The 72,089-nt window shown below is 44.9% G+C and overlaps 1 protein-coding gene and 1 non-coding gene across 4 annotated transcripts; both read right to left on the bottom strand.

Annotated features, from left to right (window-relative positions):
- Positions 1 to 43,652: 43,652 nt before the first annotated feature.
- LOC125533346 lies at positions 43,653 to 43,727 on the bottom strand. The gene has a single exon (XR_007294228.1). It is a non-coding gene; the product is annotated as a small nucleolar RNA snoR60 (small nucleolar RNA).
- Positions 43,728 to 60,826: 17,099 nt separating this feature from the next.
- On the bottom strand, positions 60,827 to 63,135 carry LOC125544441. Of its 3 annotated transcripts, none has more exons than XM_048708139.1 (2): positions 62,885 to 63,135; positions 60,827 to 61,993 (listed from the first exon to the last, which is right to left on the bottom strand). In XM_048708139.1, exons 1-2 carry the CDS (start codon positions 62,981 to 62,983, stop codon positions 61,253 to 61,255), a joined length of 840 nt encoding a protein of 279 aa, XP_048564096.1. In that variant the 5' UTR covers positions 62,984 to 63,135; the 3' UTR covers positions 60,827 to 61,252. The 3 variants fall into 3 exon arrangements, with proteins under 3 accessions (XP_048564096.1, XP_048564103.1, XP_048564109.1); XM_048708146.1 differs by lacking the exon at positions 62,885 to 63,135 and adding an exon at positions 62,091 to 62,876; XM_048708152.1 differs by lacking the exon at positions 62,885 to 63,135 and adding an exon at positions 62,170 to 62,876.
- Between the last annotated feature and the right edge of the window lie 8,954 nt (positions 63,136 to 72,089).

Here is a 72,089-nt window from a genome sequence, read left to right as displayed (position 1 = left end):
TTATAAGATTCTATGGTCTTTTCTGTGAGTAAAATTATACACAAATGGAAATAACAAAACCACTCACTTCATTGGTCACCTTTAGCATATATTAGTTTTCCTCGTCTTAAAGGATATGCGGAATCACCCAATTTCTTGCATCCTTTGGTAAATTCATCTGTATATGTTTCGACTATAATGCTTGTAATAATATAATTTTTGCATTGTTACCAATAGTAGTCGTCTAAGAAAATACTCAATTGTATTAACTATGAAATGCCCCAAAAATATGTTTTAGTAACCCATGCGAAAATCATCACCTCTTTAACTATCTTATATCATATAAAGAGCAATAAGGAGAAATATATACTTGATATGCTTGGCACTTCATATATATTCTTAAATCGACGGAGTACAAAAACAATTCGTAACTGAAGAGTTAAGAAACCCAATAACGTTTCAACAAATATGGTGGAACTAAATGGAGAACACAACTTTTATATTCAGAACTTAAAGAACACCAAATTTATAGAGAGCTTATGCTGAATATCAAGGCAAGACCTTGCAGAGTGAATTCACATTAGATGTACTTGGAACACATTTCTGAATTATTGAAATTTAGAATCTACCGATGATGGTCTTAGCTGACAAATGTTCTTTCATGTTTATGTACAGACTAAGTGACAATATGTTGCATCTTATTGAAAAACGTGATGAGCGCTGCATATTTTACATTTTGTAGTAATTGTTCTTTGGACATACATTTATATCCTCCCAACTTTTCAGCTGTTCAGAGTACATATGAAAATCGAAAGCCTGAATAAGTGTTGACCATTGGCTTTATACAACTTTTAATTTTGATTTTATCTGTATCTAATATCTTCCGTATCTAACATTATTTACAAACACAGAACGTCATCAAGCATCGATCATCCAGATTTTATGTATTCTTCCTTGCTTGCGACAAAGTGTAAGTAACAAATCTGGAAAGAAATTGAGGGGACCTGGATTAGTAGCCTGTATGTTTGTGACTTACAGTGGTATATTTTTTTTTGTGGGAGACTTACAATGGTATTTAATAGCCAAATAAGATACAACATATTTATGACTTAAACAACCTCATCCCGGCAGGCCCCTGGCCGGTGATGTCTAGTTCATCGCCATATAATGCCTCACATGCTTCCATCGTAAACTCTGAGTTTTCTATTTGAACGTACCTACTGTCAGATACATGTGACACGTCCTGAGTCTTCCCGTGTGTACGACATTGCTGCGGTGACTCCATCAAATTACTTAGAAGTTGGATTTCTGCTTGTCTTTGTTGCCCTATAATACTATTTATATTGGAAAGAGAAAAGGAGAAAATAATATCAAAGCACATCAGATTGTCTTATTGGAAAAACATAGATAGAGATTGGAAAACGAAGATACCAGCCCGTAAGGTGCTAGATAACTTGGTACCATATCAAGCATCAATCATCACTATGCTATGCATTCGTCCTTGGTCACCGCACAATGTAAGTAACAATCTGAAAAAATATTAAGAAGACATTGATTAGTAGTCTGTATGTATGTGTATTACAGTTTAACCAAATTAGACACAATATGTGTACCGCTTAAACATCCTCATCCCAGCAGACCCCTCAGCAGTAAATCCTAGATTCCTAGCTCATCGCCATCTATATAATGCTCATGCATGCGTCCGTCATAAACGACCAATTATGTGTCAGAACGTATCTACTGTCGAATGCATGGGTCACTTATTAAGTCTTCCCGTCTATACGCGACATCGTTGCGTGACTCCATCAATCAAATTACTTAAGTAGATAACTGATTGTCTTGTCATGTAATACTGTGTATATGGAAAGGAGAATATAGAGAAAATAATATCAGAAAAACATGTGAGATTTTCTTGCCAGAACAATAGAGATTTTAATTGAGAAACAAAGATAATAACCTAGGCCACCGGATTGATGTGTAAACATAGCACCATTGACGGTTGTACTACTTGCTGGACTTTATTTAGATTGAACTACTTTCTGGAGTTGCGGCCGCCATGGTCGAACCCTCCGCTCTTTGCCGGAATCCTCATGTATTGAGTGGGTTACTGGGTAGATTTTGTAGGTTGGCCTGCGTAAGGAGTGGAGAGGATTGTTGGCAGAGAATTAACACCACGAGTCTCCAAAGGAGAATGTGCTTGTACGACTCCTAGACAAATACGACTTAAGAAAGACTCATGTCTTTTTTTTACGTGAGATGCAAGACTTTTGAGTCCTGGTTATGTATGACTCTAAGCAAACATTTTTTCCTCTCTTTATGTAATAACGTGGAATTAATTAGGTGGAGCACCCACAATGATTTTAGATTAGATCTGAACATTTATAATTCAGAGACACAAAATCAACTGCTACGTGTAAATAGAACTTTTTTCTAGAAAAATACGTATACTCTCGAAAAAAATGCATAACCAGCTAGTATTTTGTTTTTTGGAACGTACGTGGGTAAATTGTTAGTGAACCGAACCGTTTTGATTCTCCACGTCTGTTATTGGGCTCCCATATGGGAGGGCCCCGTGAAAGGCTGAATCGAGACTTGTTTATAATTCTACAACCATAAAAAGATTGTGGACCCTATGATTAATCTTTTTCTTCATGATTATGTGGGTTAATCTACACCGCAATAATTCGGTCCCACAAAATCAACGGTTAATATTTTCTAATTAACATAGGAATTTGTAGGAAGTGTCTAATTAGTAGAGGTATAGATAGATAGATAGATAATAGATCCTTCAAGATTTAGAGCCCCTGCAATGATTCAAACTCTTATGCCTACAATGTTGAGAATTATTATTTAAAATATTGTACATTTTGTTGGGAGATCTAAAACACTATTAATTGAAAATGACTGTTATTTCAATAGACAACGGTCAATACACAAAGACTAAATCTAATGGAGACATGCAGCAAAGTCAAATTATGAAAGGCATGTTATTGTTATACAAAGCATCATCCATCACATAGAGCCCATACAAATGTCCCGGACGTAGCGAAGTAGCAAATTATAAGGAAGAAGACCTAGCATATATCTGGGGAATAACTTACATCTTATTTTCCCGCAAATTCCTCCTATATATTTTCATCTGATGTATTCTTTTTCATGGCGTGAACTCCTCCCAATTTGTAAAGCTTTTTTCCCATAGAGATGGAGGCAGCCAGTGGTCACCATGACCAACCATGGTCAAAGTACATCGGTTGAAACGAAATAATTGCTCTTGTACACTAAAGAGCGCAAAACATTATACATCTGATTGGGAATCTAATTGCTTACGTATATGGCCTGTCTATCATCAGAACCGAGTAAAGGGACCCTCCGTAATGCCGCCCTGGACGGATGTGATCTTGGAACTGGAGAAGCAAACTTAGGTCGCTGCCGTCGGTGAGATGCACAATCCCCATATAGTCTGACAGATTACGGAGAGGAATACGTGGCTCCTCTTCCTTACGATTCTAGGTATGTACGGCTGCTAGCGGCAGCATTGTAACTCGACGCTGTTTAGATCTATTTCTTTTTCCTTTCCTGTTTGAGGGAATCACGCCAAACAGATGGTGTTCTATTTTTTACCTGGCAAATTGGATAGGTAGGCTAAGGATGAATATAGCTCTTTTCAGATCGGATATGATATTTTCGCAGAAGCTTTAGGATTCATCAACAAAATCACGGGAGAGGAGAGCTGATGTACGGTTGAAGGGAACAAATACACATATGAGGCACCAGAACAGATTAACAATCAGGAAATAATTTTGTTGCTGGCAAAACGTTCTTACTTTTGTATCTTGCAAAGAGGAATATGCGGGAGACTTGCCCTAGCCTTCTAACGATGACCCACTGCGGCAGATGATGGATGGCGGCAGGGGCAGCAGCAGCGCCTTGCTCGGTGCTCGATCTTGTGCGCTTCGTTCCTTCCCAATGGCCGGCCAGTCAGGATCCTCGAAATCCACGGCGGGTGCGCCTGCCATATGTCTCCATCATCTCCGCCGACGTGTTTGACCTAGGAGAGTTGTGCGCCCTGGTAGGAGTATGGTAGGTTTTTCCTTTTGCAGCCTATAGAATCGCTAGGAGGTGGTTTTGACGTGGGAGGTGGGATAAAACGTTTTTTTTTCCTTTTGCAACCTATGGATAAGTCTTCACATAGGAAGTGGGATAAAGCGTGAGGACTTCTTAAGAAATTCATTTTTTCTTTTGCTTTTTACAATTGAAAAAACAACTTTTTCTGGCGGAGGACTTTATGATTGGATTAATCTAGACCGTAATAACTTGGTCCCACTAGATTAACGGCTCGTAAAATCTGATTAACGTGAGAATTTTAGGAAGTCTATGATTAGTATAGGTATAGATAGATAGATAGATAGATAGATATAGATATAGATAGATAGATAGATAGATAGATAGATAGATAGATATATAGATAAGATATAAGATATAAGATTGGATGATCCTAGGGGTGGAAAGTGGTACAAGATAATCCGAAATATCCGATATTCGTATTCGATCGGATATTCCAATTATCCAACTTAAAAGTTAAATAAGTGGTCAAATTTTACTCGTTTTATGATTAATCTTAGAAATTATTATGCATTACAATAGTGTTTATTCATAAATCTATTTATCATTGGCTTATTGTATGTCACAAGTTGAATATTTCATGTCACATAGCTATTGACTAATACACTTAAACAATATGTCGCTATTATTCGTATCCGTTCCGAATCAAGAAAACATCCGATTCGATTCCACCCCTAGATGAACCCTAACTAATTTGATGCAATTAAAATTTGAAGAACCCTAGGCAGAGGTAGGGGAGGGGGAGGAGCAGGCGTGCTCACCTCGGGTGCCTGCGGCGAGGGAGGGGCAGGCGGCGTCGAGGTCGGGGTCGGGGCTCGGGCGTGCGGCGGAGGGCGGCGTCGAGTTCGGGGTCGGGGGCGGCGTCGACGGCGGCGGCGACAACGAAGGAGTTTGGATTTGGACGAAGTGGCCGTAGGGAGGAACGAACCGCGCGGTTAAGTCAAAAGTGACAGTAGTGCATTCTGGGAAGTGCGCTACTGCTAAGTTAGCTATAGCGTGTTTCCGGATACGCGCTATTGCTATTTCTTTCTCTTTTTCCCCTTTTTCATTTATTTTTATTTACATTTTATTCTTTTCCTTTCTCTTTTTTCTATTTCTTTCATTTTCATTTACTTTTCTATTTGCTTTCCATTTAATTTTATTTCCTTTAGCAGTAGCGTATTTCTGCGTAAACACGCTGCTACAAACCAACTAGCAGTAGCGCTGTTCGTAGTAGATCGCTACTACTATGTGTAGCCTATTGGCTTAGCAGTGGGAATTTTAGCAGTAGCGCTTTTATCTTCAGGCGCGCTACTGCTACAATTATATATGTAGCACGGTTTACCACAACGCGCTACTGCTACAATTATATCTGTAGCACGGTTTACCACAACGCGCTACTGCTACTTAGTACTAGCGTGCTTTTTTAACATGCGCTACTGCTAAAGTTCTGTATATAAGGTTTTCCCTAGTAGTGTCATCAGGCGAGGGTGTTATTCCTTTTTTTACCTGGGGAGCATTTGCTTGGTGTAAACACCGAAATAATATAGACCATTTGATAGACACGCTTTTAACGAGTGAGATGTGTTGGATCTCCGCAGCTCGCTCTTTTTGTGTTAATATTGTAAGTAATAAAGTATAGATTTAATAATCAACCATTATCACTAACACATGAATATACAAAGCCTTTCAATAGACTCCAATTTGATACGCTAAGTTGCTTCGGAGTGGTTTTCTTTTTGCCTTCGAGTTGTCGTGGCTCGGCAATTGACACACAAATGTTGCCTTTGACAGCCATGTGCTTCACACAATTTCCCCCTTTCATTATGGTTATCTATATAAAATTCCCTAGTGTTCAATGTGCAGTGACTCATTGGTTGGTAGGATGAGGTGCTATGTGAAATGTTGGCGTGCTAAAAAGGCGTTGCAGATGCCGGGCTCCATGGAGCCCATTTTGCCAAAAAAAAATATCAAAATATACTTTAAAGTTTCGAAAAATATCAAATTTACAAATACATATGCATGTTCGTCAAGTATGTAAAAAGTTTCATCAGGTAATTTGATTATTCGCATGCTAAACGAAAAATATAAATATCTAGCCCAAAAGCAACAAAGACAAAGCCCACTTTAATCTGTGTATTTATCTTTTTTGTATACATTACATGTGAACATATAAGTTCATGAAATTTAATACGTGTATACTACAAATATACATCTATGTATATACTTTTTTCCAGATTTATTCAATATGAGGAAATGGTACTTTCGCTGGACAAATAATGAAGAGCTCCATGGAGCTCGGCCTCTGCAGTGCTTTTTCGATGGGAAACCAAACACAAAGCCATCAACAATAACACAGAAAGTAAATAAAAACAAGAAAATTGTCCCAAACCGTCCCCTAACCCATTTGTCCCAGAGCATAATGAGCGACTTCCACATAGAGATGCCTCGCAACAAATTTTCAATTATATCGGGAAAGGAAAGAAAAACTTTTGAACCAAGTACACAAATTGTGATAACAATTATACATGTTCGAGATCTGCAAAATCAAAACATATTGATTTGTTTAAATGAATTTATTTAATGTTTTTTCTAGTTGGTCTACATGATATATCGAAGGTGCCATGAACCGGCATGATCGGTAGCAGGCACTATGCCTAGTGTTGAATTCAGTGAATAAGTGTTGTGACATGTGTTCCCTCCCATTACATACTACCTAACCCAGTACATACTACCTAAATATCCGTGTGTTAGGCACTATGCCTAGTGTTGAATTCAGCGAATAAGTGTTGTGACATGTGTTCCCTCCCATTACATACTACCTAAATATCCGTGTGTCGCTACGAAATGGAAAAGGTATATCATAAGAAATTGAGTCGAGATAGTTCCTTATGAGCATCATGGACTAAGGGGTCCTCGGGCGTCCGGCCTGCTGGACATGGGCCGGACTAATGGGCTGTGAAGAAACAAGACCGAAGACTCTCTCCTGTGTCCGGATGGGACTCTCCTTGGCATAGAAGGCAAGCTTGGCCACCAATATGAATATTCCTTTCTCTGTAACCGACCTTGTACAACCCTAGTCCCCTCCGGTGTCTATATAAACTGGAGGGCTTAGTCTGGATAGGGAGACAATCATAATCATAGTCATACATGCTAGACTTCTAGGGTTTAGTCATTACAATCTCGGTGGTAGATCAACTCTTGCAATACTCATATTCGTCAAGATCAATCAAACAGGAAGTAGGGTATTACCTCCATGGAGAGGGTCCGAACCTGGGTAAACATTGTGTCCCATGTCTCCTGTTACCATCGACCTTAGACGCACAGGTCGGGACCTCCTACCCGAGATCCGTTGGTTTTGACACCGACGTTGGTGCTTTCGTTGAGAGTTCCACTGTGCCGTCCTGAAAAGGTTTGATGGCTCCTTCAATCATCTACAATGATGTTGTCCAAGGGGAAGTCTTCCTCCCTGGACAGATCTTCATGTTCGGCGGCTTCGCACTGCGGGCCAACTCGCTTGGCCATCTGGAGCAGATCGACAGCTACGCCCCTAGTCGTCAGGTCAGATTCGGGAGCTTGAACTACGTCGCGGATATCCGTAGAGACTTGATCTTCGACGGATTCGAGACCACGGCAGTCGCTCCCGTTCACCTCGATAAACATGACTTAGATCTGTCATCGGGCCATACCCAGGAAATTGCACCTGTAACCGCTCTGGCCTTAGATCCGGAGCAGGTCACGCCATCCAAGGACAGGAAGCTCAACCCTGCCACGGAAGCCGCAGACTCCACGACGTTAGAGCCGCACACAGACCTAACCTCCGGTAATGCCTGTGTCGCAGGAACCTCTGACTCTTTTCCAGTTATAAGTTCCGAACTATGTGCGTCCGCGCCTGCCGAGCATGATCGGTCATCGATCGCCGAATTCAGCGCCACGGACATCTTCTGGCACTCACCTTTGCGCGATGTGCTGAACTCATGAAAAAATCTATCCTTAGCGGGGGACTCACAACCGAACTATATCCGATTCGAACTAGAAGCCGAGGACGGGGAACTTTGCTTCCCACCCGCCACCCACTTCATAGCCACTGTCGAAGACTTAACCGACATGCTCGATTACGGCTCCGAAGACATCGATGGTATGGACGACGATGCAGATGAGGAGCATGGCCAAAACCCGCCGTTTACCGGACGCTGGACGGCCACCTCTTCGTACGACATATACATGGTGGATACGCCTAAATAGCCTAATGACAATGACAAAGAAGACCCAGTCGAGGATAAACCTCCTGGGACACAGCCTAAGCGCCAACATCAGTGGCGCCGCTCTAAAACATTCCGCAGCAAAGACAGCAACACCGGCACGGTAGACGATAACACTCCGGATGATGCCGAAGACAGAGAAGATCCTGACGAATGAACTGTTGAACAGGACAATCGGGAAGATGGACAAGTTAGCCCTAATGAACATGCCATAAATGAAGACTCGGAGGACAGCAGTTACCTTCCGCTCTCCGAGGAGGAGGTGAGCCTCAGCAACGAAGATTTTATTGTACCCGAGGAACCTCTCGAGCAGGAGCGCTTTAAGCGCCAGTTAATAGCCACTGCAAGGAGCCTGAAAAAGAAACAGCATCAGCTTCAAGCTGACCAAGATCTGCTCAATGATAGACGTGATCAAGGCATCAACTTGGCAAACCAAGTGTGCCGCTGGAAAGATGAGTTGATTTCGGTCGAAAACGATATAAAGATCACCGGAATCGGATGCACGGTTTGCAAATGGCAAGCAAAACAAGAATGGCATAATTCTGCGATTAACAGCACGATGCCATCTAGAATGCAACAAGAAACTAAGCTACTGCACTCCAACATAGCAACAAAGCATATGGCAGTGATCTACTCAAGATGCTTGACAAAAGATGAACACTGAGCTACGGCTAAATCACACAAGAGCAGGTTCAAACAAGCATGGCAAAAGTGCAAAAGATATCGGCATCACAAACTTAGTGAAAATACTAACATGTCAGGAATTAACATCAGGAAGCAATGTTTAGAGCAAGATATCAACATGCTACAAGAACAGAACATAGCACTACAAGGCATGGCATGGATCTACTCAAAGCATATAACAAAATTCCATTACTGACCATAAGCCAAAAGGGCACAGAAAAAATGATGGCACCCATGTAAACATAGCAAGTTTCGTTAACAGGTTCAAACTTGGCAGAAAACTGGACATGGCAAAAACAGAATTATAAAGGCATCTTTGCGAGCTCGATTCACTCACCACAAGGCATTGCATGACAAGATAAGCATAGCAATAGTAAGAAGACATGTTCATGAAGCTAACCATGACAAGAATAATCTCATAGCATGCATGGATCAACTACAACAACCTTGGCAAAATTGATTAACACATAAACAATCTGCCAGGAACATTTTATAGCAAAAGTAGAGCAAGATTAAGTCATGCTAGGGTACTCCATAAATGCAAACAGGGGCATGGATGGACAGAGCACAAACATATGTCCAAATCATCCTTACTAAACATACTCAAAAGAAGCATGGATCTCACTGTAGCAACATGAATACATGCATAAAAATAATAGCAGGGAAATGACTTAGTGAAATTATAAGTCTCTGAAATCAGCAATAACACGAGAGCTACTTTGCATGCTTGTTTCACTCATCAAAGTGCACAAAGAGACATGGCATAAATACTAGCATGTAGCAGGCAAGAAAATGAAACTAACCATGGGACAAACACCTACATAGCATGATTGAAATAAATCACACAAAAATGACAAAACAACCTCATGATGCAAAATGCCATGTTCATGAACTTGCACAAATGCAAAACCCAATGCTACCACTCGATTTGTGGGATTTTTCTGCCCCAAAAACATATATAATATGTTGGGGTCCCTGTAGAAAAATCCCCACAAATGCTCTAAGATGCCAACTGCCTAAAAGGGGAAATGACAGAAAAGGAAATAGCCTAAAACGGAAAAGTCCCGACCTGGACTTGCCAGATAAGGAAAAGGCCCGATCTGGAAAGACCCAAAATGGCAAACTGCCCGATTGGGTTTAAAACAGAGGTGTGAAGATGACATGTGGGCCCGTGGGTCCCACGTGTCATGTGAGAGAAGGCGTGTGCGAGTGTGCGGCTGGCCGGTGGGCCTAGCAGGACGTGATGCTGGCATGTGGGTTTGGCTTGGGGCCCACAAGGCAGTGACGCAAGCGCGGGGGAGCAGGGGAAAAACAGAGGAGGGGGGTCGGTGGCGACCAAGCGCGGCGGGGGCCTCGCCGGAGTTGCTCCGGTGGCCCTACGGCACGGCGGAGAGGCGCAAAAGGATCATGGGAAGATCCCGCGCCTGCGAGTGCTGCTAGGTGCACCGGGCGACGACGGAGTCGACGCCGGCGATGAGCTACAGAGGCGGCGACGAGCGCGGAGAAACATGGCGAGGCAATGGGCTAACGGGTCCGCAAGAGCTCGGCTCGGACACGCGCGACACTAGGTGTTGGGTTTCGTAGTAATTTCAAAAAAATTCCTACGCTCACGCAAGATCATGGTGATGCATAGCAACAAGAGGGGAGAGTATGATCTACGTACCCTTGTAGATCGACAACGGAAGCGTTTGGTTGATGTAGTCGTACGTCTCCACGGCCCGACCGATCAAGCACCGAAACTACGGCACCTCCGAGTTCTAGCACACGTTCAGCTCGATGACAATCCCCGGACTCTGATCCAGCAAAGTGTCGGGGAAGAGTTCCGTCAGCACGACGGCGTGGTGACGATCTTGATGTACTACCGTCGCAGGGCTTCGCCTAAGCACCGCTACAATATTATCGAGGACTATGGTGGAAGGGGGCACCGCACACGGCTAAGAGTATGATCACGTGGATCAACTTGTGTCTCTAGGGGTGCCCCTACCTCCGTATATAAAGGTTCAAGGGAGGGGGGCCGGCCGGCCATGGTGTGGCGCGCCAGGAGGAGACCTACTCCCTCTGGGAGTAGGACTCCCCCCCTTTCCTAGTTGGAATAGGATTCGTGGGGTGGGAAAAGAGAGAGAGAGAGAGAAGGAGGGGGCGCCGGCCCCCTCTCTCCTTGTCCTATTCGGACTAGGGGTGAGGGGCGCGCGGCCCAGCCCTGGCTGCCTCTTCTCTTCTTCCACTAAGGCCCACTAAGGCCCATATACCTCCCGGGGGGTTCCGGTAACCTCCCGGTACTCCGGTAAAATCCCGATTTCACCCGGAACACTTCCGATATCCAAACGTAGGCTTCCAATATATCAATCTTTATGTCTCGACCATTTCGAGACTCCTCGTCATGTCCGTGATCACATCCGGGACTCCGAACAACCTTCGGTACATCAAAATGCATAAACTCATAATATAACTGTCATCGTAACCTTAAGCGTGCGGACCCTACGGGTTCGAGAACAATGTAGACATGACCGAGACACGTCTCCGGTCAATAACCAATAGCGGAACCTGGATGCTCATATTGGCTCCTACATATTCTATGAAGAGCTTTTATCGGTCAGACCGCATAACAACATACGTTGTTCCCTTTGTCATCGGTATGTTACTTGCCCGAGATTCGATCGACGGTATCCTATACCTAGTTCAATCTCGTTACCGGCAAGTCTCTTTACTCGTTCTGTAATACATCATCCCACAACTAACTCATTAGTTGCAATGCTTGCAAGGCTTAAGTGATGTGCATTACCGAGAGGGCCCAGAGATACCTCTCCGACAATCGGAGTGAAAAATCCTAATCTTGAAATACGCCAACCCAACATGTACCTTTGGAGACACCTGTAGAGCTCCTTTATAATCACCCAGTTACGTTGTGACGTTTGGTAGCACTCAAAGTGTTCCTCTGGCAAACGGGAGTTGCATAATCTCATAGTCATAGGAACATGTATAAGTCATGAAGAAAGCAATAGCAACATACTAAACGATCAGGTGCTAAGCTAATGGAATGGGTCATGTCAATCAGATCATTCACCTAATGATGTGATCCCGTTAATCAAATAACAACTCCTTGTTTATGGTTAGGAAACATAACCATCTTTGATTAACGAGCTAGTCAAGTAGAGGCATACTAGTGACACTCTGTTTGTCTATGTATTCACACATGTATTATGTTTCCGGTTAATACAATTCTAGCATGAATAATAAACATTTATCATGATATAAGGAAATAAATAATAACTTTATTATTGCCTCTAGGGCATATTTCCTTCAGTTTCCCACTTGCACTAGAGTCAATAATCTAGATTACACCGTAATGATTCTAACACCCATGAAGCCTTGGTGCTGATCATGTTTTGCTCGTGGAAGAGGCTTAGTCAACGGGTCTGCAAAATTCAGATCCGTATGTATCTTGCAAATCTCTATGTCTCCCACCTGGACTAGATCCCAGATGGAATTGAAGCGTCTCTTGATGTGCTTGGTTCTCTTGTGAAATCTGGATTCCTTCGCCAAGGCAATTGCACCAGTATTGTCACAAAATATTTTCATTGGACCCGATGCACTAGGTATGACACCTAGATCGGATATGAACTCCTTCATCCAGACTCTTTCATTTGCTGCTTCCGAAGAAGCTATGTATTCCGCTTCACACGTAGATCCCGCCACGAAGCTTTGTTTAGAACTGCACCAACTGACAGCTCCACCGTTTAATGTAAACACGTATCCGGTTTGCGATTTAGAATCGTCCGGATCAGTGTCAAAGCTTGCATCAACGTAACCGTTTACGATGAGCTCTTTGTCACCTCCATATACGAGAAACATATCCTTAGTCCTTTTCAGGTACTTCGGGATGTTCTTGACCGCTGTCCAGTGATCCACTCCTGGATTACTTTGGTACCTCCCTGCTAGACTTATAGCAAGGCACACATCAGGTCTGGTACACAGCATTGCATACATGATAGAGCCTATGGCTGAAGCATAGGGAACATCTTTCATCTTCTCTCTATCTTCTGCAGTGGTCGGGCATTGAGTCCGACTCAACTTCACACCTTGTAACACAGGCAAGAACCCTTTCTTTGCTTGATCCATTTTGAACTTCTTCAAAATCTTGTCAAGGTATGTGCTTTGTGAAAGTCCAATTAAACATCTCGATCTATCTCTATAGATCTTTATGCCTAATATGTAAGCAGCTTCACCGAGGTCTTTCATTGAAAAACTCTTATTCAAGTATCCCTTTATGCTATCCAGAAATTCTATATCATTTCCAATCAGTAATATGTCATCCACATATAATATCAGAAATGCTACAGAGCTCCCACTCACTTTCTTGTAAATACAGGCTTCTGCAAAAGTCTGTATAAAACCAAATGCTTTGATCACACTATCAAAACGTTTATTCCAACTCCGAGAGGCTTGCACCAGTCCATAAATGGATCGCTGGAGCTTGCACAACTTTGTTAGCTCCCTTTGGATCGACAAAACCGTCTGGTTGCATCATATACAACTCTTCTTCCAGAAATCCATTCAGGAATGCAGTTTTTACATCCATCTGCCAAATTTCATAATCATAAAATGCGGCAATTGCTAACATGATTCGGACAGACTTAAGCATCGCTACGGGTGAGAAGGTCTCGTCGTAGTCAATCCCTTGAACTTGCCGAAAACCTTTTGCGACAAGTCGAGCTTTGTAGACAGTAATATTACCGTCAGCGTCAGTCTTCTTCTTGAAGATCCATTTATTCTCAATTGCTTGCCGATCATCGGGCAAGTCAACCAAAGTCCATACTTTGTTCTCATACATGGATCCCATCTCAGATTTCATGGCTTCAAGCCATTTTGCGGAATCTGGGCTCACCATCGCTTCTTCATAGTTCGTAGGCTCATCATGATCTAGTAGCATGACTTCCAGAACAGGATTTCCGTACCACTCTGGCGCGGATCTCACTCTGGTTGATCTACGAGGTTTAGTAGTATCTTGTTCTGAAGTTTCATGATCATTATCATTAGCTTCCTCACTAACTGGTGTAGGTGTCACTGAAACAGTTTTCTGTGATGCACTACTTTCCAATAAGGGAGCAGGTACAGTTACCTCGTCAAGTTCTACTTTCCTCCCACTCACTTCTTTTGAGAGAAACTCCTTCTCTAGAAAGTTTCCGAACTTAGCAACAAAAGTCTTGCCTTCCGATCTGTGATAGAAGGTGTATCCAATAGTCTCCTTTGGATATCCTATGAAGACACATTTCTCCGATTTGGGTTCGAGCTTATCAGGTTGAAGCTTTTTCACATAAGCATCGCAGCCCCAAACTTTCAGAAACGATAACTTTGGTTTGTTGCCAAACCATAGTTCATAAGGCGTCGTCTCAACGGATTTTGATGGTGCCCTATTTAACGTGAATGCAGCCGTCTCCAAAGCATAACCCCAAAACGATAGCGGTAAATCAGTAAGAGACATCATAGATCGCACCATATCTAGTAAAGTACGATTACGACGTTCGGACACACCATTACACTGTGGTGTTCCGGGTGGCGTGAGTTGCGAAACTATTCCGCATTGTTTCAAATGTACACCAAACTCGTAACTCAAATATTCTCCTCCGCGATCAGATCGTAGAAACTTTATTTTCTTGTTACGATGATTTTCAACTTCACTCTGAAATTCTTTGAACTTTTCAAATGTTTCAGACTTATGTTTCATTAAGTACATATAACCATATCTGCTTAAATCATCTGTGAAGGTGAGAAAATAACGATATCCGCCACGAGCCTCAATATTCATCGGACCACATACATCTGTATGTATGATTTCCAACAAATCTGTTGCTCTCTCCATAGTACCGGAGAACGGCGTTTTAGTCATCTTGCCCATGAGGCACGGTTCGCAAGTACCAATTGATTCATAATCAAGTGGTTCCAAAAGTCCATCAGTATGGAGTTTCTTCATGCGCTTTACACCGATATGACCTAAACGGCAGTGCCACAAATAAGTTGCACTATCATTATCAACTCTGCATCTTTTGGCTTCAGCATTATGAATATGTGTGTTACTACTATCGAGGTTCAATAAGAATAGACCACTCTTCAAGGGTGCATGACCATAAAAGATATTACTCATATAAATAGAACAACCATTATTCTCTGATTTAAATGAATAACCGTCTCGCATCAAACAAGATCCAGATATAATGTTCATGCTTAACGCTGACACCAAATAACAATTATTTAGGTCTAATATTAATCCCGAAGGTAGATGTAGAGGTAGCGTGCCGACCGCGATCACATCAACTTTGGAACCGTTTCCCACGCGCATCGTCACCTCGTCCTTAGCCAATCTTCGCTTAATCTGTAGTCCCTGTTTCGAGTTGCAAATATTAGCAACAGAACCAGTATAAAATACCCAGGTGCTACTGCAAGCATTAGTAAGGTACACATCAATAACATGTATATCACATATACCTTTGTTCACCTTGCCATCCTTCTTATCCGCCAAATACTTGGGACAGTTCCGCTTCCAGTGACCAGTCTGCTTGCAGTAGAAGCACTCAGTTTCAGGCTTAGGTCCAGACTTGGGTTTCTTCTCTTGAGCAGCAACTTGCTTGCTGTTCTTCTTGAAGTTCCCCTTTTTCTTCCCTTTGCCCTTTTTCTTGAAACTAGTGGTCTTGTTGACCATCAACACTTGATGCTCCTTTTTGATTTCTACCTCCGCAGCTTTCAGCATTGCGAAGAGCTCGGGAATAGTCTTATTCATCCCTTGCATATTATAGTTCATCACGAAGCTTTTGTAGCTTGGTGGCAGTGATTGGAGAATTCTGTCAATGACGCAATCATCCGGAAGATTAACTCCCATTTGAATCAAGTGATTATTATACCCAGACATTTTGAGTATATGCTCACTGACAGAACTGTTCTCCTCCATCTTGCAGCTATAGAACTTATTGGAGACTTCATATCTCTCAATCCGGGCATTTGCTTGAAATATTAACTTCAACTCCTGGAACATCTCATATGCTCCATGACGTTCAAAACGTCGTTGAAGTCCCGGTTCTAAGCCGTAAAGCATGGCACACTGAACTATCGAGTAGTCATCAGCTTTGCTTTGCCAGACGTTCACAACATCTGGTGTTGCTCCAGCAGCAGGCCTGGCACCCAGCGGTGCTTCCAGGACGTAATTCTTCTGTGTAGCAATGAGGATAATCCTCAAGTTACGGACCCAGTCCGTGTAATTGCTACCATCATCTTTCAACTTTGCTTTCTCAAGGAACGCATTAAAATTCAACGGAACAACAGCACGGGCCATTTATCTACAATCATACATAAACAAGCAAGATACTATCAGGTACTAAGTTCATGATAAATTTAGGTTCAATTAATCAAATTACTTAAGAACTCCCACTTAGATAGACATCCCTCTAATCTTCTAAGTGATTACGTGATCCAAATCAACTAAACCATAACCGATCATCACGTGAGATGGAGTAGTTTTCAATGGTGAACATCGTTATGTTGATCATATCTACTATATGATTCACGCTCGACCTTTCGGTCTCCGTGTTCCGAGGCCATATTTGCATATGCTAGGCTCGTCAAGTTTAACTTGAGTATTCTGCATGTGCAAAACTGGCTTGCACCCGTTGTAGATGGACGTAGAGCTTATCACACCCGATCATCACGTGGTGTCTGGGCACGACGAACTTTGGCAGCGGTGCATACTCAGGGAGAACATTTCTTGATAATTTAGTGAGAGATCATCTTATAATGCTACCGTCAATCAAAGCAAGATAAGATGCATGAAAGATAAACATCACATGCAATCAATATAAGTGATATGATATGGCCATCATCATCTTGTGCTTGTGATCTCCATCTTCGAAGCACCTGTTGGAGAACGTAGTAATTTCAAAAAAATTCCTACGCACACGCAAGATCATGGTGATGCAAAGCAACGAGAGGGGAGAGTGTTGTCTACGTACCCACGCAGACCGACTGCGGAAGCGTTGACGCAACGTAGAGGAAGTAGTCGTACGTCTTCACGATCCAACCGATCAAGCACCGAAACTACGGCACCTCCGAGTTCGAGCACACGTACAGCTCGATGACGATCCCCGGACTCCGATCCAGCAAAGTGTCGGGGAAGAGTTCCGTCAGCACGACGGCATGGTGACGATCTTGATGTACCACAGCAGCAGGGCTTCGCCTAAACTCCGCTACAGTATTATCGAGGACTATGGTGGCTGGGGGCACCGTACACGGCTAAGGAATAGATCACGTGGATCAACTTGTGTGTTTCTGGGGTGCCTCTGCCTCAGTACATAAAGGACTAGAGGGGGGAGGCTAGCCGGCCATAGGAGGCGCGCCAGGAGAGTCCTACTCCCTCTGGGAGTAGGATTCCCCCCCCCCAATCCTACTTGGAATAGGACTCCTTGAGGGGGGAAAGAGAGAGAGGGGGGCCGGCCACCTCTCCTAGTCCTAATAGGACTAGGGGAGGGGGGAGGCGCGCGGCCACCTTGGGCTGCTCCTTTCTCCTTTCCACTAAAGCCCACTAAGGCCCATATGGCTCCCCGGGGGGGTTCCGGTAACCTCCCGGTACTCCGGTAAAATCCCGATTTCACCCGGAACACTTCCGATATCCAAACATAGGCTTCCAATATATCAATCTTTATGTCTCGACCATTTCGAGACTCCTCGTCATGTCCGTGATCACATCCGGGACTCCGAACAACCTTCGGTACATCAAAATGCATAAACTCATAATATAACTGTCATCGTAACCTTAAGCGTGCGGACCCTACGGGTTCGAGAACAATGTAGACAAGACCGAGACACGTCTCCGGTCAATAACCAATAGCGGGACCTGGATGCCCATATTGGCTCCTACATATTCTACGAAGATCTTTATCGGTCAGACCGCATAACAACATACGTTGTTCCCTTTGTCATCGGTATGTTACTTGCCCGAGATTCGATCGTCGGTATTCCAATACCTAGTTCAATCTCGTTACCGGCAAGTCTCTTTACTCGTTCTGTAATACATCATCCCGCAACTAACTCATTTAGTTGCAATGCTTGCAAGGCTTAAGTGATGTGCATTACCGAGAGGGCCCAGAGATACCTCTCCGATAATCGGAGTGACAAATCCTAATCTCGAAATACGCCAACCCGACATCTACCTTTGGAGACACCTGTAATGCTCCTTTATAATCACCCAGTTACGTTGTGACGTTTGGTAGCACCCAAAGTGTTCCTCCGGCAAACGGGAGTTGCATAATCTCATAGTTATAGGAACATGTATAAGTCATGAAGAAAGCAATAGCAACATACTAAACGATCAGGTGCTAAGCTAATGGAATGGGTCATGTCAATCAGATCATTCTCTTAATGATGTGATACCGTTAATCAAATAACAACTCATTGTTCATGGTTAGAAAACATAACCATCTTTGATTAACGAGCTAGTCAAGTAGAGGCATACTAGTGACACTTTGTTTGTTTATGTATTCACACATGTATTATGTTTCTGGTTAATACAATTCTAGCATGAATAATAAACATTTATCATGATTATAAGGAAATAATAACTTTATTATTGCCTCTAGGGCATATTTCCTTCAGTCTCCCACTTGCACTAGAGTCAATAATCTAGATTATACCGTAATGATTCTAACACCCATGGAGCCTTGGTGCTGATCATGTTTTGCTCGTGGAAGAGGCTTAGTCAATGGGTCTGCAACATTCAGATCCGTATGTATCTTGCAAATCTCTATGTCTCCCACCTGGACTAGATCCCGGATGGAATTGAAGCGTCTCTTGATGTGCTTGGTTCTCTTGTGAAATCTGGATTCCTTTGCCAAGGCAATTGCACCAGTATTGTCACAAAAGATTTTCATTGGACCCGATGCACTAGGTATGACACCTAGATCGGATATGAACTCCTTCATCCAGACTCCTTCATTTGCTGCTTCCGAAGCAGCTATGTACTCCGCTTCACATGTAGATCCCTCTACAACGCTTTGTTTAGAACTGCACCAACTGACAGCTCCACCGTTTAATGTAAACACGTATCCGGTTTGCGATTTAGAATCGTCCGGATCAGTGTCAAAGCTTGTATCAACGTAACCTTTTATGACGAGCTCTTTGTCACCTCCATATACGAGAAGCATATCCTTAGTCCTTTTCAGGTATTTCAGGATGTTCTTGACCGCTGTCCAGTGATCCACTCCTGGATTACTTTGGTACCTCCCTGCTAGACTTATAGCAAGGCATACATCAGGTCTGGTACACAGCATTGCATACATGATAGATCCTATCGCTGATGCATAGGGAACATCTTTCATATTCTCTCTATCTTCTGCAGTGGTCGGGCATTGAGTCTTACTCAATTTCACACCTTGCAACACAGGAAAGAATCCTTTCTTTGCTTGATCCATTTTGAACTTCTTCAAAATTTTGTCAAGGTATGTTGTTTGTGAAAGTCCAATTAAGCGTCTTGATCTATCTCTATAGATCTTAATGCCTAATATGTAAGCAGCTTCACCGAGGTCTTTCATTGAAAAACTCTTATTCAAGTATCCTTTTATGCTATCCAGAAATTCTATATCATTTCCAATTAATAATATGACATCCACATATAATATCAGAAATGCTACAGAGCTCCCACTCACTTTCTTGTAAATACAGGCTTCTCCAAAAGTCTGTATAAAACCAAATGCTTTGATCACACTATCAAAACGTTTATTCCAACTCCGAGAGGCTTGCACCAGTCCATAAATGGATCGCTGGAGCTTGCACACTTTGTTAGCTCCCTTTGGATCGACAAAACCTTCTGGTTGCATCATATACAACTCTTCTTCCAGAAATCCATTCAGGAATGCAGTTTTTACATCCATCTGCCAAATTTCATAATCATAAAATGCGGCAATTGCTAACATGATTCGGACAGACTTAAGCATCGCTACGGGTGAGAAGGTCTCATCATAATCAATCCCTTGAACTTGCCGAAAACCTTTCGCGACAAGTCGAGCTTTGTAGACAGTAATATTTCCGTCAGCGTCAGTCTTCTTCTTGAAGATCCATTTATTCTCAATTTCTTGCCGATCATCGGGCAAGTCAACCAAAGTCCATACTTTGTTCTCATACATGGATCCCATCTCAGATTTCATGGCTTCAAGCCACTTTGCGGAATCTGGGCTCACCATCGCTTCTTCATAGTTCGTAGGTTCATCATGATCTAGTAGCATGATTTCCAGAACAGGATTACCGTACCACTCTGGCGCGGATCTTACTCTGGTTGATCTACGAGGTTCAGTAGTATCTTGATCTGAAGTTTCATGACCATCATCATTAGCTTCCTCACTTATTGGTGTAGGTGTCGCAGAAACAGTTTTCTGTGATGTACTACTTTCCAATAAAGGAGCAGGTACAGTTACGTCGTCAAGTTCTACTTTCCTCCCACTCACTTCTTTCGAGAGAAACTCCTTCTCTAGAAAGGATCCATTCTTAGCAATGAATGTCTTGCCTTCGGATCTGTGATAGAAGGTGTATCCAATAGTTTCCTTTGGATATCCTATGAAGACACATTTCTCCGATTTGGGTTCGAGCTTATCAGGTTGAAGCTTTTTCACATAAGCATCGCAGCCCCAAACTTTTAGAAACGACAACTTTGGTTTCTTGCCAAACCACAGTTCATAAGGCGTCGTCTCAATGGATTTTGATGGTGCCCTATTTAATGTGAATGTGGCCGTCTCTAGAGCATATCCCCAAAACGATAGCGGTAAATCAGTAAGAGACATCATAGATCGCACCATATCCAATAAAGTACGATTACGACGTTCGGACACACCATTACGCTGAGGTGTTCCGGGTGGCGTGAGTTGCGAAACTATTCCACAATTTTTCAAATGTACACCAAACTCGTAACTCAAATATTCTCCTCCACGATCAGATCGTAGAAACTTTATTTTCTTGTTACGATGATTTTCAACTTCACTCTGAAATTCATTGAACTTTTCAAATGTTTCAGACTTATGTTTCATTAAGTAGATATACCCATATCTGCTTAAGTCATCTGTGAAGGTGAGAAAATAACGACATCGGCCACGAGCCTCAATATTCATCGGACCACATACATCGGTATGTATGATTTCCAACAAATCTGTTGCTCTCTCCATAGTACCGGAGAACGGTGTTTTAGTCATCTTGCCCATGAGGCACGGTTCGCAAGTACCAAGTGATTCATAATCAAGTGGTTCCAAAAGTCCATCAGTATGGAGTTTCTTCATGCGCATTACACCGATATGACCTAAACGACAGTGCCACAAATAAGTTGCACTTTCATTATCAACTCTGCATCTTTTGGTTTCAACATTATGAATATGTGTATCACTACTATCGAGATTCATTAAAAATAGACCACTCTTCAAAGGTGCATGACCATAAAAGATATTACTCATATAAATAGAACAACCATTATTCTCTGATTTAAATGAATAACCGTCTCGCATCAAACAAGATCCAGATATAATGTTCATGCTCAACGCTGGCACCAAATAACAATTAGTTAGGTCTAATATTAATCCCGAAGGTAGATGTAGAGGTAGCGTGCCGACCGCGATCACATCAACTTTGGAACCGTTTCCCACGCGCATCGTCACCTCGTCCTTAGCCAATCTTCGCTTAATCTGTAGTCCCTGTTTCGAGTTGCAAATATTAGCAACAGAACCAGTATAAAATACCCAGGTGCTACTGCAAGCATTAGTAAGGTACACATCAATAACATGTATATCACATATACCTTTGTTCACCTTGCCATCCTTCTTATCCGCCAAATACTTGGGACAGTTCCGCTTCCAGTGACCAGTCTGCTTGCAGTAGAAGCACTCAGTTTCAGGCTTAGGTCCAGACTTGGGTTTCTTCTCTTGAGCAGCAACTTGCTTGCTGTTCTTCTTGAAGTTCCCCTTTTTCTTCCCTTTGCCCTTTTTCTTGAAACTAGTGGTCTTGTTGACCATCAACACTTGATGCTCCTTTTTGATTTCTACCTCCGCAGCTTTCAGCATTGCGAAGAGCTCGGGAATAGTCTTGTTCATCCCTTGCATATTATAGTTCATCACGAAGCTCTTGTAGCTTGGTGGCAGTGATTGGAGAATTCTGTCAATGACGCAATCATCCGAAAGATTAACTCCCAATTGAATCAAGTGATTATTATACCCAGACATTTTGAGTATATGCTCACTGACAGAACTGTTCTCCTCCATCTTGCAGCTATAGAACTTATTGGAGACTTCATATCTCTCAATCCGGGCATTTGCTTGAAATATTAACTTCAACTCCTGGAACATCTCATATGCTCCATGACGTTCAAAACGTCGTTGAAGTCCCGATTCTAAGCCGTAAAGCATGGCACACTGAACTATCGAGTAGTCATCAGCTTTGCTCTGCCAGATGTTCATAACATCTGGTGTTGCTCCAGCAGCAGGCCTGGCACCCAGCGGTGCTTCCAGGACATAATTCTTCTGAGCAGCAATGAGGATAATCCTCAAGTTACGGACCCAGTCCGTATAATTGCTACCATCATCTTTCAACTTTGCTTTCTCAAGGAACACATTAAAATTCAACGGAACAACAGCACGAGCCATCTATCTACAATCAACATAAACAAGCAAGATACTATCAGGTACTAAGTTCATGATAAGTTTAAGTTCAATTAATCAAATTACTTAAGAACTCCCACTTAGATAGACATCCCTCTAATCTTCTAAGTGATTACGTGATCCAAATCAACTAAACCATAACCGATCATCACGTGAGATGGAGTAGTTTTCAATGGTGAACATCGTTATGTTGATCATATCTACTATATGATTCACGCTCGACCTTTCGGTCTCCGTGTTCCGAGGCCATATCTGCGTATGCTAGGCTCGTCAAGTTTAACCTGAGTATTCTGCGTGTGCAAAACTAGCTTGCACCCATTGTAGATGGACGTAGAGCTTATCACACCCGATCATCACGTGGTGTCTGGGCACGACGAACTTTGGCAACGGTGCATACTCAGGGAGAACACTTGAAAATTTAGTGAGAGATCATCTTATAATGCTACCGTCAATCAAAGCAAGATAAGATGCATAAAAGGATAAACACCTCATGCAATCAACATAAGTGATATGATATGGCCATCATCATCTTGTGCTTGTGATCTCCATCTCCGAAGCACCGTTATGATCACCATCGTCACCGGCGCGACACCTTGATCTCCATCGTAGCATCGTTGTCGTCTCGCCAATCTTATGCTTCCACGACTATCACTACCGTTTAGTAATAAAGTAAAGCATTACATCGCGATTGCATTGCATACAATAAAGCGACAACCATATGGCTCCTGCCAGTTGCCGATAACTCGGTTACAAAACATGATCATCTCATACAATAAAATTCAGCATCATGCCTTGACCATATCACATCACAACATGCCCTGCAAAAACAAGTTAGACGTCCTCTACTTTGTTGTTGCAAGTTTTACGTGGCTGCTACGGGCTTAAGAAAGAACCAATCTCACCTACGCATCAAAACCACAACGATAGTTTGTCAAATAGACTCCGTTTTAACCTTCGCAAGGACCGGGCGTAGCCACACTTGGTTCAACTAAAGTTGGAGAGACAGTCGCCCGCAAGCCACCTGTGTGCAAAGCACGTCGGGGGAACCGGTCTCGCGTAAGCGTACGCGTAATGTTGGTCCGGGTCGTCTCGTCCAATAATGCCGCCGAACCAAAGTATGACATGCTGGTAGGCAGTATGACTTATATCGCCCACAACTCACTTGTGTTCTACTCGTGCATATAACATCAACATAAATAACCTAGACTCTGATGCCACTGTTGGAGAACGTAGTAATTTCAAAAAAATTCCTACGCACACGCAAGATCATGGTGATGCAAAGCAACGAGAGGGGAGGGTGTTGTCTACGTACCCACGCAGACCGACTGCGGAAGCGTTGACGCAACGTAGAGGAAGTAGTCGTACGTCTTCACGATCCAACCGATCAAGCACCGAAACTACGGCACCTCCGAGTTCGAGCACACGTACAGCTCGATGACGATCCCCGGACTCCGATCCAGCAAAGTGTCGGGGAAGAGTTCCGTCAGCACGACGGCATGGTGACGATCTTGATGTACCACAGCAGCAGGGCTTCGCCTAAACTCCGCTACAGTATTATCGAGGACTATGGTGGCTGGGGGCACCGTACACGGCTAAGGAATAGATCACGTGGATCAACTTGTGTGTTTCTGGGGTGCCTCTGCCTCAGTAATATAAAGGACTAGAGGGGGGGCTGGCCGGCCATAGGAGGCGCGCCAGGAGAGTCCTACTCCCTCTGGGAGTAGGATTCCCCCCCAATCCTAGTTGGAATAGGACTCCTTGAGGGGGGAAAGAGAGAGAGGGGGCGGCCACCTCTCCTAGTCCTAATAGGACTAGGGGAGGGGGGAGGCGCGCGGCCACCTTGGGCTGCTCCTTTCTCCTTTCCACTAAAGCCCACTAAGGCCCATATAGCTCCCGGGGGGTTCCGGTAACCTCCCGGTACTCCGGTAAAATCCCGATTTCACCCGGAACACTTCCGATATCCAAACATAGGCTTCCAATATATCAATCTTTATGTCTCGACCATTTCGAGACTCCTCGTCATGTCCGTGATCACATCCGGGACTCCGAACACCTTCGGTACATCAAAATGCATAAACTCATAATAACTGTCATCGTAACGTTAAGCGTGCGGACCCTACGGTTCGAGAACAATGTAGACATGACTGAGACAAATCTCCGGTCAATAACCAATAGCGGGACCTGGATGCCCATATTGGCTCCTACATATTCTACGAAGATCTTTATCGGTCAGACCGCATAACAACATACGTTGTTCCCTTTGTCATCGGTATGTTACTTGCCCGAGATTCGATCGTCGGTATTCCAATACCTAGTTCAATCTCGTTACCGGCAAGTCTCTTTACTCGTTCTGTAATACATCATCCCGCAACTAACTCATTTAGTTGCAATGCTTGCAAGGCTTAAGTGATGTGCATTACCGAGAGGGCCCAGAGATACCTCTCCGACAATCGGAGTGACAAATCCTAATCTCGAAATACGCCAACCCAACATCTACCTTTGGAGACACATGTAATGCTCCTTTATAATCACCCAGTTACGTTGTGACATTTGGTAGCACCCAAAGTGTTCCTCCGGCAAACGGGAGTTGCATAATCTCATAGTTATAGGAACATGTATAAGTCATGAAGAAAGCAATAGCAACATACTAAACGATCGGGTGCTAAGCTAATGGAATGGGTCATGTCAATCAGATCATTCTCTTAATGATGTGATCCCGTTAATCAAATAACAACTCATTGTTCATGGTTAGGAAACATAACCATCTTTGATTAACGAGCTAGTCAAGTAGAGGCATACTAGTGACACTTTGTTTGTCTATGTATTCACACATGTATTATGTTTCCGGTTAATACAATTCTAGCATGAATAATAAACATTTATCATGATTATAAGGAAATAATAACTTTATTATTGCCTCTAGGGCATATTTCCTTCAGCACCGTCATGATCACCATCGTCACCGGCGCGACACCTTGATCTCCATCGTAGCATCGTTGTCGTCTCGCCAATCTTATGCTTCCACGACTATCGCTACCACTTAGTGATAAAGTAAAGCATTACAGCGCGATTGCATTGCATACAATAAAGCGACAACCATATGGCTCCTGCCAGTTGCCGATAACTCGGTTACAAAACATGATCATCTCATACAATAAAATTTAGCATCATGTCTTGACCATATCACATCACAACATGCCCTGCAAAAACAAGTTAGACGTCCTCTACTTTGTTGTTGCATGTTTTACGTGGCTGCTACGGGCTTAAGCAAGAACCAATCTTACCTACGCATCAAAACCACAACGATAGTTTGTCAAGTTGGTGCTGTTTTAACCTTCGCAAGGACCGGGCGTAGCCACACTTGGTTCAACTAATGTTGGAGAAACTGTCACCCGCAAGCCACCTATGTGCAGAGCACGTCGGGAGAACCGGTCTCGCGTAAGCGTACGCGTAATGTCGATCCGGGCCGCTTTGTCCAACAATACCGCCGAACCAAAGTATGACATGCTGGTAAGCAGTATGACTTATATCGCCCACAACTCACTTGTGTTCTACTCGTGCATATAACATCAACATATAAAACCTAGGCTCGGATTCCACTATTGGGTTTCGTAGTAATTTCAAAAAAATTCCTACGCTCACGCAAGATCATGGTGATGCATAGCAACGAGAGGGGAGAGTATGATCTACGTACCCTTGTAGATCGACAACGGAAGCGTTTGGTTGATGTAGTCGTACGTCTCCACGGCCCGACCGATCAAGCACCGAAACTACGGCACCTCCGAGTTCTAGCACACGTTCAGCTCGATGACGATCCCCGGACTCCGATCCAGCAAAGTGTCGGGGTAGAGTTCCGTTAGCACGACGGCGTGGTGACGATCTTGATGTACTACCGTCGCAGGGCTTCGCCTAAGCACCGCTACAATATTATCGAGGACTATGGTGGAAGGGGGCACCGCACACGGCTAAGAGTATGATCACGTTGATCAACTTGTGTCTCTAGGGGTGCCCCTGCCTCCGTATATAAAGGTTCAAGGGAGGGGGGCCGGCCGGCCATGGTGTGGCGCGCCAGGAGGAGTCCTACTCCCTCTGGGAGTAGGACTCCCCCCCTTTCCTAGTTGGAATAGGATTCGTGGGGTGGGAAAAGAGAGAGAGAGAGAAGGAGGGGGGCGCCGGCCCCCTCTCTCCTTGTCCTATTCGGACTAGGGGTGAGGGGCACGCAGCCCAGCCCTGGCTGCCTCTTCTGTTCTTCCACTAAGGCCCACTAAGGCCCATATACCTCCCGGGGGGTTCCGGTAACCTCCCGGTACTCCGGTAAAATCCCGATTTCACCCGGAACACTTCTGATATCCAAACATAGGCTTCCAATATATCAATCTTTATGTCTCGACCATTTTGAGACTCCTAGTCATGTCCGTGATCACATCCGGGACTCCGAACAACCTTCGGTACATCAAAATGCATAAACTCATAATATAACTGTCATCGTAACCTTAAGCGTGCGGACCCTACAGGTTCGAGAACAATGTAGACATGACCGAGACACGTCTCCGGTAAATAACCAATAGAGGAACCTGGATGCTCATATTGGCTCCTACATATTCTACAAAGATCTTTTATCGGTCAGACCGCATAACAACATACGTTGTTCCCTTTGTCATCGGTATGTTACTTGCCCGAGATTCGATCGTCGGTATCCTATACCTAGTTCAGTCTCGTTACCGGCAAGTCTCTTTACTCGTTCTGTAATACATCATCCCGCAACTAACTCATTAGTTGCAATTCTTGCAAGGCTTAAGTGATGTGCATTACCGAGAGGGCCCAGAGATACCTCTCCGACAATCGGAGTGACAAATCCTAATCTTGAAATACGCCAACCCAACATGTACCTTTGGAGACACCTGTAGAGCTCCTTTATAATCACCCAGTTATGTTGTGACGTTTGGTAGCACACAAAGTGTTCCTCTGGCAAACGGGAGTTGCATAATCTCATAGTCATAGGAACATGTATAAGTCATGAAGAAAGCAATAGCAACATACTAAACGATCGGGTGCTAAGCTAATGGAATGGGTCATGTCAATCAGATCATTCACCTAATGATGTGATCCCGTTAATCAAGTAACAACTCCTTGTTTATGGTTAGGAAATATAACCATATTTGATTAACGAGCTAGTCAAGTAGAGGCATACTAGTGACACTCTGTTTGTCTATGTATTCACACATGTATTATGTTTCCGGTTAATACAATTCTAGCATGAATAATAAACATTTATCATGATATAAGGAAATAAATAATAACTTTATTATTGCCTCTAGGGCATATTTCCTTCACTAGGAATCTCCTAGACATGGAAAAACGGCGAAGGGTGCCCGGAGCATCTCGTTTGCGCGACGTCTGGTGGCGGCACGATCGGGCGCGAGCAGCTAACGGCGACGGAGTGCACAGAACGAGGGGAAAAGGAAGGGGAAGGAGCGCAATCTCACCACGAACACGACGGGGTGCTCGGCTTGGCGTGGAGTGGATGGAAACGGCGGTGAGGCGCAAGGAACAGCCACGGTGGCCGGAGTCGAAGATGAGGAAGAAGACGACGCAGCGATGGGTCCCGGCTCCATGTAGTCGACGTCGTGGACATAGACGACGACGGGGAAGATGAAGGACACGACAGGCGAGGCCAGAGTCGACGGAGAGCACGCCGGCGACGAGGATGCGCTCTCAGATGCGTACGGGAACGGCTGAAACCGATGGATCCGGAGGGTTTGGTGGCATGGCGGCAGCAGGGAGAGGGAACCCTAGGGGTTAGGTAGGGCAAGGAGGGAGAGCTAAAAGGGCCCTGGGCGACGAGGCGAAGCTCGCACGCTCTCGTGCTCGCGGTCCCCATGGCGACGGCGAGATGAGAGGGAAAAGGTGGGTGCGCGCTACAGGGAGGCACCGATAGGTGGGGCTGAGGCGGCCACGTGGCAAGAGGCTAGCGGGGGTGTGCGAGCAAGCGGGTGAGAAAAGGAGGGAGAGGGGGCCGAGCGGGCTGGCTGGCGCGGGGGCTAGCTGGGCCGGCCTGGGAGACCAAGGCCCAGTTGGGTGCTGCTGCTGCTGCTTTGCTTCTTTTCCTTTTCCATTTTCTTCAGACAGAAAAACAAAAGGAAAAGAACAGGGGGATTGGGGAGGAGTTAGAGAGAAATAAAAATATCCCCAAGATCCTGAGTTTGTGTAGCATTTAATAAAATTGCTTTGGTAATTTTTAAAGGTAGAAAAATATTCCAAGTTTGAATTAAAATTCAAACTTGATGCATTTTTTAACCCAACCAGAACAATTCTAAATGTGGTGAAATTTGGCAGGGGGGTCCAAGGCATGGTGCTAGAATTTTGGGAAAAAGATGAGCATTAAAGGAGGAGGGTAGAGGTGCACTTGCCAAAGAAAGAAAAGAGGGGAAGAGGTGGTGATGAGTGAAGGGGAAAGATGATGCTTGGATTCCAAGGATCATGCCACAAAGCAACATGCTAAGATGAAGATGCACATGATGATGCCATGATGCAACAAGATGAACATGATATGAAATGCATGACAAGAACAAAAACAAAACAAAGGCAAAAACCCAACCATGAATCTCATAACTTAAAGCCGGAAATGGCAAGAGTCGGAGTACAAATATGGTAAGTTACATCCGGGGTGATACAATAGCATAATGGTGTGTCCGAGCATCGTAACCATACTTTATTAGATATGGTGCAATTTATGATGTCTCTTACCGATTTACCACTGTCGTTTTGGGGTTAAGCATTAGAGACAATTGCATTCACGTTAAATCGGGCACCATCTAAATCCGTTGAGACGACACCATATGAACTGTGGTTTAGCAAGAAACCTAAGCTGTCGTTTCTTAAAGTTTGGGGTTGCGATGCTTATGTGGAAAAGTTTCAACCTGATAAGCCCAGACCCAAATCGGAGAAGTGCGTCTTCATAGGATACCCAAAAGAAACTGTTGGGTACACCTTCTATCACAGATCCGAAGGCAAGATCTTTGTTGTTAAGAGTGGATCCTTTGTAGAGAAGGAGTTTCTCTCGAAAGAAGTGAGTGGGAGGAATGTAGAACTTGACCAGGTAATTGTACCTTCTCCCGAATTGGAAAGTAGTTCATCACAGAAATCAGTTCTTGTGATTCCTACACCAATTAGTGAGGAAGCTAATGATGATGATCATGAAACTTCAGATCAAGTTACTACCGAACCTCGTAGGTCAACCAGAGTATGGTCCGCACCAGAGTGGTACAGTAATCCTTTCTGGATGCCATGTTACTAGACCATGATGAACCTACGAACTATGAGGAAGCGATGATAAGCCCAGATTCCGCAAAATGGCTTGAGGCCATGAAATCTGAGATGCGGTCCATGTATAAGAACAAAGTGTGGACTTTGGTTGACTTGCCCAATGATCGGCAAGCCAATGAGAATAAATGGATCTTCAAGAGGAAGATAGACTCTGATAGTAGTATTACTATATACAAAGCTTGAATTGTCACAAAAAGGTTTTCGACAAGTTCAAGATGTTGACTACGATGAGATTTTCTCACTCGTAGCGATGCTTAAGTATGTCCGAATCATGTTAGCAATTGCCACATTTTATGAAATCTGGCAAATGGATATCAAAACTACATTCCTTAATGGATTTCTTAAAGAAGAGTTGTATATGATGCAACAAGAAGGTTTTGTCAATCCTAAAGGTGCTAACAAAGTATGAAAGCTCCAGCGATCCATCTATGGACTGGTGCAAGCATATCGGAGTTGGAATATATGCTTTGATAAAGTGATCAAAGCATATGGTTTTATACAGACTTGCGGTGAAGCCTGTGTTTACAAGAAAGTGAGTGGGAGCACTACAGCCTTTCTGATAAGTATATGTGAATGACATATTGTTGATCGGAAATGATGTAGAATTTTCTGGAAAGCATAAAGGAGTGTTTGAAAGGATATTTTCAAAGAAAGACCTCGGTGAAGCTACTTACATATTGAGCATCATGATCTATAGATATAGATCAAGACGCTTGATATATTTTTCAATAAGTACATACCTTGACAAGATTTTGAAGTAGTTCAAAATGGAACAGTCAAGGAAGGAGTTCTTGCCTATGTTGCAAGCTGTGAAGTTGAGTAAAGACTCAAAACCCGACCACGACAGAAAATAGAAAGAGAATGAAAAGTCATTCCCTATGCCTCAGCCATAGGTTCTATAAAGTATGCTATGCTATGTACCAGACCTATTGTGTACCTCACCAAGGTTTTGACAAGAGGGTACAATAGTGATCCAAGAGTGGATCACTGAACAACGGTCAAAATTATCCTTAGTGTAATAAAGGAAATGCTTCTCAGTTATGGAGGTGACAAAGAGTTTGTCGTAAAGAGTTACGTCGATGCAAGCTTTGACACCGATCTGGATGACTCTAAGTCTTGATCTAGATACATATTGAACGTGGGAGCAATTAGCTAGAGTAGCTCCGTGCAGAGCATTGTAGACATAGAAATTTTTTAAAATACATACGGCTCTGAATGTGGCAGACCAGTTGAATAAATTTCTCTCACAAGCAAAACATGATCACTCTTTGGGTGTTAATCACATAGCGATGTGAACTAGATTATTGGCTCTAATAAACCCTTTGGGTGTTAGTTACATGGAGATGTGAACTAATCACATAAAGATGTTAACTATTGGTGTTAAATCACATAACGATGTGAACTAGATTATTGACTCTAGTGCAAATGGGAGACTAAAGGAAATATGCCCTAGAGGCAATAATAGAGTTGTTATTTATATTTCCTTACATCATGATAAATGTTTATTATTCATGCTAGAATTGTATTAACCGGAAACTTAGTACATGTGTGAATACATAGACAAATAGTGTGTCCCTAGTATGTCTCTACTTGACTAGCTCGTTAATCAAAGATGGTTAAGTTTCCTAGCCATGGACATGTATTTTCATTTGATGAACGGGATCACATCATTAGAGAATGATGTGATGGATAAGACCCATCCGTTAGCTTAGCATAATGATCGTTAAGTTTTATTGCTACTGCTTTCTTCATGACTTATACATGTTCCTCTGACTATGAGATTATGCAACTGCCGAATACCGGAGGAACACCTTGTGTGCAATCAAACGTCTGGGTGATTATAAAGATGCTCTACAAGTGTCTCCAATGGTGTTTCTTGAGTTGGCATAGATCTAGATTAAGATTTGTCACTCCGTCTATCAGAGAGGTATCTCTGGGCCCTCTCAGTAATGTACATCACTATGAGCCTTGCAAGCAATGTGGCTAATGAGTTAGTTGCAGGATAATGCATTACAGAACGAGTAAAGAGACTTGCCGGTAACAATATTGAACTAGGTATGATGATACCGACAATCGAATCTCGGGCAAGTAACATACCGATGACAAAGGGAACAACGTATGTTGTTATGCGGTTTGACCGATAAAGATCTTCGTAGAATATGTAGGAGCCAATATGAGCATCCGGGTTCCGCTATTGGTTATAGACCGGAGATGTGTCTCAGTCATGTCTACATAGTTCTCGAACCCATAGGGTCCGCACGCTTAACGTTCGATGACGATTTGTATTATGAGTTATGTTATTTGATGTACCGAAGGTTGTTCGGAGTCCCGGATGAGATCACGGACATGACGAGGAGTCTCGAAATGGTCAAGACGTAAAGATCGATATATTGGAAGGCTATATTCGGACATCGGAAAGGTTCCGAGTGATTCGGGTATTTTTCGGAGTACCGATGTGTTACCGGAATTCGTCAGGGAAGTAATGGCCCTAATGGGCCATACGGGAAAGGAGAGAAGGGCCTCAAGGGGTGGCTGCTCGCCTCCCATGGGCTGGTCGGGCCGGCCCTCCCCTCCTCCACTCCTTTATATACAGGGGAGGGGGCACCCCATAGACACACAAGTTGATCTCTTAGCCGTGTGCGGTGCCCCCCTCTACAGATTTCCACCTCGGTCATATTGTTGTAGTGTTTAGGCGAAGCCCTGCGTCGGTAACTTCATCATCACCGTCATCACGCCGTCGTGCTGACGAAACTCTCCCTCGACACTCAGCTGGATCTAGAGTTCATGGGACGTCATCGAGCTGAACGTGTGCAGATCGCGGAGGTGCCGTACCTTCGGTGCTAAGATCGATCGGGTCGTGAAGACGTACGACTATATCAACCGCGTTGTCATAACGCTTCTTCTTACGGTGTACGAGGGTACGTACACAACACTCTACCCCCTCTCTTTGCTATGCATCACCTAGATGGACTTGCGTGTGCGTAGGAAAATTTTGAAATTACTGCGTTCTCCAACAATGGGCAGCTAGATGGTCTGTAAATTTTCGGGTGCGCCGGTGCTTTGGTAGGGCCAAAAGAGGCGGCATCCAAGCGCACCCATAGTGACTTGACACAACCAGCAGCAGGTGGTACACCCAATGTTGCCTTCGACAAATGTGCGTTTGAGGCTATTTCACCCTTTCATTATTTATCATACTAGTAAATGTGTGCGCGCAATGCACATTAAGATCAGGAAGAAAAAAATGAGGTACTACTCAAAAAGATTAGGAAGAAAGTTAATTGCACATTTATGTTTGGTAGGATATCAATTATGCATTAATTATGTGATTAGCGCATAAACATGTTGAGTGCTTACCATTGGAGCAATCTAAATCGTTGGATTGACATCGTTTGATGGCTGAGATTAATTTAATTAGGCGTCCAGTTCCTCACCACTCTCTAATATGATCGCTCCAACATATCTTAGTCGGCCCCTCTCAATCAAGTAATAACTAGCAGAAAACTGAACGAATCATAACTTTCCTTTCCTTCTCAATGGGTCCTCTCAATCAAGTAATAACTTGCAAAAAATTGAGCAGGATCGTAACTTTCCTTTCCTCACAAAGATCCACTCATCGTTGCTGAAAAATCTATACTATTAAAGGGGAGTTGGTCATTCGCTTCCTTGCCTTCAAGGTTTCCCTCCGTACTACGATCGCTGACATATATCTCAGCCGATCCCTCTCAATCAAGTAATAACTTGCAATATTTTTAATGGAATCATAGCTTTCCTTTTCCTTCTTGACCAATCCTCTCAATCAAGTAATAACTTGCAAAATTTTGGGCGGGCTGATCCATATCTTCCTTCGATACTAGAGAGAGAGAGAGAGCCAAAAAATGCCCCTGCCTTTCCCAACAAATAAAAGAGAAAACAAAAAGGCCTAAAAGCACTGGGCCAAAAAAAACTCCTAAAAATAATCAAGGAAGTCCATATTACACAACAGTAATGTTACCATGCTCTAGTGAATAAAACTACCATATATTTTTTGAAAAGATCAAGTGTACTAGAACTAACGCAGAAAAAGAGTTGCCATGGTTGTACAAAATGTTATATTGCAACAAAGTTCATAAAAATTGTCGTTATGTTGAAAAATACACTTCATGGAAATTGATGTGCGAAAATTTTGCACATGATACGGGACTAAAAAAGTTACTAGTGAGCTTTTGAATTTGAAACAATGCAAGAAATAACACTAGTGAGGGTACCCAGATAAAGGTACCACAATTTGTTATTTGTCATGTAAAGAAAAAAAATACTCCCTTCATTCCTAGTATAAGCCCTTTAGATATTCCAATACAAACTATATACAAAGCAAGATGAGTGAATCAATACTCTAAAATATGTCTACATACATCTGTATGTAGTCTGTGTTGAAATATCTAAAAGGTCTTATATTTAGAAATGGAGGGAGTAGGTAAGAACGAGTACTACACGCGAGGGCCGCTCGTAGGCATGTGTAATCATCCGCGCCAGGGCTTCAACTTGGATCCTATGTTATGTTATGGATGTTTGTGCATTATGTGTTCTTCTTATTCCTTCATCTTGCAACCTTGTGTGTCACCTCAACTTCACAACTTGTTTACTCTCTAAAAGCCTCATGCCCAACTTCACACTTAAACCAACATCACTTCCAACTTCTCTTTCTTCTATTTTCTGAATTCTACGTTGCAATTTCACTTCCTTCTAAAAAAGTTGTCTATTCTCTCATAATTCAAAATTCATGTGCTTAGACACCTCCTTAAGTTTTCGCACATTTGGATTTGGTTTTGCTTAATTCTAAATTCAAGTAGTTGTGGAATAAATTCAAACTTGCTTAAATTTATAGCTTGTAAAAATCCCCAAACCTCTTCTATTAAATTGCAAATATTCCAAGGGTTCCCAAAAATATGATCCTCTCCCTAATTCTACTCGAACCCCTCTGATATTTTTCTTCAAGTTTTGTTTATTTAAATAAATAGAAAAAGAAAGAAAATAAACGCAGAGAGAGAGAGGGCCAACTGACCTACCTGTTCACTGCAGCCCACGTAGCCCAACCAACGCGCGAGTGTACCCTGCTCTTCTTCTTCCTTCTGTACGGCACTGCATCCACGAGGTCCACGCTGCCCTTCTCATTGATTTGACGGCCGGAGAAGCTTCTCCTCGCCCTCTAAAGTCGTCCTAGGCCTATTCTCCCCTCTCCTACCCTCGCCGCCGACAAGGTAAGGCGCGATGTCCACGCCGTCGCCATGGCCCGAGCGAGCCCAAGCTCGAGCTCGGGCTAAGCTCCGCCGCGTCCCTCGGACACGGGAGGCACCGAGACCCTCGAAGTCGTCTCCTTCCTTCACGGATCCGAAGTACACCGGCGTCAGCGGGTCCTCCACGTCGCTACGTCACCTCCTCGTCCTCGTATTCATGTCCTTCGTGGACGAGGTGAGCCACCGCGTCTCCTTGCACCTTCCCGTCGTCTAGTACGTCGCGTAGGCGTCGTCAGCATCATGCCAAGTTCGTGTCCATCATGCTCTCGCCGTGGCTAGAATAAAATTATCTCGCGGAGCTCCTGCTCCCTTCCGTTCCGTCCACGCGCACCCGTCGGGAGCACACACACCTGCGCATGCACGCGCAGATGCAGCACACACGCCCACGACGCGCGAGTACTTGCGCAAGGCCGATGACATCTGTTGCCTGCGAGTTCCTACGACAACCAAGGCCGACTTTTGTTGCTTTTTCCTGGGCACGTTCTGGAGTTTGGTTAAGTCTGTATCACAAACACTTCCTTTTTTCTTAATGGTTTTCTCTGTTAATTCCAAGCGCGCACACAGTGCACTTGCTCCAAAATCCTCGGCTGGGCCTGCACAATGCGCTGGATGCAGGCCAGAGCCATCTCCTGTAGTTTTCTTTTGTTTGGTTTTCTGTTTTGGACACATTTGCATGCAAACTTGTAAAATTCATAGCATTAAATTGACAACTCCAAATAAAACAATTTATGTATGTGAAATGCTAATAATTTGATCTATTTTCTGTTAGTATAACTTGCAACACTGTATAAAATCAATTAGCTACTGCTTTCACTAGACTATGGTCACATGTTTATGCAAATGGTTATATTGGCATTAAATATTTGGAATTTCATAACTAAATAACCGAGTAGATCCAATGCAAATAAATTATATATGTTAATTGCTTAGGATTGCATCTAGTTTCTCTTTGTGTAACTTTCACATGTGTTAAAACTTGTTTAGCTACTGTTTTGACATAACTTTGCTCATATAAAAATGTTGATGGTTAAATTGGACACTTAACTTTGGAAATTCATAACTTGGGTTCCAGGAAATCTTTTCCTATGATCTTCATATCCTTTTCAGCCAGTTTTCCCTCAAGAACCCAGTTATGGACTTGGTTTCCATAATTGGGTAATGTTTGTTCCCGTTTTGCATCAACACACCGCAACATGGTTTCATCCATATCTCGAGCGTCCCATATCCAAATCCTATGATCTTTATGTCCATTTCGATTAACTTGACGCAAAGAATCCAGAAACACACTTGGTTTTCCAAGTTTATGTTTCTATCTTCAATTCTTTCCTTTTTCGCGCTTAAACCCTTCTGTTTCTTGTTTCGATCGTATCTAGAGATCCATAATTCTGTTTGCGATGTTCTCTATATGCACTTGCACTAGAATCATGCGTAGATCATGAATTTGCCATGCCCATAGATGACCAGATTGACTGAGGTAGATACCTTGTGGAGTTACACTCAAATCAATACCTAGATAATAAGTGAGCAGACCAAGATCACTCATACTGAACTCCCTTTTCCTTTTGAAATCATTTATTTCCTCCATCCTTTCACCCGTTATGATCAAGTCATCCACATAAACACCTACCAGCAACTTCGACTAACCAAGGCTTTCTCTTGTAAACAACCAGCTCAACTGGGCATTTTTCAAAACCGAGTGCAGCGAGGGTCTTGTCAAGCTTAGAATTCCATGCCCACAGTGCCTGACGCAAACCATACAGGGGGTTGTGTGCAAGGTGGGTGTGAGGGAGTGCTTGCGCAGTTGTGCAGGGAATGGCTATCCTTGAGGTTTGGGCCTGCTGTCTGAAATCCATTTCCTCTGCTAACCCAACCCTGCTTGTGTCCTTTTATTTAGGATTTGACCTTGCCATTGAAGGATATGAAGGTAATACTTGATTCTATTGGTGTCAAATGCATTGGTGTCAATGTTGGCACTTTTGACAAAGCCCGTTTTCTTGGTTTTATCCTGCATGAAAGAAACTCGTCGATTCTGGAATGAGAATCTGCATGGTGACAAACTGGTTAGTTCACGAAAGTAATAGAAAAAATATGTCTCCAAGTACAGATGCACATAGCTATCAAATAATTATTAGATATTGACCTCTTCATCCTTTTTGATTTTTTATATATCATGGAAAAAAGAGATGCCACATTGATTTTCGGAAAATTATTTAACATGCCACCGTGCCTATTGGATCTGCTGAAACTTTATGCGGAAAACTTTTCTTTTATTAGATACCTCCAAGCACATATTGCTCAGACATGTTGAATTGCTACTGATCTCCTCATCTCCTTATCCCCTCTCGTACCTTCTTTTTTAAATTTTGTTATGGAGGAGTATAAAGTAAGGCCAAACTGAATTTGGACGCATTATTTAACCTGCCACTATGCACATTTGTTATTCCCTATTAACTTGTAATCTTGAGCTTTCAATTTCACAGGGAAATCCCTGCTGTGCAAACATTAACATAGTAGACGTATTTATAAGTAAATTGTGGTGAAAGCTGAAAATTGGAGACACTAAGTTTAATTTACTGCCCTTGATATTCATAAATATAGGGGAAATAAGCAACAGAAATTCCCGCATTAATAAGAAAAATGGTAAAAAACTAATCTGTTGATCAAAGTATTATCGGCAGTAGAATACTGCAGCATACAAACATTGGACTTATCAAAAGCTCTTAATAATGTTGTTGTTTTGAACATTGCTGTATTTCAGCCTGTCCCAAAAACAGTAGTTACATTAACAATTCAGATCCATTCCCTTTCATTCATATATTACTTCCTTGGTCTCCTTCATTACGTGCAGAACATTGAGGAAAACAAGAAACTGATAACCACCAAATGTCATCAGCCAAGGGGCAATATTCTTGTGTCTGCGAAGCAATGATTTTTATAGAAGTTAAAAAAATTGTTTTTCATGTTAGTGTGCTTGTAAGCTACACAAGATGCTTCTTTACAATTAATCAATTGGCTAGTTAGTTAGGCTGTGCCTTAAATAATTTGTTTTTTATGCAGTAGTAGTTATTCGATGCATGCTTGATGAAAGAATCAGAAATTTAGCCATGTGTGCCTATGCTTATAGTTACAGATTAACTAGTTTCATTCAGTACCTCGTTGAGAGTTCAGGCAAATGCATAGATTATGTGCTACTTCTTAATTGCTGAGAAGCAACAATGTTAAGTTCCCGGTCCCGGGGGCAGAACCTTATGTTAATGTTAGCTGCTCTTGATTGAGATGTATTGCATCTAATTTAATAAATGGCGATTTGTATTTACTTGATATTTGCTTTCTTCCTTTTGTCACTTTTCTCTGAAGCTGAGGTCAGTTGTATACCAGTTAAGTTATCTGTAATTCGTCAGTCCTTAGAACAGAGTTTATCTAGTATTTGCTCATGGGGCTGTATTTGATCCAACCAAACTTTCCACTGATAAAAAACTTGCCACATTGTCGCATGGTAATAACAAGTTTATGATATTCCTTAGTCAGCTAAATTAGCGAGAGCAAATGGTATTCCCTGTGGCAAGTTTTTTTCATCATATGTTCATTTTCAGTTCCTTCTTGCTTGGGTTGGACACATCTCGTCTCTTAGCTTTTTTTTGATCGAAAGGGGTTTCCCTCCGCTCCATTTTATATAAACGAAGCAAAGCAAGTCACAGCAGACCGTTACAAGCATTCGGGACCTGCCTGAATGGCAGGACCAGAGACACCGGAATCAAAAGACAAATTCAGCGTTCTGAGGAAGTGCATAGACGGTCATACATCTACCACGACAGGGGAACTGACGGATACATTTGCCAGCTCTTTTTCACTCTGCTATTTTTATCTCTTTTCACTCTGGGTGAATCTTCAGCATCTCCTCTTCGATCTTTCTCTTGCAAGCTCTCAGGCCGACTCCCATGCAATCCTGAGCAGCTCGCCTCTTCGCCGATCTAGGAGTTGGATGCATCTTCTCAGCAGCACTGATTGGTCGCCCACACATAGCACCTTCCATTGATGCAGTGACGAGCTGATCCTTGCCAAGATTGCACGCGTGCTTGTCCACTGTACGCCCTGAAAGCACATGTCATTACGCATCGTCCAAATGCTCCAAATGGTAGCAACACAAGCAATACTAGTAACAGACTTTTTGTTATTTAGATTCCAGAAGGAAGATAATTCATTCATGTCATTTAGAATACTAAACTCAAAAGAGTCAGATATATCACTCCAAACTTGTTTAGCAACCACACATTCAAAGAACAGGTGACAGACAGTTTCATCCTCATTACAAAATAAGCATTTTAGATTTTCCACCTCTCTCCTCTTATTCAGGTTATCCCTGGTAAGAATTTTGTTATGAAAAGCTAACCTGAGAAAGACTAAATATCTGTGAGGTACAACAATCTTCCAGAATTTTCTCCAAATGGGAGTAGACACTCCCCCCCAATTAATCATGTTATAAAACGACTTAACTGAATAGACCCCGACGATTCCAATCTCCAAATGGGTTGGTCCGTCTCGTCAGTTATTGGCATGTCAGAGATGATTCGGATCAGTTCATGCCATCTATCCAAAAAACCCAGCCTCCACACATCTGTTGAAGGTAAGTTTGAGAGTAGAACCGTCCCATACCTCAGAAACTGCGCAGCATTGCTGTTGGCAGATTTCATACACGTCCCAGAATTGGGTTTTGAGGGAAGAATCCCCCACCCAAACGTCATCCCAAAAGCTTATTTTATTACCATTCCCTAGTTTCCATTTATAGAAGGGCCTAACCCCCTTCAAGGCCCAGGTGACACCTTTCCAGAAGGGAGAGCCCACACCCTGCCTAGACCACAGTATATTTGGCTTAGTTGTTTTATATTTGTGGTCGATCAGCTTCACCCAGTTTTTGTTACTGTCCATAAAATACCTTTTAGCCCAAGAGGCTAGTAAGGCCATGTTGAATTCTCTCAGGTTAGGTACCCCCAGTCCACCAAAGTCTTTTTTCTGGGAGATCAAACCCCAATTAGCAAGATGGTACTTATGTTCATCCCCCACATTCCCCCAGAAAAAGTGAGCCATCTGAGAAGTGATGGCCTTGATCGCCCACTTGGGGAACTTAATAACTGACATGAGGTACATGGGGATACTGGCAATGCATGCCTTGAGGAGGACTAGTTTTGCTTCATAGCTAAGTAGTCTCCCCTTCCATCCACATATCCTTTTGATGATCTTATCTATGATGTATTGGATGTCTTCTCTTCTCAATTTGAGGTAGTGAAGAGGAACTCCAAGATATTTTAGAGGGAAATCCCCCAATTTACAACAGAAAATCTGAGACAGGAGTTTAGCATCATCCTCATTCATATTGATAGGTACTACTTCACATTTGTCATAATTGATTTTTAACCCAGAAAGGTTTTCAAAGCAGGCAAGTAGCCATTTCAAGTTCCTAACATATTCAGGTTTAGGGTTAAGAAAGAGAATTGTATCATCAGCATATTGCAGGCATATGAGTCCTTGAGGGATGATATGGGGAACAATCCCAGATATGATATTATTATTAACAGCTTTAGCTAACATGCGAGAAAACACATCAGCCACCAAATTAAAAAGCATGGGGGAACTTGGATCCCCTTGTTTTAAACCTTTTCCACCCTTGTTTTAAACCTTTTCCACCCACATCTCGTCTCTTAGCTTTTGAAATTTCCCATAATACATCGATGGTTGGAGCTCAAAGCTCGACAAGAGTTTTCTTCTGAACTTGTGGTAAGCATACCAGTGTCTTCGTCTTGTAACACACATAAACAGTTTTTCTTTTTTTCTTTTTTGAGAATGCATAAACAGTTTTTGTTCGCCATGTTTTGTTGTACTGTGGTACGTAGTAGTAGTATTTCAGGTTCAGACAACATTTGCATGGTATGCAATTCCTATTTGTATGAATAATTTGCAAGCCAGCCCAGCCACAAGGTCGTTGTAAGTTTTGAAGCTGTTTGTTAACATCTCCCACTTTCAGAATGGACTCAGTATCTCTCATTTATTCTGATCTAATGATGTGTGCATTGGTGCTAGGTAATTCTTCTCGAGGATGGTGAGAAGCTGCGAGAACTGAAAGAAAAGTGTGGCGAAGAGGCGTACGCGCTTGTGGTTGGTGCTCTGCGTGAGATGAATGAGTACAACCCTAGCGGCCGAACTCCAGTGCCCGAGCTGTGGAACAACAAGGAGAATAAGAAAGCGACCTTGCAGGATGTCATCGGGTACCTCCTCCCGCGGTGCGGCCTTAAGAGGAAACGCTGAGCATAGTGACATACCTCAGTGGTTAAAAACTAGAGCTGGTGCATCAATATCGTCACCAACATTGCTTGGCATTGACATGAATGCTGCTAATAGGAGATTGTGAACTACCTATCTTTCAGGATCCCTGTGGTGGCACTTAATCCAAGATTATGAATTGCCTTTTTAGGAGCATGTATGTATTTTATGCTATGTATGTTATGTGATATATGGATCAATGACGACTAGCGTTTAGTGCGCGGCGGCATGCTGCACCACAAGAATTGATAAGGTATTCTTGTTTTAAGGCGGCGGCATGCTGCACCATATGAATTGATAAGGTATTCTTGTTTTAAGGTTTGGTGGTAGAATTGAGTTGCAACATAGTGGTTCATACAGAAGAGGGTTACCTCTAGTTTATACAGGCAAAGGTAATCTATGATACATAGTATTAGTAGTAATTAATAGATCAGAAGATTAATGCATAGTAGTAGAGAGTGGCGATTTGGTGCCCGGGATCAGATGAGCCCGGGCATGAACAGTACCGAGATTTGAAATTTTAAAAAACTCCAATTTTTTTTTTTGTGGTGGAAGATGCTTGTGTGTGCGAACTCCGTGCAAAATTTTGTGAAGTTTGGACATTCGAGGAGCTCGTGGCGAAAAAGTAATTCTTCTTGCTACTAAGAGATTTTTTTGAGGGGGTGCTAGTAAGATATGTCCTCGGTACTTGACAGATAGGCATTGATAGGGCCTATTAAGCGAATATAGCCAACGTAGCAAGCGAAACCATCGAGATTTTTTTCATAGCGATCGGTTTATTGGTCGGTTTCTAGAAAACATGACTTTTATTTTAAAAACTTGTTTTGAAAAGTTGTACACACTTAAAAATGTTACAAACATTTAAGAAAATCTGAACATTTCCAAAAAATGAGAACATTTTAAAAAACGTGAGTTTTTTGAATTTTTTTCCCAAAAATTTAAACATTCTATGAAAAACGCATTTTTTTAATTGTGAAAACCAGGAACATTTTTTGTTTTATTTTTTTGTAAATCGCATTTCTGTGAAATTCTGAACATTTTTAAATCCAAACAAAATTTGAAATTCCAAACATTTTTTGAATATCAAAACATATATTGTATTTTTAACATGTCTAAAATAATTAAAACGTTAAAAAAATTCCAAACAATTTTGAAAATGTCTGAAGATTTTTCAAAAATAAAAACGGAACACAAAACAACCGAAAGAACTGAAAGAACCAGTAAAGAAAAAGCTGGAAAAAGATCAAACCGGTAAAAAACGAGACAAAACCTTCTGGATGATTCGCAAAAACCTGACTACTGTAGTCTCTACGCTAGCTAAAATGTCCCAGCCCACCCAAGCGCCAGCGTCGCTCCGTCTTTGCAAAATGCCGGCATTATCACACTCAATGCGTCAAATAAGATTTGCCCCCTCCATTCCTTTTGACTTGCTACTCATGGTCCTCCTCTCCCAAAGTCTGATGCCGGCGTGCTCGGCCCCCTCCGCCGCATTCTTCCCGCTCCCACTTTTTATCTCCCTTCTCAGTCTCGCCCTATGATCCATCACGCCACTATAGAGCGGGTGACCGCTCAAGGCTAGTGAGCGGCAGAGAAATGCGTAATCACAATGTTAATAATCCGCCCATATCAGGCTGCAATATTCAAGCTGAAGTTTGATAACAAAATTCAGGCAACGTGAGAACCAATTCGAAATCAAGCCTCAAGACGGTTTTTAAGATAGTTTAGCATGTTAGGCAGAAAAGTAGGGAAAAAGTGTTCGCTTCTATAAAGGTAGATCTGAAGAAAAATGCTCAATGGATAAGGAACTTCTGACCAATCAAAGTTAGTAAAAACAAGACTAGCTAAACAAATCAACTGGTGTGTGACGGTCCGAAGGGTGCAAGGTTATTTGCAAGCAACCATCCAATTTAGGCAAAACCATACAAGCCAAATTAGCCTAAAACAAAATTAGCACCAAATCACTGAAACAGGAAATGTGATGGTCCAAATACAAGTACATAGAAATGTAGCAGCACACAGAAGGAGAAGAAACTAGGCAAAGGAGCATCAGAAACTCGATTTTGCATCATCCATTGTGATGTCCTCAAGGAGAATCCGAGTTAGGTCATCATCTTCTAAGTGCCAATATTGCCACAGGAGAGCAAGGAAAACATTGCAAACTGGTAAGCCCCAATAACAGCAGATTGTTGTACACCAACTACACAAGTCGGTACACCCAATCCTGCAGGGGAAAAGCAACTTGCACCCACAGCTGGATCCGTAATTCTGCATGATCAACATGGAAGGGAACTGAGCATGGATGGTGTAAAATGCTTGATTGTTCAGTTGTGGTTACAGAATACAGAGAGGAGTACATAAATAGGGGAGCCGGGCGCAACCGCGGCAGGACGTGGTGAGAGACGATCGTGCAACGATCGTGCAATCCAAGTGGGAAGCGAGTCCACGCTCTAACACCCCCCGCAGTGTCAGCGGCGGCGTCGACGACGTTGAGACTGGAGCGTATGTCGAGGAAGGCTGCTGTTGGAAGCCCTTTGGTGAAGATGTTGGCAAACTGGGCGGAAGTAAGAACATGCAGAACTCGAACCTCACCTAGAGCTACCTTCTCGCGAACAAAATGGATGTCTATCTCGATGTGCTTAGTTCTACGATGCTGCACAGGATTACATGACATGTACACTGCGGAAATATTGTCACAATAGACAATAGTAGCATGGTGCAGAGGTCGGTGAAGCTCGCTGAGTAGTTGTCGAATCCAAACAGTCTCCGCCACTGTATGAGCGACCGAGCGATACTCAGCCTCCGCAGACGACCTGGAAACAGTAAGCTGCCGCTTCGACGACCATGAAATCAGATTATCACCCAAATAAACACAGTATCCCGAGGTGGATCGACGTGTATCAGGGCATCTCGCCCAGTCTGCATCCGAGTAAGCTGTGAGAGAGGATGGAGTGATGGAGAGACCATGATCAAGAGTACCTTTGAGGTATCGAAGGATGCGGCGGACATGGTTCATATGTGGAAGACGTGGGTCATGCATGTATAGGCATGCTTGTTGAACAGCATAGGTGATTTCAGGCCTAGTGAGAGTGATATACTGAAGGGCGCCAGTAATGCTACGATATAGGGTGGTGTCGGGAACGGGTTCTCCGGCGGAAGACAATTTGGCACCGGTCTCAGCAGGTATGCGTGTAGGATGGCATTCCAGCATGCCGGACTTGGAGAGCAGCTCAATAGCATACTGGCGTTCGGAGAGGAAGAGGCCAGCGAAAGAGCGTGAGACAGCTATACCAAGAAAATGGTGAAGAGGACCGAGGTCAGTCATGCAGAATTCTTGGCGCAGAGAAGAGATGGCGTGAGTGAGAAAAGAGTCAGAGGAGGCCGTCAACACTATGTCATCAACATATAAGAGTAAATATGCAGTGTGGGTGGAAGAGTGGTAGATGAACAGAGAGGAGTCAGAACGTGAGGGAATGAATCCGAGACTCTGGATGAACGAGGCAAACCGTTGAAACCAAGCTCTGGGTGCTTGTTTAAGGCCATACAAGGATTTTTGGAGATGGCAGACGTGATCGGGATAGGAAGAGTGGGAAAACCCAAGCGGCTGCCGGCAGTAAACGGTTTCAGTGAGAGAGCCGTGTAGGAAGGCGTTTTTGACATCGAGTTGGTGAATGGGCCAGGAGGAGGAGACGGCTAAGCTGAGAACTACACGGATGGTGCTAGGTTTGACGACCGGAGAGAATGTCTCGTCGAAATCGATGCCGGGTTGCTGGGAATCGCCACGACAAACCCAGCAAGCCTTGTACCGGGAGAGGGAACCATCCGAATGGAATTTATGACGAAACACCCATTTCCCAAAGACTACGTTGGCACCAGGAGGTCGAGGAATGAGCGACCAGGTGTTATTGAGAAGAAGGGCATCATATTCTTCTTTCATGGCTTGGAACCAGTTCGGATCGAGGAGGGATGCTTTGTATGAGGTGGGAATGGGGGAGATAGGAGATGTGGAAGATGTGAGGTTGAGGCGATCAACAGGTTGGGCAAAGCCAGACTTGCTGCGTGTGCGCATGGTGTGGGCGTTACGAGGAATGGGAACGGGAACAACAGTCGGTGGCATGGAGGGGCCAGCTGAATCAGAAGAAGGAGTCGGGATTGGTGGAGTGGCGGGGCCTGGAGAGCTGGTAGGTGGAGTGGAGGGACCAGGTGAGCTGGTTGGTGGAGTAGCGGGGCCTGGGGAGCGGTGTGGTGGAGTGGCGGGGCCCGGGGAGCTGGGTGGCGGGCGATCCGAGAGATCGCCGTGGCTGGGTTGGTCGGTTGCGGAAGCGGTAGTGGGTGGCGAATCTTGGGCATGCAGTGGGTGAGTAGGGTCCAGATGAACAGTGCCATGCACGTCAACAGCGCCATGCACGTCGATCGCTGAAGAGCGTGGTGAAGGGGTGACAGCGCCGGAAATTGGGGCAGAAAAGTTGGGGGTAGCGTGAGTGGCGAAAGGAAAAATGGTTTCATCAAACGTGACGTGGCGAGACAGAATAACACGACCTGTAGGAAGATGGAGGCAGCGATAGCCTTTGTGGGAATCAGAAAAACCGAGCAAGACACAGGGCAAGGAACGAGGTGAGAGTTTGTTATCAGTGGTGGCAGATAAGTTGGGAAAGCATAGACAGCCGAAAGTACGAAGATCGGCGTAGATGGGTGGGGCTAGGAAGAGAGACTCATAGGGAGAGAAGCGAGGACAAGTTTTGGTGGGCCAGACATTAAGTAAATATGTGGCATGCCGAAGCGCTTCAACCCAATATTGAGGAGGCATGGATGCGTGGATGAGTAGGGTACGGAGAATGTCGTTGATCATGCGAAGTGAGCGTTCAGCTTTCCCATTTTGGGGCGAGGTGTAGGGACATGAAAACCGGAGAAGAATGTCGTGGTGAAGAAAAAATTCATGGTTGCGGGTGTTGTCGAACTCGCGACCATTATCACATTGCAAGAAGCGAATGGGAAGAGAGAAGTGAGTGGAAACGTAACGCTGGAAGTTGACAAACAAGCTGTGAACATCAGATTTCGCTCGGAGGGGAAAGGTCCATATAAAATGAGAATAATCGTCAAGAACAACAAGATAGTACTTGAAACCGGATACACTAGGGATAGGTGACGTCCACAAGTCACAATGCAACAGTTCAAAAGGGAAAGAGCTACTGGTAGTAGAAGAACTAAAAGGCATCCTAACATGCTTGCCTAATTGACACGATTGACAAAGAGACGAGTCATGAGAGTCACGACTGTAAGGGATCCTAAACGCGTCGAGGAGGGTGGTTGTAGTAGCATGGTTGGGGTGGCCGAGCCGTCGATGCCACAGACTGATGGAGGCGAGCATGGCGTGGGGCGAAGGAGTGGAGGCGCCGTGGACGGTGTACATATCGCCCGAACTATCAAAGCGCGCCAGCTCCATCCGGGTGCGAAGATCCTTCATAGTCAAGCCAAAAGAGTCAAATTCCACAGAAACTTGGTTATCAATAGTGAAACGGCGAACTGAGATGAGGTTACCTCGCGAAGAAGAAGAGGGGAGTGAGAGGAAGGGATAGAGGAAGTGCCGACACAAGAGACAGGGATAGTGGAACCATTACCAAGAGTAATGGAGGGAAAGAGAAGAGAGGGATGAATGGAAGAAAGCGAGCTACTAGATGCAGACATATGCGCAGATGCACCAGAGTCGAAGATCCACTCGTTACCTGCGTCTTGGGTGGTGAGAGAGTTCATGACGGCGATGAAGGCGGCCTGATCCCAGGCCGGCGCGGTCGAAGATGAAGGAGCAGCAGCAGCAGCGGGTGGCTGAGGTGGCGATGGCGCTGGTGATGCAGCGTGCTCCCAGGTTGATGGTGTGGGCATCCCGTAGGGGTACAAGGAGTGCGCCGTTGGCGCCGCCGTGGCCTGGTACAGAGGAGCATAGGCGGTGTAGGCCTGCTATGGTGGACGAGAGCCCAGGAGCCCAGGAGCGCCGGTGGAAGGGCGAAGGCCGGGCACCCAAGCGCCGGTGTAGGCCGGCGGAGCACCGTATGGGGAGGGTGCGGACCATGGCATGGGCCAAGCCTGCACGAGCCCCGTCCAGGGATCGTGTGGAGGGCGCCATGCCGAGCGAGCCGGTGAGGAAGGCGCGGGAGATGGTGCAGCGGTTGGCGGTGCAGGAGTAGAGCTCGACGAAGAAGACGCCGATCCCTGCTTTGGTGGCCGATAGATCAGGTTTTTGCCCTTGTAGTTGGGGCTGGGGCGCTACCCCAGCGGCGGTTGAGGTGCTGGAGGCGCCGGAGAGGAAGCCGCGGACGAACCCGCAGGAGTCGGAGCAGGGCGAGCCGAGGTGTGGAAGAGGCGAGGCGTGCTGGCCTTGCGCGCCTGATTCTGCTCCTCCATCTGGAGCATGGAGCGCGCCTCGGCAAGCGTTGGCAGAGGCCGGAGCATGGGGATCAAGGTCGTCTGCTGGGCGAAGCGGTCGTCGAGGCCACCCATGAGCGCATGAAGGAGGGAGCGGTCGGCAACCACCTCGCCGAGCTCACGCAGCTCGTCGCCGATGGCTTTGATGCGTTGGCAGAAACGCCGACAGGGCGATCACCTTGAGTGATGGTGCGGAGCTCCGTGTTGAGCGCGGAGATGCGAGCGTCGCGGTTGTCCTGAAACAGCCGGCGGAGCTCGAGCCAGATGTCACGGGCGGTGGCACCATCGGTCACCACAAGGTTGAAGAGCTCGGTGGAGATGCGGGTATACAGCCACTGAATAATGGCAAGATCATCCTTGAGCCATCTGGGATTGGCGGGGGCCAGTGGTGTACCGCCGGTGATGTGATGAAGGAGAGAACAGCGACCAAGATGGATCTCGAAGAGATGCCTCCAATGATAGTAGTTGTGGCTGTGGAGATCAAGAACAATGGGGATGAAAGGAGTGATGTCAGTGATCGTATCGCTGAAGGAGAGAGCGGAGGGAATGGCAGGCTGGATGACTGGGAAAGAAGGTGTGGGCTGGCCGACGGTGAGGGGAAGAGTAAGCTGGCCGCCGCAGTTTGGAGGTAGGGTTGGCTGGCCGCTGGTGTTGGGTGGTTCGCCTGGATTCGTCATGGCGATCGTGGGAGGGGAGAGATGGATCGGATATCTGATACCATGTAAAATGCTTGATTGTTCAGTTGTGGTTACAGAATACAGAGAGGAGTACATAAATAAGGGAGCCGGGCGCAACCGCAGCAGGACGTGGGGAGAGGCGATCGTGCAACGATCGTGCAATCCAAGTGGGAAGCTAGTCCACGCTCTAACAGATGGAACCCCGAAAATCCCTTACAATCACCCCAATCATACTGCAGAGCTGGTGTGGTCGCCATGCCAAGGATGCTGACACGCATTTTCGGCTGTACTAAAATAACATGCATTTTTGGTGGTTTCCTGGTCTTACATAACAGGTACACAGAAACACAAAAGAAAACAGTTTTCATCAGAAAGATAAAGGCAGCTCCCCAACATAACATGCTAACATATAACTCCTGAAAAAGGAAAGGAAAATAAAAGCAGTAGCGTCACCCAGTGATTTTTCCTGAAGCTTGACGAGCCCCCCACCGAAATCAGTCTGGAGTTTCTCCTCACAGCCGTTCTCTCCACCTTAGCTTATCACACAGTGTATTAGAATTAGAAGGAAGAAACCTAGAAGGGATTGCTGGTTTACATCCTCACTTGTAACTCCTAGTACAAGATTGCACTACAAAAGGCAGCAGCCTCATTAGTTGATTTCGTGAAGCAATGTCAGTTTCAGCCTGAAGCTTCTCCTTCCACAGTTTTCTCCAGTGCCGACAGAATGATATGAGACCATTGGAGGACGATGCTTGGGCAATAAATATGATATCATTGCGAGCTAGCCACATTGCCCAAAAATGATCTGTTTACCTTCAACCCGCTACCCATCTTAGGCAAAATGATCTTAATCAGCAACAAACATATGAGTGAGGAGCTAAAAATTATGACCGAAACATTTCATTCTGCACATACACATCTGTCTACCTTGAACCTGCTAGCGATCTTAAGCAAAAATGCTGAACCTAGTTACTTCAAACAGGATCAACCTTGCTGCTATCATGGGATAGAAGGTGTGATCCACACCGGCGGCGATGAGAACCTGCACCTGTTGTACTCTTGCCCGAGCGCCTCCATCTTCTTCACCGTGTCGTCCTTGAGGCTGTACACCCCGACAGCACGAACGTCAACATCGTCATCATCCACGCGCGAGGAAAACTCCTTGCGCACGCCGCTGAGTCTGTCGTCTGTGAAATAGACGCAGCCGGCCTCAATCTCCGGGCGCCCCCTTGTCGGCACGCACATCGAGTTGTTCACCCCGACGAACAGCACGACGTCACCGATGTCCCTCGTCTCATTCCACTGCCCGTCGTCACCAAGGACATGGACCTTGAAGGAGCACGTCCACCCTTCCCGGCCGTACCGCTTCTTGGTCACACGGCCGTACTTGAGCACCACCATCAGCCGCCCACCCGGTGCTGCCACCAGGTACTTGAGATGCCGGCGCGAGCTGCCTTCTTCCATGGCCAGCCTTGGCGTGACAGCCGTGCTTGTGTACTCGCCAGACTCCGCGTCACGCTGCCACGCTGCCACACCTCGACAACACCCGAGTAGGAGACGGAGTAAAACTGGCCGTCGTGGTGGATGGCGTCCTCGACTCCATCCTCCGACCGCGCCAGCTTCCACACACCGTCCTCCGCCGTGGCGAAGGCCGGGGCGCCGAAAACATCCCAGAGGATAAGCATGGCGGTGCCGTAGCTGCCGGGGCGGCGCGGGGACAGGACAACCTTCCGGTAGAACATATAGTTGGGGGCGAACGAGTAGCCCCCGTACCCCTCACGCCCCAAGGAACTGTCTGGGAACGGCGGCCCGTGGCCGTACCGGATGGTCAGAAAGCACCGTACACGCACGGTGAACAGTCGTGGCGTGGGGCCACCTGCGGTCGTTGAAGACGCCCATGGTGGCGATGTGCGGGAGCGCGTGCTGCTCGCCGGTTGCGGGGTTGACGAGGTAGATCTGGCCCAGGTCGTCGGCCGTGGCGAGCCACCCGCGAGAGGAGCCGAGGACTAAGTGGCCTCGCAGCGCGGGGTCCAAGGCGTGCACGGTTGCGGCCCGCCGGTCGGCGACGGAGAAGAGCTCGACGGTCTCCGTGGTCTTGCCGGGGAGTAGGAGCCATGGTGCGGACGGCTTGAATACGTCGTCGTCGCCGCCGCAGGATGCTGCGAAGACCGCGGCGAAGGCGATGCGGTCGTGGATGTTGTCCAGCAGCTCCGGCGGGAGGCTGGGGCAGCGTCTGGGGCCTTCCCTGACGGCGGCCGGGGCGTTCCGTGGCATGCTGGCACGTAGGCGTAGTCTCCTACAGATCGATCGGATGAGGAGGGCGGTCGATCAAGTATTAAGGACGGCGATCGTGTGTGGATTTCTGCGAGGTTAAGATACGGCCGGAGACAGATGATATGGCCAAGACCGTGGCAGTTGTCCGTGTTCACTCAAGGGAGAAGGGACTGAGGGAGGATCCAGCTCAATGCTACTGTGGCTGGCCACCACCTTTGGGAGGGTATTCAGACAAGACAAAACAGGAAGGATTTCAGTTCGAAGTGCATGAATGAGTTCCTGGCTGTTCAAGTTCATTTCATCAGCTGGGCACCGTCAGCCGTAGCAAGCTTCTGCTATGTTGGTTTGTACTTTGTAGACATGCTAATTCGAATCATCGACCATGGATGATATCTGTTAATTGTTGTTGTAATTTTGTAGTTCACCTGAAGGAGGCATGGGCATCACCTCAGGCATATATATATATGAAACAATCTATTGGTGAGCGACATAAATTTCTTTCGCTATCCTACCAGTTGCATCTTGCATAGGATGAGCACCGATTCTGAAATTTATTCACAATTTCTCAGACTAAACATGGCACCAGCTTGCGGGTAAGCAAGTTTCCAAGGAGGCGTGGATGTTCAGGCCTTTCCTCTCACATATTCCATGACTTGGGATGGTATAATGGGTTTAGAGCAGCGGGAGCTGCAGTCAACTACAAAGAGCTGTTGCAAGCAACTGGAAGCGGTATTCATAGATTTCACAAGGCGGTGGCTTCTTCTCTTCCACGCTGGGTTCTCTCTCCGTCGCGGATCTCCATTCTTGCTATTCTGCAGCCAACTCTTGTATACAGCAAGTGATGCGTGTATTGACAACAAGTGCAGGCTGTCCGCTGGATACTCCACGTTCCTAGAACACATGATAATGGTAAGGGAAAAGTTCTGTCAAATTCGAATATTGCAGAGTTCTATTCTAGTGTTTATGTCAACAAGTTATGATTAACCATAAATATTGAATGTGTAATTGAGGAAGAGGAAACAGGTTGGCTTGACATAGGATACCAAGTAATGTCTGATCATGGTTTGACATAGCTGGCAATTGGACTTGATACATCAAAATGTAGCTTTGCCTATCCCTATCTCCTGTCTACGTCTGTCGTCATATAGTGTGGGAAGCGGTGGCCTTCACGCTCCTTCAGTGAGTTCTGTCATCAGGCTTTTCCCCATATCACAGTGTGGTGTGTTACTTAATATTTACTTATGAAAAACTGCAACCAAATTATAGCATCTCTTGCTATGTTCTGAGCAAGGTTTAAGTTTCAGTAACCATCCTTTTCTTTCTTGGAAATCTTCTGTAGCTCTGAAGTTCTTTTACCCCTATACTGTGCCACATTTACCTCCGAATAAAAGTTAATCTGGAAACTAAACCTGTTTGTACTGTCCTTTGCTAATGAACAAGGGTTAAGTTTCAGTAACTATTCTTCTTTTTCTTGGAGATCTTAGATAGCTTTCTGAAGTTATTTTACCCCTTGCTCCGCTGTATTTACCTCTGAATATAAGTTAATCTCAAAACTAAACCTGTTTTTTCAAGTTCTGCTGACTGTTTTGCTAAGTGCACATCAAGGTTTTGGTTACCGCTCGAAATTTTGAAATTTACCATGGTTACCGCATATTTCAGTCCCCCTTGGTAAATAGGCATTTCCAGCAAAAAAAAATCGAATTTTTGAGTTTTTTGAATTTAAATGCTCAATGTATAGTAAAGTGTGGCAGCACCTCGCAACATGCGCGTTGACAACATTCCACTGAGCTAGTAGCTCTTTTATGATAAATATAAGTTCAAGTGCTATCTATATCTATTTTAAAATAATTTGAATTCAAATTTCAATTATAAATTTTGTTCGAAATTTTCTCAAAATTTCATGGTAACCGTGGTAACCACATTTACCGGTCCCCCTCGGTAAAAATGCTCCATTCGGTAACCAAAACCTTGGTGCACATGACTTACTCAGATTTATGAGCTGATAATGCCAGCTAAATATAAGGTTAAAAAACTAGATGTGTTGCGCTGTGCACCTATTTTTCCAAGTTCTGCCGACTCTTTTGCTAATCAGCTGCACTTTGTCGAACAACACGTGCATCTAGTTCTTTCACTACTCTGCCGGATTTACCTCTGAGCAGAAGTTAATCTAGAAATTGAAACTTTTTTTCCAAGTTCTGCTGATTGTTTCGCCAAGTGCACATGGCATATTTAGATTTATGAGAAGCAAAACTTTAATACATAGAATAATTCATATTCTTCACTAGTTCTCGTATGTTGAACCCATGCTGTAAACAAAATCAGTTCGATGACACATTGTAGCTAAGAGTTATAGCAAAAATTAGAGTAAGAAAGATGGTAATCAGCTCACAAAAGATGTAACAGTACATGCATTGCACATTTTGAGCATCAATTAGCATCCACCCTGTAAAATGATCTGAATCAGACAAACTGTTCCTAGAGATTTCACACATGCACATAGCAAACACATGGATATATACGCAAGCTGGCAAGAAACAACTTCTAAAATTCTAAACTCTAATGGATTTGTACAAGATCATAAAAGCATGTTTTCTTATAGATTGTTTAGACCTGCAAGATAAGGCTTTGATCCTTCCCCCGCAAAAAAAAGGCTTTGATCCTTGGTGGGTGTTTGCATTGTAACCTGGGTGATTTGGTCCTTCTAGTGTGGACGAGCTACAACGTTGTAATTGCGATGTACTTTGATGGGTGGAAAAAGTACCGAAATCTCTTCAGGATCTCGTTCTTTGTTTCTGAATGTTGTCCCGAAAATACTAGGTGGTTCATTGCCTTGCTCAGGCCATCCATGTTGAACTAATGTGTACAATGAGTTTAGGCTGAATATCTGGTCATTATGCCTTCATGTATTTTCCTCATAGGGGTTGTGGTTGATGGTTTCCTTGGAGATATGTTTTCCAATATTTCTTTCCTTGGAGATATGTTTCCTTAGACTAAATTACTTACTGGACAATAGGACTATACATATTTATTTTTCTTGATAAAATGGCATATAGACATTTTGGTTCGAAAGTATCCTTCTAATCTTGAGCTCAAATGCTCCTGTCGTGAAGAGTAAAATCGAAAAGGAGTAGAAAAGAAATGTCAAAATATTTGATTTTTTTTTGTGGCAAACTTTAAGAAATGTTTGAAGTGCATGCACATTTTCATCACGAAATCACGTTGGAGGAAGTCGTGGCAAAAAAAAACAGAGCTCCAAAATGTGTTTGAAAGTAACATTTTCGAAGCATCAATTTTGAATTTTTTACAACGCCTTGCACTGATGTGATTTCGTGATGAATTTTTTTCATGCACTCCAAACCTTCCTTAATGTTTGCCACAAAAAAGTTCAGAAGTTTTTAGTTTTTTCCTATTTTTTCGAATTTGCTGTTCATTCAGCAGCATTTGAGCACGAGATTAGAAACTACACTGGTTTTGTTGATATGAGATCTCTCGAATCATGGTTTAATCACATCATGTCATCTATATAACGCAACTCCTGTCTAAAGTACCTTGTGTTCCGATTAATTGTCACCTCAGTGGTTCTTCACCCATTGTTGTTATTTTTTCAAGTTTACTAGGGTTTACTTTGTCCAATTTCATATTATTTTTAGCCCATAACTTCGTATTGCTACATATTTTGACACTATAAATGCTCAAGCTGATACATATATTGTTCCGAAAAAAGGCCGATGCACATATTATGTACCAGTTTTAGATATGGGTAATAAAGGTATGCAAAAGAGATCTTTAGCCACGTGCCCTTACTTAAGAGTAGAGGACAATAGGACATGGCTGGTGATTATGTGGCCCCATTATCATTGATTGTAGAATGGTGCCTCCATGCACTTGGTGTCTTCATTGCTTACTTCTAAAAGGTTCTGCATACGGTGCACCACCCATTATTTATACCTATTAGTTGAAACAATGTGTCCAGTAATTCAAGCTTGTTCTTCGAGAGTTTCTGTATCGTTAGATTTGTAGGCATTTAGAGCAAGCCAGGAAGTGGAAGAAAGAGAGAGTTCAAGAGCAATAGGAATGGGAACATGGAGGAAAGCCCTCCTTGTTTGTTTGCACTTCTAGTGTTGGAGGTGCAAATATTTGGCATGAATCCTTTCCTGATGCCTCCCATTCCTACCGTTCTTGTGCACTCCTTCCTCTTCCTTTTGGCTTATGCAATAGCTCTGATGGAGAAACCATAGACATGTGTCCACTTATTTAGATAACATGAGACCTCGAAGGCGAGCTCGGAAGAGTAAGAATGAAGGGCCTTAGAGTAGTGGGAATGGGAACGTGAAGGAAAGCCTAACTTCCTCGGTTTGACCTCTCGTGTTGGAAGTGATAATTTCGTTTGGTGTTCCCGATGCCTCCCATTCCTATTGTTCTAAAGCACTCCTTCCTCTTCACTTTTTGGCTTGCTTTGTTGATTTAACTTATAAACCAAATATATGTGTGCACATGTTTGATGTGAAATCTCAAAAGCGAGCTAGGAAGAGGAAGAGAGGGCCTAAGAGCAATGGGAATGAGAACATAGAGGAAAAACTAATTTACCGGTTCTTCACCTCTTGTGTTGAGGTGGAAATCCTGTTTGTTATTTCCCAATGCCTCTCATTCCTATCGTTCTTAAGCGCCTCCTTCCTCTTCCTTTTTGTTTGCTCAATCTTATAGCGGGAAAACTAAACATATGCGTGGATATATTCAGATGATACGAGATGTCCATTGTGAGACAGGAAGAGGAAGTAAAGAGGGAATAAGAGCAGTGTGCATGGAAAAATGATGGAAGGCTAAAGCCCTCGTTCATCGTCTAACACTAGCATCTAGTCATAAAAATATGAGAGAAGTGCATATTACACCCCTCAACTCTAGCCCTAGTCTAATATACAACCTCCAACTCCAAAACCGTCTAATCTGCAACCTCCAACTCTTAAAACCGGCCAAAATTCAACCCTCCTCTCCCCTTGACCGGTTTTGACCGGGTCTGACCCGTTGACTGATGAACAGTAAATTTGAAAAAATGGAAAATTCAGAAAAATAAAAATAAAAAACTTGTAAATTCAAAAAATAGTTGGGAACAAAATTTTAAAAATAATTTTGACTTTTCCACCATGTGAACAGTAATTCAAAAAAAGTTCGAACTTTTGGAACGAAAATTTTCCCTCGGTCACTGTTCACGCAGTGAAAAAATGATTTTCCTGATTTTTTTACTTTTTTGAATACTGTTCACGCTGTTTACAGTAATTCAAAAAACAAATCCCGGCGAATTTTGTTTCCAATTTATTACCTCCGGGTACATGTAAAAAAACTGAATTTTTAATACTGTTCACGGTGAAAAGTCGAATTTATTTTTAAAAAAATTTGTTCCCAATTTTTTTTGGAATACTGTTCATCCAGAGGCAAAAAATGCTTTCTAAAATTTTATTTTTCTGAATTTTCATTTTTTTTCCGAACTTACTGTTTATCAGTCAATGGGTCAAAACCGGTCAAGGGGAGGGGAGGGTTAAATTTTGGCCGGTTTTAAGAGTTGGAGGTTGCAGATTAGACGGTTTTGGAGTTGGGGGTTGTATATTAGACTAGGGGTTGAGGGGTGTAATATGCACTTCTCTCTAAAAATATACACTAACACATTTTTTAATTTAGCAACACTAGACACACAACTTTGACATAGACAATTGTACATATTCTTCACTAGTTCCCTTATGTTGAACTCAATATGGACATGAATCGGATCAATGACACACCACTCCTGACCACTGAAGCTAAGAATAGGAGCAGAAAACAGAGTGAGAAAGATGGCAATTAGCAATCATAAAATGTAACATTATATGCATTGCAGATTACTTTTAGCATCTGTTAGCATCCGCCCTCTAAAATGTTCTGAATCACATAAACTATTCCTACAGAGTTCACACGTGGGAATATCAAACTAATGGATAAATAACAAATACTAGCAAGTTTCTGCTGAGCACTGTCGGCCGTGGCAAGTTTCTGCTGTGTTAGCTTGTAGACATGCTAATTCGAATCATTGACCATGGATGATATCTGTTTATTGTTGTTGTAATTTTTGAGTTTACCTGAAGGAGGCATGGGCATCACCTCAGGCATACATATGAAACAATCTATTGGTGAGCTATATCAATTTTCCTGCATTATCCTACCAGTTGCAACTTGCATAGGATGAGCACCGATTCTGAAATTTATTCACAGTTTCTTCCATGCTGATGCCTTGCTCATGATTACAGTTTTCTGGGGTCTTTGCATTGTCTCCAGCGAACGATCCTATGGCCTGCACTTGCTGATTTGGGTTCCCAAGCACAGAAAGCAATGCAAGATGATATCTTTTGTGCGATTCCTCTGAGCTGCATACAACTACAGTTTATATCATGTGTCACTTATGATTTCTATTATGTTGACCTGAGAGGAATACACTTTAGAAGCAGCAAGTGGACTGTTTGGGCATCTGCCTTGGATGGATTATATCATGGCTATGCATCAATTGAAAGAGGGATTATCGATGCGAGCGCTTATATGATTTACTCGGATCTGCAGGCACCTAGAGATAGGAGGCCAACCATCGACACTGTTCTGAACTTGACATTATTGGCATCATTCTATTAGAAGGTGTCAAGTGCTAGTGTTTTACTGTTTGGTGACACTAAGTATCATCGGATCTGGGCGTCTGGATTTTGGAGCTTCTCACACTCGACATGGCACCGGCTTGTGGATAAGCCAGGTTTTCAAGGAGGTATGGAATGGAAGTGCGGGCCTTGCCTCCCACACATGACACACATTCCATGACTTGGGTTGGTATTATGGATTTTGAGTATAAAACTACAGTGGTATCCAGAGAGATCAGAAGGCAAGGTACTGCACGGTGGCTTCTTCTCTCTCCCTCGGATTTCCGTTCTTGCTACTCCGTAACCAACTCATGTATCCAGTGAGTGATTCGTGTACTAACAACAGTGCAGGCTGTCTGCTGGATACCCCACTTAAATTCCTAGAACACAGGTAATGGTATGGAGAGATTAAAGTTTGAATATTATAGAGCTGATCTAGTGTTTAAATCATCAAGTTTGATTGACTGAATATGAACAAGTAATCATGGAAATCGGCAGTCATCAGTCATGTAGGAAATGTAGTGGCAGCACATTTGGGATATCTGCAACCTGATGAAATTTTACTGCCTTTGGATACTATGGTGTCTAATCGATCCTTTTGGCAACTAATAATCTATCTCATGGTCTCTTCAAATCGTGTGATTTTGTTTATGGGAGAAATCATGACCTACTGTCCTTGTTCTTATTTACTGTTCCCTGCAGAACTTATCAGCTTAAACATGTACTCCCTCCGTTCCTAAATATAAGACCTTTTAGAGATTCCACTATAGACTACATACGGAGAAAAATGAGTGAATCTACACTCTAACGTATGTCTATATACACCCGTACATAGTTCATAGTAAAATCTCTAAAAGGTCTTATATTTAGGAACGGAGCAAGTACTCTGCAGAACTTATCAGTTTTTTACAGAGCATTTATTTCTTCTTGTTCGAATAAGGCATGCGTGTTTTCTAAGTTCTTATGCTGATTCATACATTTGGTTAAATTATTCCTTTATGCGTTAATGCAAACATATCAACATTTAGCTCTGTTGTGTATTTAGTTATGGTTACCTGATTTCCTTTTTCTGACAGGAATGCACATACTTCACACTTGTTAGCTCTTATAACAACCTAGGATAAATTTTATCACCCTCAAGGTATCTAGTTGATCACATTAAGTTAATAGCACTAATTAGGATTGTGCATTATATCGTTGTGACTTGCTCTCTGCAGTAGTTTACAGTAGGTGCAGCTGAATTTTATGAGCAACACGTAGTTCCTGCATTTTCAATGTCAATTTGAAGGCAAAGGTGTTTGCTGAAAGTGGGAGATTTATGAGTAGGAGTTCTACGTGTCAAAGAACTCTGCACTGATGCATCTTCCAGTCTCACGGTTAAGTAAACTTGAATTGCAATTGGTCGACTAGCTGGGCAATTGTCTGGAGTTATCTTGATCAGCATGCATCACCATTTTCAGATTTGAGGGTGTTGAATAAACTTATGCTGTTGCACTAGTATATTGTTGTTTCTAGAAATTGCCGTATCCCATATCGCCGTATCCGTGTTGCCGTATCGGTGCAACGTAGCTATCCACACATCCACATCTTGGCGAGCTTCTTTGGGTAGACGGATACGCAGAGCCTGGCACCGTCTCGGCGATTCCTAAGCAGGAGGGCTGGACTGCGATCGAGGGGACAGAACATGACCCTGTTTCGATGCTTCGACAGAATACCTAATACTCTCATGTTATATTATGGGACGGAGGGAGTACTAAGGAGTATTTACTAAGGAAACACTGCAACCAAATTATAGCATCTACTGTGTTATGTTCTGATACTGTCCTTTGCTAATGAACAAGGGTTAAGTTTCAGTAAAAATCCTTCTTTTAGTTGGAGAACTTGAGTAGCCCTGAAGTTCTTTTAACCCCATACTCTGCCACATTTGCCTCCGAATAGAAGTTACTCTGGAAATTGAACCTGTTTGTCCAAGTTCTGCTGATTGTTTTACCTAGTGCACATGACTTACTTAGATTTATGAGCTGATAATGCTAACTAAATGTGCAACGCTGCCAGCACTTTTACGATGCAGGTACACTTTATTTCTTTGGTATCATGCACGGCTGGCTGCGATATCGGTTCGCTCTCAAGGCCAAAAATGTTTGCAGCTCGGTCCATACTCATGCAGGCGATGCAACTTGATCGAAGCATAAGATGTTTCATCTGCTCTTACCGAAACAAGTGAGCCAAGGACACATGTGAAAAAAAATCTGTACGCATTGCACTCCCAGCAGGTCAGTTGCCTGCTTGTATGCACTGTACTCCTCCCAGCCATTTTTCTTCCTCTCATGCTCTCAACTTTGTTCAGTGTATGCATCGGCTAATCTGCTCATGTGAGCCCTAACCTAACCTAGCAAAGATTAACAAAGTAATTAAAGGGAGCAGCAAACCATGGCTTCCCTTTCACTTGAAAAAGAAAGTGGGATAGTCAAGGAGGGAGGGAGGCTGTTTGTTTGTGTGTGTGTGTGTGTGTGCTGAAAACATGGTGATGTAGATGTGCACTGCACTTGGCCGGTGGGGTGCTGGTATTCGGCGCCGGCTCGCTCGTCACCCATGTTCTGCACAATTCAATGGAAAAAAGAAAGAGAGCGAGAGATAGATGCAGGGGAACAGGCCGTCGTGTTCCCGGGAAGAAAGAAGAACATTCATTTGGCAACGGACGGATGCAGATTTTGTCTCTTCCCCCTCTCTAGAATATTCCAGGTCTGTCCCTCCTCCCTCTCTCTCTCTCTCTCGAAATAGTTTACTTAAATCTTGTCTTGAAATTAATTATGGCACCTGTGTTTGTCTTCTGTCAAATAGTGCTGGGCATTTCCTGATCAACAGAGCTAGGATTTTAGAGATGGCCCTGCTTTTCCTGCGGATCCTTAGTTTGGAATCTTTAGTACTTCATCCGTCCGGAAATATTTGTCATCAAAATGGATAAAAACGAATGTATCTAGAACTAAAATACATCTAGATACATCTTCTTTTGTCCATTTCGATGACAAGTATTTTCTAGATACATCTAGATATATCTTGGGATTATTAGTCTGAAAATTGGAGTTGCTACTCTGCTTCCAACACTGGACAGGTTATAAACTATTAACATCAAAAAACACCGTACCATTTTTTCTTTTTCTTTGCATAAAAGTATGCATTAATCTGTGGAAAAGTAAATCATATACCAAAACCAAGCTACAAACTATAGGTAGGATAAATTGTAAATTGACACAAGCCAAGGGCATGCCTGAGATCAGTGGAACCTAAAGTTCTCTTCTCAGCACAAAACAAAAGGACTATTGGCAATTTGGCTACCATGCATGCAAAGATATGAACAATCTCTCTCTCTCACTAAGACTCTCACAAGCACCAGACGAAAATTTGACAAAAAAAGAGGGTGAGATTAACCTTCCTATTTACACCAGGATTAACCACTGATGACTCTGCTACTATACTCTGCTTCTATGACGCTACTATAATGCAGTCAGCAACTAGCGCTGCCGTGTCACTGACAGGCGTGACATGGCAGCCAACCGCCGGGCCGGCGGCGAGGGGTCGGCGGTCGCTGGTGGAAAAGACGAGGCGCGGGCGGTGGAGGGACGGTCAATGCAGCCGGTGCCGCTTGGGGGCGAAGCCCCGCGACGGCGAGCAGCTGGTGGCGGCCATGGGCATGGCGGGCATCGCCGCCATCGGCCGCTTCATGCAGGCGCTGTTGGCGTTGGGGCCGTAGCCGGGAGCCGCGCCGGCGTTCGCGGTGTGGAGTGGCGTCGCGTTCATGTAGACTCCGCCGCCGCCGACCGGGAGCGTGTCGAGCGCGTGCACGGGCGGCGGGTTGCGCCAGCGCGGGAGCGGCCCGGCCACGAGCAGGTTCTGCAGCAGGGGCCCCGCCTCCATGACGGACTGCAGCAGCCGGCCCCTCGGCGGCAGCGGCTTCTTCGCGGCGAGCATGTCGAGCACGGCGTCGGCGCCGCAGAGCTGCTGCTGCTTGGCCGGCGGGGGCGGGCTGGCGGCGCCGAGCTTGCCGCCCCCGCAGCGGCGCCGGTCGGAGGAGGTGACGGGGTCGAAGAAGGGGTCGACGGGGGACGACACGAGGCTGCAGTCCGAGTCGGTGACGCTCGACGTGCCCAGGGCCGGCGCCGGCTGGTGCACCGGCGGCGCGGCCTGCTTGGCCGCGGCGAGGAGCAGCTGCTGCACCTGGTCCCTCGCGTCGTCCCGCTCCTTGGCCACCTGGCGCACGAGGTCGGCGAGCTTGGCGATGCTCTGCTCCTTCCTCCGCAGCTCCTCCTTGGACACCTCCAGCTCCATGGTCGCCGCCAGCAAGCTCTGCTTCAGCTCCTCCACGCTCTGCAACCAAATTCCACAACCAAGATCAACATTTCCATCCTTCCCCCAAAATCAACCTCAAACACCACCGTTTCCGCGCCAACCATGGTCTACATACAATCTGAAAAAATCGGATGGGGGAATCAAAATCAATGGTTCGATCCTAGGAACAAGGCGATGATGGGGCCGTGATTCACCAAGCACAAGGCGATGGCATGCACGCACGCACGACCCAAAACCAATCCTCGGAGCGGCGAATGATTTCGATTCCCTTCTTCCCGGCAAATGATTGCACCATGCAACAGCCGCTAGTGGAGGCATCCATGCCATGCCCGGCTTTGGCTTTGGCTTTGGCTCTGGGCTCGTCAAAGATCAAAGGTGAAAACAATAATAATCTAAGCATGATACCAGCAGTAAAAAACTCATCGCCCTTTCCCCGTCTCGGGACCCAGCGCTGAGCAACAGCATGATTGCTGCAGAGCATCCCGCAACAGTGCCGAACTTTTGTTGAAAAGAGAATGGGGACGGGGGAAAGGCGGGCCGAACCGGACCAAACCCAACGAGAAAGTCAGTCAGTAAGTCTTCTACTCGAGCAAGTTAAGTAGTAGGAGTAAGATAATTTTCCACATGGATCGGAGCATGGAAAATGCAGAGAGGGCGGGGAATTCCGGCACGCCAAGGCTTCTCGAGCCCCGGGCGAATTCGCTGCCTGCCTAACCCTTCTTGACCACGACAAGACACGCGCGCAACCCAAGGCGGCGCACGCGGCGGGCATTGCCGGCGGCCGGTCAGGAAATGCGGCGGCGAGGAGGGCGCGGGGTTGTTGGCGGCCGGAGTTGGGGACGAAGGCGGAACAAAGATACAGGAGAGTAATTGCAGGGGGGGAGAAGGTTGTGAGGGCAATTCACGCACCTCCTGGGGCTGCAGCTCCTCCTGGAAGGACCAGAGCGTGGAGAAGAGGGTGGTGTCCATGGCGTCGCCGAAGCCGAGGGGGAGCGGCTCCATTGCCATCGCTTCGTCGGTCCTTGACCTCCTAGCTCTCCGTCAGACCGTCACGCACTGCGCCGCGCCCGCCTTGGTCTCTGGCCGTGGACGGCTGCTGCTCGGTGGAGGAGGGCTGCTGGTGTTGGGGGAGGAGGGGAGGGGGGAGGGGGGAGGGAGGTTTGATGGGAGAGAGAAATGTATATATAGGAGATCTGTGTGAGGTTTTGGGGAGGAAGGAAGGTTGGGTGATGTATGGAAAGGTTGGGGGGAGGGGAGGAAATTATGGAGCAAATGTTTATGGAATGTGTGATCAGCCTCTGATAACCTGCCATCTGTGGCTCCTTGCAACAAGGAGAGAGAAAGAAAAAAAAAACTTTGAGAGAGAGAGAGAGGCAAGAGGGGCCAACCACTTTTCTGTCTCTTGTGTACGACGAGTTGGCACGGGCAGAAAAAAATGCCTGAAATTGTACTTCCTCCGTTCGGAAATACTTGTCGAAGAAATCCTTTGGATCATGGGAGGCTACACCTGAATTTATGTGTTCTCTTCTGAAAAAGAAAAAATATTTAAATGGAAAAGCCTTTTGGATCATGGGGTTTGAAAGACACAAAAATAGGATAAACATGTACAAAGCAGTGGAGGCTACACCTGAATTTGATTGTGTAGAAGTGGTATTGTCTTGCGGAAAAAAAATGAAAACTTTGGATAGAGGTAATGCAAAACTGTGCACACATCTTCAGTTTTACAGCACAAAGCTATGGAGGTGCTGTTCTTAATTAAGGCAATTAAGGGTGGAACAAATGGGCTGTGTTTTTGAAGATGGGCAGCTTCCTGCTCTCTTCCCTCCAAAAGACCGAAGCCATACTTTTCAAAATTTTCTTGGTTGGCAAATTTGACCGGGTTAATTAGAAGGACAGTGCATCATTAGGTCATGACTGGTTTGTCTGCTGGATGAATTAGTTGTTGTTCCTCTGCATTTAGATCCCATGCAGAATAAATGCCCCCAAAATTATGGTGACTTGCAAAGCAGGGCTGTCTATAATTAATGGTGGTTAAACTTTTTTGAAAATATATTTTACCTGATTATGTATTTTAAAAATGCATTTGCATCCCTCTTCATTTTCTGAAAGTCCGGGTGCTCATACTTCTTGTTTATTATGGCTTAGTATGTTGCAACATTGTATAGTCCCCAAACGGTGTGAACAATGGCTGCAATATCTAATTCAGACTATCTTTTGGATACGACAGATGTCCATAGATATTGTAATGTGCATGTTAGTGCCTTAGTGGTACCTTGTATTCTGAATTAAATAGACCAACAAACTCTGAAAGGTATCTGAAGGCCAAGGACTGATGGTACAATAATCTATAGGTTCATGTCCAGGTGCTCTTAACGTTTGGTTCATGAATCAAAACAAAAACAAATGTGTAGAATAATAGTATATTTTGAAAGAGATGATTGTGAGGGCAACGATCTGCCTGCCGCGTGTCGTTGCAGTCGCCGAGCTTATTGTCTGGCGCATCATTTTAAAGTAAAATAGAAAGAAAGCTCAGGATATTATATGTTGAGTGAGCTTGTGATGCGGAGTAAGTGTGGATAGTGGAAAAACTCATGGCACCCTTTATTTTGGCATGATAAAAAAAATTGCGGCCCAAGGAATAAATTTTCTGAACTCATAATCACGTACATGTAAACTCATAATAATTTGATGCATCTTTCTGTAGGTTCCAAAAACTTTAAAATGTTTATGTACGAAGACTTGCATATAGGTGAAAATTTGATTATTTGTGATCTATTGATAAATTAATTATTAAGTTATTGAATATTTACAAATGTACAATGCAAGTTATTTACGGAAAATCAATTTGGCTCCTGGGAGCACAAGCTCCCGAGGCCATTTTTTTTAATATAAAAAAATTGAGACAAAATTTTATTGTGATCTTTGTCACATACAAATGCTACATGTAAATTTGGAGACAAAAAGTAAATCAACCTATGGTTGGATGATTAGAAGGACAGTGGTATTCCCAGCCACCAGGAATCAAATACTGACGCTTGCATTTATTCTGAATTTATTTTAGGATTTTCGGCGATACGTTTTCAGTGGGAGGAGACGTTCCCGTCGACTAAGAAGCGCCTACGATGACTTTGTAAAATCTCAAGATGACAATGTCAGCTCAGTCTCTCCGAGGTGCTCGTAGGGGCAGGGTGTGCGTGTGTGCAGTACACACGACATTACAGTACACACTTGACATAACAGAGTTGCACAAAAAAATCATGGACTTTGAAAATGAACAATACATATGCTAAAAATCCATAAACTTTGTTTGTGTAGCCGTCAATTTAATGTATTTCGACCATAAAATTTACACACATATACACCATGTCTCTAGATATATATATATATTTTCAGAACTTTTGAAAACTAAAAAGTTTGGATTTTGGAAAATTTTCAAATTTAGGCCTCCATGGAGCTCGGTGTCCATTAGATTTGTAAATAAATAATCTCTTTTCCCCCCTCGTGTCGCTCCCTTGGGGCGGCTCGGGCGGAAACCCTAACCACCGCCGCCGCCCCCTCTCCCTCCTTACCCCTCGACGCACGTCGGCGGGCAAAGCCCGTCGGCGACGGGATCTGGCTCACGCGCTCGCTAGAATCTATGCAATAGACCTAGCTCATGATGCCACTGTTGGGGAACGTAGCAGAAATTCAAAATTTTCCTACGTGTCACCAAGATCTATCTATGGAGAAACCAGCAACGAGGGGAAGGAGAGTGCATCTACATACCCTTGTAGATCGCTATGCGGAAGCGTTCAAGAGAACGGGGTTGAAGGAGTCGTACTCGTCGTGATACAAATCACCGGAGATCCTAGTGCCGAACGGACGGCACCTCCGCGTTCAACACACGTACAGCCCGATGACGTCTCCCATGCCTTGATCCAGCAAGGAGAGAGGGAGAGGTTGAGGAAGACTCCATCCAGCAGTAGCACAACGGCGTGGTGGTGGTGGAGGAGCGTGGTACTCCAGCAGGGCTTCGCCAAGCACCGCAAGAGACGAGGAGGAGAGAGGTAGGGCTGCGCCAGGGAGAGATCAAATCGTATGTCTTGGGCAGCCCAAAACCCCCACTATTTATAGGAGAAGGGGAGGAGGGTGCGCCCCCTCTAGGGTTCCCACCCCTAGGGGGGCGGCAGCCCTAGATGGGATGGAGGGGGGCGGCCAAGAGGGGGAGAGGGGGCGCGCACTAGGGTGGGCCTTAGGCCCATCTGCGCCTAGGGTTTCCCCTTTCTCCTCCTAGCTGCGCCTTGGGCCTTGTGGGAGGCGCACCAGCCCACTCAGGGGCTGGTCCCTTCCCACTCTTGGCCCATGCAAGCCTCCGGGGCTGGTGGCCCCACTTGGTGGACCCCCGGGACCCTCCCGGTGGTCCCGGTACGTTACCGATAAAACCCGAAACTTTTCCGGTGACCAAAACAGGACTTCCCATATATAAATCTTTACCTCCGGACCATTCCAGAACTCCTCGTGACGTCCGGGATCTCATCCGGGACTCCGAACAACATTCGGTAACCACATACAAACTTCCTTTATAACCCTAGCGTCATCGAACCTTAAGTGTGTAGACCCTACGGGTTCGGGAACCATGCAGACATGACCGAGACGTTCTCCGGTCAATAACCAACAGCGGGATCTGGATACCCATGTTGGTTCCCACATGTTCCACGATGATCTCATCGGATGAACCACGATGTCGAGGATTCGATCAATCCCGTATACAATTCCCTTTGTTTAGCGGTATTGTACTTGCCCGAGATTCGATCGTCGGTATCCCGATACCTTGTTCAATCTCGTTACCGGCAAGTCTCTTTTACTCGTTCCGTAACACATCATCCCGTGATCAACTCCTTGGTCACATTGTGCACATTATGATGATGTCCTACCGAGTGGGCCCAGAGATACCTATCCGTTTACACGGAGTGACAAATCCCAGTCTCGATTCGTGCCAACCCAACAGACACTTTCGGAGATACCTGTAGTGTACCTTTATAGCCACCCAGTTACATTGTGACGTTTGGCACACCCAAAGTATTCCTATGGTATCCGGGAGTTGCACAATCTCATGGTCTAAGGAAATGATACTTGACATTAGAAAAAGCTTTAGCATACGAACTACACGATCTTTGTGCTAGGCTTAGGATTGGGTCTTGTCCATCACATCATTCTCCTAATGATGTGATCCCGTTATCAATGACATCCAATGTCCATGGTCAGGAAACCGTAACCATCTATTGATCAACGAGCTAGTCAACTAGAGGCTTACTAGGGACATGGTGTTGTCTATGTATCCACACATGTATCTGAGTTTCCTATCAATACAATTCTAGCATGGATAATAAACGATTATCATGAACAAGGAAATATAATAATAACTAATTTGTTATTGCCTCTAGGGCATATTTCCAACACCTTGGTGGTGGGATTTTTGGCGCTGCTCGCTGCAAGATCTGGAGCTGGTGTGATGGTGAAGCAGCGCAGCGGGGAGGAGGTGCGCGACTAGGGCTCTTGGGAGGAGATGGTCGCGGCGTGGAGGCCCCTCCTGGAGGCGACGGGACGGGACAAGGCGTCCGCGGTTCGGTTTGGCCTAGGCGGCGTGGTAGGGCTCGACCACGAGTTGATGTGCTTGCAGCGGCCGAGCACGTCGTGGCGCCCCCTCCTGGTCTTCATGGTCGTGGGTGATGGAGGTGGCGGCACGGGCAGGATGGGCCTGATCTGGGTTGTAGGGCCGCGACGCAGACATCTGCCTAGAGTTGGCCTAATGGCTCGGTGTGCAGTCCGGCGAACCTTGGTCGGACATGGAGGGAGCTCGGCGAGCTCTCAGCCGTGGAGGAGCTGGAAGTAGGGTTGTGCGGGTCTCGGATGTTATCGACTTCTCGGCTATGCTGGCTTAGTGCTGCGGCGGTGGCGGAGTGCCAACTTGGATGGTCTGGCCCCAATACGATGGGCAGGGATGGAGGTATGCGGCGGTCCGAAAGAAATTCCTGCCCGTTCTCGATCGGTGCTGGTGGCGACGGCGCCCGTAGGTGCCGTTCCCCTCCATGGAGGCGCTGCCAAGGTATGTCGGCATCTCCATCGCTTGCTCTGGATATTGGTAGCGGTCTTCGGGAGAAAGCCTAGGTTCGGAGTTGAACCGACATGATGGTGGCGTCTTCTACGCCGGTACTCTGCTGGGAGCATCACGTTTGAAAGACACGGTCTTGAGGTTCCATGTTGCGCTACTTCCGGTGCTCGCCGTTGTCCAAGACGATCTTGAATGGCGCAATGTATGTCATCGCCGGTGAATCCAAGATGGTGCCTTTAGTGGACCGACCAAAGTTCCGCCATCTACTTGCCACCTCCTTTAGGCATCAAAGGGTGGATGGTGCGACAATAAGGGAAGTTCATCCGGAGTTGGTACTGTCTTCGGAGGTGACCGGCGTTGGTCAAGATGCGATGACGTTGATCTGTTTTTGGACAGGCTCTTTTGTGCTTTGTAGTTGTGTTGTCGGTGTTTGCAGTTTTTCGGACTTGCCTGGTGTGGCGTGGTGTCTGCACTATGCTTATTTTTCGCAACAAGTTGTAGTCTTTTTGTAATTCAAATTCTGCCTTCTATGAAAATATTGTACGCTTACGGAAAAAATTGTAAATGAAAAAAGACAGTGGACGGAGGCGAAACTGAACCGGGCATGGCATGCATCGACGCGCTGGAGAGGGAATGGTTGCTACAGGCCGGGCATGCTAGGAGGCTAGCTGGCTACGAGCGTGGTAGCTAGACGTGCAGTGGAGAGGAGAGCTGACCTTTGAGTGTTTGACCATGCATGCATGGTGCCTGCCGGTGTGCTGTGCTCTCCTCTGCTCCGCTGGTTTTCTCTCAGTCGACACGCTTTGCCAACACAGACAGGGTACGCCACGCAGGGGTCACAGACGCGTAACCGACCGCTCCATGCCCAGAAAACAAACCGTCTATTTTTCGCCCCGGGGGAAATGAAAACGAAGCTTTTCCCGCTCCGTTTCTCTTTGGCCCTATTTGAATCATGGGATTAGAGCTAGTTTGGGTTAGTTGAAGAATTAAATAACCCAAAAGTACCCAAACATAAAGGGTTAAAGTGGGTTAGTTTCATCTAACTCAACTATCCCGATGAAGAGATGTTTATTTGGGTTAGAGTGTTTTAGAAAATAACTCTAACTCTAACTGTGTTAGAGTATCTAAACAGGGTCTTTGTCTGCGTTTGTATGGAAGGCGCGTGGGGTGGTACTCTGCCCTGGCAGGGAGGAGACAAAAGTTTGCATGGGAAACGGCACTATGTGGGCGGGCCCCGGACCGAAGCGGCCGGGGACGCTCTCCGGCCTCTCCTCTTCACCTGCTTTTGGTTGGGTTGGGTCGTCGTCGGCCGGAAGGAGGCGCGCGCCGGCCGGCAACCACCCAACCCGACCCCTTCCCACTTCGTTAATCTTCTCCCTCTGACCCTCTGTCGTGGTTAGCACTCCTGCAGTCCTACTACTAGTACTAACACACGGCTAGCTAGCTCTAGCGCCGCTAAGCATCCGTCTCTAGCGCTTGGATCCTGGCGCGGATCTTCTCTTCTCTCTGCCCACTGCCCGGCCGTCCCGTGAGACGCAAACAAGTTTAGTACTAGCACGTACGGCACCGCTGCTACTTGGCTGTGGGGATGCACATGCATGCCTACACCACCCTTGACAAATTTGCTTAAACCAAGCTCTTGGTGTGCTGATGGGGTTGCTATTTTTCTCCAAACAAAAGTTCTCCATGGCTTATTACCACCGCCTTGCTCACACAAGCCAAATGTTCATGCCATGCAGGGTGGAGCACCTCTGTTCATGCCTCTGGTGTATATATGCTGTTTTGCTCAGCATTAAGCTCACATCCGAGGGCATGCATGTATGAAACGCACCGGACAATGTGGGGAGTGCTTAAATATTTATAGAAAAACCAAAAAGCTTGAGAGATAGTACAAGATCCACATGCACCACCAAAGCACACAAACGTACAACGCTTTTCTTCTATAGGCCGGCTGCCTAGCTTAGCTGCATGGCCTATGCTTATATTTAACCAGCAGAGAGGGGTGCCACTTAAACAGTGCAAGCTACCGGTAAATGGACAAATTCATCACCAACAAGCTAAACAGAACAAAACCAACGGGTAATGTGGTTAGCAGATGGTAGGGGCCATCAGCCATGCGAGGAGTCGAGAAGGCAAGTAGCTACTGCATCGAATAGTTAATCATATTCACCCATGAAAGGGCCATGCATCGCATGCACAGAGAGGGCCATAGGCTCGCCGTAGCCGGGGGACACGAGATCCGGAGGGGTCACGTACCTTGGATCTCCCCATCCATCCGTCCATCCAGCCGTCCCTCTCCAGCTTTTGGTCCGAGCTACTACAATTGGAGTGGTAGTAGTAGATAAAGTTTGAGCTAGGGTTTTGGGGACTTGTGTGTGGGCCCGTGGCAATTATGGGGCGTGGCCATGTAGTGCACCCCTTTGGTCCTACGTGTTCCTTGCCTTTCTAGCAGCGAGGCTACTGTGTGAGCAAAGACATTTGTATGGTTGGATGTAGGATCTTTTCAAAATTGGTCATTTCCAATGTTGACGTGTTGTCTTTGGATGCATATTTTTTTTCTCATCTTGACGTAGTAGAATGGAGAAAACCCATGCTTTTTATAAGAAGAGCAAAGAAATTGCTAGGAGCTAGACTCGCATGCGTGCAACATAAATGCCTGGGGATCGCTTTGTCAGCGCGGCCCGGGAGGAACAAACCCTAGGCTCGTGCCGCCTCTCCCTTCACTTTCTTTTCGACGACCCGTTGTCTGAAGAAGCTGCTAGGAAAAGACCGCATAGTAAATGGCGGTGACAAGGCTAGTCCAATGGTGGCTCGATATGTCGTTTCGGCTTCGTACCATAGGATTTGGATGGCATCACGGTGGCCATGTGTGAATGGTGGGCGTCTCCTATGGAGCTGAGCGATTGCGGTGTTGCGGTGCTGGGTGGTGGGAGGTTAGCGGTTCTAGTCTTCTATGTGGACAGCACGCTCATGAGTGTAGCCAGGTGAATCAAAAAAAAGTTGGTTGTCCCATGGTCATCCTCTCCTACAAGTTGTTGATCTTTAACCAGGTTGATGATATAGGCCAGGGTTCATGTGTGCTTACTTGCAAGGTGCTCCAGTAATAGTCGGCCATAAGGAACATCTTATCTCGAAGGTCAACGTGGTGGTGATAGCCATAGATATCAGTGGTACAACTCATGAAAGGCAATATAATCTTAGTACTTTGGGTCCGTTCTAGAGATTGGGGTGCTTCGAACACTAGTTCATGCTTCCCGTGGTGAAGCCGCGATTTGACCATAACTGGTTGGATCCGACAATGACGATCGACACATGCACACTATCTCCCGGCTGATGGTGTTGGTTTTGCAGCCGATGATCTGTCCCTCTAGGATGAAAATCATTGATTTCGTTGTCACTTGTTGGAACTAGCAACGTAAATAATGCACGTTTTAGCCGAGGTGTTGCCGTGGAAGCTATGGTGACTTTGCTTGCCAAGGTGTTGCCCTGGAAGCTATGGTGACTTTGCTTGCTCTTGGATAGCACTCCCTCCTTTTATCCACACAAAGGCCACACTGCAAATTTGATCTAACTTTGACAATCAACTTGATCAACAAAATGTAGGTTGTATGCCACAAAAGTTGGATATGTGTGTAGTAGAGTATCTTCTAGACGCGGAGTACCATGCAACCGTGATTTGACACACAATTTTGACAAAAGCCGGGCCCGGGGCCAAAGCGGGGACGGCGTGCAACCCTAGTGTTTGGTTGTCTCCGTCTAGTGAGCCGGTTCTCGAGGGATGGTACGATGTGAGCGAAGACATCAGGAGGAGGCAAGCAGCAAAGCATGCAGTCCTACTGCCCATGGGTTAAAAAGAAAAGAGTACAATATTGCATCTGCTCAACCCCGGCCGTAGCTCAAGAGCCTCACCAGTCAGCATGAGGTAATTTGAGCATCATGCTGACATGTATAGCCCCACAAAGCATGCAGACAACCGAGTGGTAATTATAAATTTGGAAGGCAAAAGATGTGTGCACCATGGTG

Source organism: Triticum urartu, chromosome 1 (assembly GCF_003073215.2).
Source record: "Triticum urartu cultivar G1812 chromosome 1, Tu2.1, whole genome shotgun sequence".
NCBI lineage: Eukaryota > Viridiplantae > Streptophyta > Magnoliopsida > Poales > Poaceae > Triticum > Triticum urartu.
The sequence above is the reverse complement of the archived record's forward strand: the minus strand, read 5'-3'. Positions and strand labels throughout refer to the sequence as shown.

Bases quoted from the DNA above. Each gene is read 5' to 3' on its own strand.
- LOC125544441 (XM_048708139.1), bottom strand. From the start codon at position 62,983: ATGGCAATGGAGCCGCTCCCCCTCGGCTTCGGCGACGCCATGGACACC. The intron at 61,994-62,884 runs GTGCGTGAATTG...ATTTGGTTGCAG, and splicing joins AGGAGCTGCAGCCCCAGGAG to AGCGTGGAGGAGCTGAAGCA.